Below are 70,909 nucleotides of genomic sequence, written 5' to 3' on the forward strand. Positions count from 1 at the left end.
TGACACTGATAAGATGCTTAGAACACGGATGATAATCCTGCTACAGATCATCCAGGGGGCAGGTTTTTCTCCATGAACAACGCACCAGCTCACATGACACAGCAGGAACACACAACTCCAACAGGGTTCAGACAAAAATCCAGACAACAGTTGCTGTACTTTCATGTTGTCATATACTGCAGTCTTGTAGTGTAGCATGCTCTCAAAAATACATAATCAACAACTATGAACCAGAAACATGTGTTAAATGTGTCTGTCAGTGACTCCAGGGTGACCCATGCCAGCTGCTGGTCTCCACCAAGCGTCGCCCAGGTACCTGTCACCAGGCTCCAGAGACATCAACAGTGAGTATTGCTGTGCGCTCAGTCAGCCTGTGGGCCGCAGAACGGCTTCTCATATGAGCAGGGCGGACTGTGGAGTCGGAGGGTTTCCAGGGTAACCGTCTCCGTGATGTAACATCATATGCTGCTGTAAACAGAGCATGCAGGCTCCCAACACAGTGGAGAGATGACAGACAGCTCAGAACACGCCAGCAGAACATGCCAGCAGGACACGCCAGCAGGACATGCCATCAGAACACTGACAACATGCAAGCACAACACAGGCCGCTTAACCCTTGTGCTGCCTTCGGGTCACATGACCCAAAGGTTCATAAAGAACCATCGTTGTTTTTACCCAATTTTACCCAATACAAAAAAAAAAAAAAAAATTACCTTCGCAATGTGGGGGGTGGGGGGAGACAGCCCAACGGTTAAAAGAAAATGCTTCACTTTGTTTTTGTATGCGGTAAAGTTGTTGCAATACGACGGTGGGTCACAATGACTGATGGGTCAGAATGACCCGAAGATAACACAAGGGTTAAAATATGCCAGTAGAACATGCTACCACAACACATGCAGCTCCCAACATGCTAGTACAACACATCCAGCTCCCAACATGCTACCACAACACATCCAGCTCCCAACATGCTAGTACAACACATCCAGCTCCCAACATGCTAGTACAACACATCCAGCTCCCAACATGCTAGTACAACACATCCAGCTCCCAACATGCTAGTACAACACATCCAGCTCCCAACATGCTAGTACAACACATACAGCTCCCAACATGCTAGTACAACACATCCAGCTCCCAACATGCTAGTACAACACATACAGCTCCCAACATGCTAGTACAACACATCCAGCTCCCAACATGCTAGTACAACACATCCAGCTCCCAACATGCTACCACAACACATCCAGCTCCCAACATGCTAGTACAACACATCCAGCTCCCAACATGCTAGTACAACACATCCAGCTCCCAACATGCTACCACAACACATCCAGCTCCCAACATGCTAGTACAACACATACAGCTCCCAACATGCTAGTACAACACATCCAGCTCCCAACATGCTAGTACAACACATCCAGCTCCCAACATGCTAGTACAACACATCCAGCTCCCAACATGCTAGTACAACACATCCAGCTCCCAACATGCTAGTACAACACATCCAGCTCCCAACATGCTAGTACAACACATCCAGCTCCCAACATGCTAGTACAACACATCCAGCTCCCAACATGCTAGTACAACACATACAGCTCTGGCAGTTAAAGCAGCCTAACTCTTTCAAGCAGTGATGTGATTAAGAGACCGTTTGTCGGAACAAATCACTCAGTGGACATTGTAGCCCCATGACTTACAGCAGCAGGAGCAATTTGATAGCCTTGCGTGTCATCTCTTGAATTAAACATGCTGAAATATAGCTAGTATAGGAACATAATCGCTGTTAGCTTTCTGATGTTACTATTTGAAATGTTTTTTGTAGAGAATGTCTTTAGTAGAGAATGTCTTCAGCAGGCCTAGAGAATGTCTTTAGTAGAAAAGTGTCTACAGAGAGACCGAGGAAGCCTCCTTTTGTTTGGTACGAAATTATTATTTTTTGTAAAAAATGGCGGCAATTGCAGGAAATAGGTCCTGCTTTCAGCCTGGGACAGGAGGGCGTCCCTCTCCAAAAGCTACAGGATCACGTGGTGCTGGGACGGACTTACATTACCTGAGTATTTGCCTTGACAATAACCCTGTCTGTTGTAGTTTTAAAAACATCGACGCTAGTTACATCTCTTGTTTGCTCACACGTTTGTATTTTTTTTCGCATAAGGAACAGCCTCCACTCCCACGTCCGTTGGTGATTTCTGTAAGTCTGAAAAATCATATCATGAACGTATTCATAAGGTGATGCTGATGTGTCACCACTGAACCTACTTATTGGCGTGAGTCACACAGATCAGGTAATGAGAAAAAAACATAATTGGTCTGGCACAAGGAAATACACCATCCACATTATTGCTAAGTCTATATATGATCGAATTTTATTACCGCCAATAATTTACTACGATATTAGACGACTCGTCCATTATCACAATGTAGCTATTGGCCAAACAACGTTCTGTTATGCTAATTTCTGAAAATTCTATATTTGTATTAGCATTAGTAGGCTATAACTCTAAGACATATTATAATAAATTAAATTAAGCGAAATGTTATTTTCTAACACATTGTGGAAAAGTCTATTACACCACATTTGTTAATTCGACGTTCCGCTCGGTCTGTTTACTTGGTTGGTAGAGACTACATTTGTTTGGACTGCCCTCGCATCGCCACCAACCAAACCAAAGTACAGCCGTTGGTAATTGCACCGAGAGATCTGCATGGGAAAGCCCAGTCGGTAGTGGAGAGGCACAACGTGACCTGACAACAAGGAACCTCCGGGAAAACCGTCAGTCCTAAAGTATGTGCAAAGGGGGAACCAAGAGGGGGGTTCACGACAAGCGACACTTCAAATGTATGTACAATTAGGCTTCTATGAACCTCAAGAGCACACTAATCGTTTATGAATTACATTTACAGTATATGTATATCAATACAGTGAAATGTAAAGCGTGATTGATATCAGTAGCAGAAGTTGAGAAAGAGCTTGTGCGATTGTCGCAGACCTCCTGGAGATGACATCCTGTGGTTGGGTGGCAGAGACGGGACCCCCGTTGACGTCAGTGGGCCTGTCTGTTTCCTGCAATAGAAAGTGAGAGAGAAGGTGAAGAGAGGAAAAAAACAGATCTTACGCCGCTGTTAACGCGTGTTGCTTCAGAAATCTCTTACAATAACAAAGACTGCACTTGTGAGTATGAGAACATTTAGTACTGGAGTATTTATTATTTGTTAATACGGTTACTACTTCGGGCAACCAGGAACGTGTTCTGGTCAGTGCTTTGATGGGGCGCTCGTGGTCCCCTATCGGACGGTGCAGGCTAACGTTAGCTGGTACCGTCAGCTAGCTACTTCTTATTTCTGTGTGATTTCTAAAGCTGGGTCTGGTTCGTTAGGACGTCTCTGGGTAGTACAACGCGGTTTGTCATCGCGTCGTTGTTACAGACGTCTGCAGCATTCTAATGTGTGCTTGTTGGCCGCGCTTACAAGCACCAATTGTAACCTTCTGAAATCGCGTGGGCTTTGGTGGCCCCAGGTAAGATTAATTTACATTCGTTCACTTTATGAATTTGCTAATCTGCGTTTTGTATGGAAAAGTGCAAAAGTGCGAGTGACAACAGTGCTGTATATTTAGTTGAACAGTGGAAGCGTCCCATTCGAGCGCTGTTGCAGACAGGGGTTTTCCTGACTCCGCCCTCTGTAGCAGGGCGTTCTAGTCTTGCAACAGGCAGAGAAATACTGCTCCCACACACTGTTTTTGCTGACTGTTTCACCTCACTATTAGCATCAAGGTGAAGTCTGGTTGTATCTGATTCTCACCTCAATTCAACACTTACGGCTCCTTCTAGCCTGCGTAGTTCACTTTGACTCCATGTCACTGTCAAACGACAATAAACATTGACGTTTCATATCAGATAATTACATATAGGCCTATGAGAAACATATGTGACAGTCTCAGGGGTATATATCTCAGAGCGCATGTCATGCGTTGTTTCACAATGCTTCGATAACACGTTGCGGTAAAAATATAAAATAAATATTTGAACTGTGTGTCAATAAAGGCAGTCGATCATCAGCGAACCCTTTTGACAGCTGACAGGTTTACTGTGTGCTACACAGCATCATTTGCTCAGTCATTGTTGTGCTGCTCACATATATTCTGAGATGTTTGAAGAAATGTTTATTTGCAGTCATAAAGCGCGTGCTTCTTCCTCCCCAGCATTAGCATCCTCCTTCTTTTAATTGGTGCTGTCATCATAACTATTGGAGTTTCTATTACTGTATGAGCCATGTCAACACATATATTTGATGTTTGATTGTATGACTTTCGTCGTCCTTACAAGCCGTGTGACCTGGTGCATGCGCTGTGTACTGCCGTATCGGTTGAGAGATGATGTCATAGCTATAGCGCGCACATGTACAACTGTATGGTGAAAATCCTCCTGTAGTAGACGTTATGTAACATTGGCAAAGTAACAAAGGCTCGACCATGAAACACACCAGGAACGTGCACGTGTATGGAATTGGAGTTGGTTGATCGTCTCCATGATTAGGAGCCACACATAAGACTAGGGGGGGGGTTTCGTAAAAGCATGCAAGTAAAATAATATTGATGAAATCATTTGAACTTGAGCTGTTTTCGTGCAAGCGCTGGTCCAGAGCGAGGCTGCTGGTCCTGAATATCAAGCAGTCCTGTAGCTTGTGCTCGTGGGTTTGAAAGGTTGAGGTTTAGTTTAACATTTAGCTTAAACAACACCTCCCCTCGTGGGTCTTTTAGACGGCTAGGATTTGCATAACGACTAAAATAGGTCCGCTGTTCAACCACTGCGAGAGAGGGAAACAAAAAAACAATAGCTGAATAAGTTCATGCTGCCCTTTTCATGTTTTCATAGGCCTGATTCGCTGATCTATTGAGTGTTAGCTTTTACAGTGAGATGAGCGTGATAGTAGCATGACTGCTAACAGGCTTGACAGCCCGGAGCGCTCTCTCCTAGAGAGACAGGACCTTATTGTTTGCACCTTTCGTCATCCGAACTGGTGTTCGTCAAAGCAAAGGGCAGGCAACGCCTATCAGACACACACCTGTCAATCAGTCGTTCACTATAAACAGCAGCCTTCTCTCACCTGAGGTCTGCCTGGATGCAACGTCAGGGGGGGTATTTATACGGAGATGGGACGGAACACACCTCAGAGCTAGGTCCTACCTGCCTCAGCTGTGCTGGGAGGGATTATTATGGTCTGTTGTCTGACCAAAGAGGAACCATAGTTTTAGTGAGGGCTCAGATCTGAGAGGGCAGCGTACCTCCTGTTAGAACTGCAGCTGTTCAAGTGAGGATAGGAGGGCCTGTTTACTGATCCTGTGTGTGTTGAGACGACTCTAACCAACATGTGTGTGTGTGTGTGTGTGTTGAGACGACTCTAACCAACATGTGTGTGTGTGTGTGTGTGTTGAGACGACTCTAACCAACGTGTGTGTGTGTGTTGAGACGACTCTAACCAACATGTGTGTGTGTGTGTGTGTTGAGACGACTCTAACCAACGTGTGTGTGTGTGTGTTGAGACGACTCTAACCAACATGTGTGTGTGTGTGTGTGTTGAGACGACTCTAACCAACATGTGTGTGTGTGTGTGTGTTGAGACGACTCTAACCAACATGTGTGTGTGTGTGTGTGTTGAGACGACTCTAACCAACATGTGTTTGTGTGTGTGTGTTGAGACGACTCTAACCAACATGTGTTTGTGTGTTCCGTCTTCCGTAGATGAATTTAGAGGGTGGCGCTGACTGTGCGCATTTGCACCCGGTTCATCACAAGCTTCTCCTGCAGTAGACAACTCCAGAAGATGTGCCAGTGAACAGGACCATCAACATGCCGCGTACTAAACAGAACCACCCCAAAAACCTCAAAGGTCAGTCTCTGTCTCTTCACTTCCCGCTTCCTGCTTGGGTCACTCTGCCTGGTCAGACCTGTGATGCGCAGTATTGCATCCCCTACCTGTGGTTCCTAGTGGACTGGGTTCGTTGTTAGGTTTAAACTGTCTGTTGCTATGATGGTTGCTCCAACTTTGCATGTTTACAAAGGGATGCTTCTTAATCAAAGGCAAGCTTTTTTTGTTGCACTTAATCTTCTCTAAAGGCTTTAATGCTAATTATTGCATTAAACCTACACGCTATTGCAATACCTCAAGCATAAAAGCAGTGCTATATAGACGGGTCCACTTCTACGCATTTCTATTTGTGTTTCTCTCTTGCTGTGGACCCAGTAGAAGACACTGTGATGCAGCAACCCAGATTTGAATGTTTGTTTATGATATAAACCCCCCTTCCTGCTTATTGCTTTGAACTTAGTTGGCCAAACAACATGAATAATTTAGTTTTCTAAAAGCACATCGCCCAGTAGAGGACTGGAGAAGGAGACATATCCCTAGACACATTACACCAGTTACTATTTAAAAAATACAGACGATTCTCTTATTTTATTATGAGCAGGGAAGGGAGATCTGAGAGCGTGATTTCTGCTGTGTTTTGCAGCCCGGCTGAAGGTGGTATTTTCAGGGGTCACACCGATGTTGATCCATGCACAGGATGTGTGACCTTGTTGTACTTCATGTGTGGTTATCTGATCAGTGTGAGTGATGTTGGCGTCCCTGTTACACAGCTTCAGGATGCTCGTCAGTGTAGTTTGAAAGTGACGCAATTTTGCTGAAGTGCTCCGGAGCGCCCCATCCTCCTGATGTTGCTCCTCCTCTCCTCCTCCCCATCGCCCAGCTCTGTTCAACAGGAAACGCAGATTATCTGGCGTGCCCTAACATGCTCCTCTGACATGAATATTTCTCCACTTGCTACAACCTCTTGTCTGTTTCTAGAAAATCCAAGCAAATCTTATCGACTAGTAGTCCCTAGCAGGCACTCATAACTCAGAGACCACAATGTGTGACCTGTCACAAAGATTGATGGTTTCCTGTTGGAGCACATTATTTAGGCTTAACTGGTACAAATAACACAAACAGTGGATTTCTCTAAGTACTATTAGTGTTACTGGCTTCCCCCTCCATCCCCACTTTTAGCTAGTCAGTTCTGCTGTTAAAGAGACTAAACTATGTATTGTAAAGACTGTTTTGTAGACGAGCCCAGCTGGCCTGTTGGGGCGGTTCCAGGTGAAGATAAGAGAGGGTGACATTATTTTGGGTGTAGTATGTGTGTGCGTTTGTGTGTGTTTTGTCTGTGTGATCTGAAGAATGATGTGACGCAGGTTGCGGGTAATAAGGGAGGAAGTAAGGAACTCCTATCCTCGGTCCAAGTCTTTTGTTTACTTTCCTCAAACAGCTGGTTTCCAAGCAGCCCTGTCTGGTGCTGTTCAGCAGTTTCCATCTCTGTCCAGAGAGCATCCGTCCACCGAGGTGTCAACTAACTAACTCTCCACCTCCCCCAGCCATCAGGAGAACCTGATTACGCTCCCAGCAGCTGTGTTAGATTTGATATCAGCGTTGCAGGATAGAAAACCTGCAGAGTGACAGCAGGATGTTTTGTGTTTGAAGATCTCAATCTCAACATACGCCATTTAGAACGTGCTGCAGTTTGTTTGATGGGTTCTTGATTAGAGCCCGACCGACGACATTTTAAGGCTGATACGCTTACAAATATGTGGTGATTTAAAAATCCGATATTCCGATATATCGGCCAATATATATATTTTTTAAAGATCCTGTAAAGTGGAATTGAAAACAAGTTTTAAGTGCACACCACAGAAGAATGAGTTATTAACTACCCATCCAAATTCGAATGAAAAAAAACACAAAGTATTTTAAATTAGGCTTTGAAATGGTGAGAAAATCAGCACTCTTCTCTGCTTGAGACTGGGGGGGCGTGTCGCCTGAAGGATCTGAAGCTCCGCCCCTCGCTGCCTACCTACGACCCAGATAATGGACGCTACGTCAAGCCGAACAAAACAGTATAGAATTAGAATTTATTTGTGCAATGTGTGAAACATACAAATGCATATAAATGAAATGTTCCCCTGAGCTGTAACACATGAGTAAACATGGACACCAGAGACAGCAGACAGTGAGCTCTCCAACTACTTCTGTCCTCTGGTGGACAAACTATGCAACGCCAACACTCATAACATGGTTGACGGGTGTTTGGTCCGTTTTTATTTTATCGTTTAAATATTCATTTATCTGTATATATTTCTATGTGTATATATAATTTGTTGTAATTTTTTGGGAGATATTTTACTTAAATATTGTCTTTATATGATATCTGACTGTAAGAGTATCTTATGTTCATATATATACTTGAATCTTTGTTCACTTTTGTTCTTGCAATAAAAATAGAAATCCTTTATCGGCCAATATAAATGCCGATACCGATAGTTTGGAAAATGCCTAATATCGGCCGATAATATCGTCCCGCCGATAAATCGGTCGGGCTCTATTCTTGATTTAGCGGTTTACACCCCAGCTCATTTCCTGAAACAGTCTAGAGCTGTGAGCCTCTCTGTGCTTTAGACACCAGCGTGTCGTTCCCGCAGGACCAGGGATTCTCCCACACACTATTTCGGGTCTGTTGTTTAGCTGATAACGCCGTGTGAGGCTGAAGGAAGTCAGGGAATGTACACTTCCCTGTTAGAAGAGGATCTACTCCTTTATTAGACCCACTCCCAGCAGTGAGAGTGTTTATAACACCTGTGTGGGCTTACTAAGCATGCTAATTCATGTAAAGGTTTGTTGTATTCAACTATATTTTCATGGTTATATTACGATATATTCACGGGCATGTGTATAAACGTTTTTTTTTTAACAAGCAGGGAAGCCATGCGTATATCCGTTAGTTGAGACGTGAGGTTGATTCTGTCTGTATTAGGCCTCTGCTCGTCTGTCAGGTGAATGTTTCACCAGGACAGGTGGTACCTCCCAGGACAGGTGGTACCTCCCACTCTGCCAACACGACGTCACATTTACATTTAGTCATTTAGCAGACGCTCTTATCCAGAGCGACTTACAGTAAGTACAGGGACATTCCCCCGAGGCAAGTAGGGTGAAGTGCCTTGCCCAAGGACACAACGTCAGTTGGCATGACCGGGAATCGAACTGGCAACCTTCAGAATACTAGCCCGATTCCCTCACCGCTCAGCCACCTGACTCCACCTGACTCACGCTGCCAACACGACGTCACTCTGCCAACACAACGTCACGCTGCCAACACGACGTCACTCTGCCAACACGACGTCACGCTGCCAACACGACGTCACGCTGCCAACACGACGTCACTCTGCCAACACAACGTCACGCTGCCAACACGACGTCACGCTGCCAACACGACGTCACGCTGCCAACACGACGTCACGCTGCCAACACGACGTCACTCTGCCAACACGACGTCACGCTGCCAACACGACGTCACGCTGCCAACACGACGTCACGCTGCCAACACGACGTCACGCTGCCAACACGACGTCACTCTGCCAACACGACGTCACGCTGCCAACACGACGTCACGCTGCCAACACGACGTCACTCTGCCAACACGACGTCACGCTGCCAACACGACGTCACTCTGCCAACACAATCTCACTCTGCCAACACGACGTCACTCTGCCAACACAATCTCACTCTGCCAACACGACGTCACGCTGCCAACACGACGTCACGCTGCCAACACGACGTCACGCTGCCAACACGACGTCACTCTGCCAACACGACGTCACGCTGCCAACACGACGTCACGCTGCCAACACGACGTCACGCTGCCAACACGACGTCACGCTGCCAACACGACGTCACTCTGCCAACACGACGTCACGCTGCCAACACGACGTCACTCTGCCAACACAATCTCACTCTGCCAAGTGTTCCAAGGGTCAGAGAGACACGTGTCTACTCAGAGCTCCTTGATCACCAGGAGATTGACAGATATGGCACTTCATCTCTGTTTGTTTGAAACCTATCGTGATGATATTTCTGTTAGGTCAAACCCCGAACATCAAACATCTCAACGGACGGAGATAGTAAAGAAGGATTTCACAAGTTCAGACACCACGCCAACCTCTGAACTCGGTAGGCTTAGTCACTTGAACAAGAAGAATGAATGAATGACTGAACAGTAATATTGTAGAGTGCTTGTGTCTGTGTCAGGCTGTGTGGAGATCAGCAGCTCTCGTAAGTGTCTGGTGGCAGGGATGTGAGCTGAGATCTGGTGGACGTACAGACAACACAGCAGCTCAGTCGTGGCTGTATTCATGTGCTCATCACCAGTTACACATGCATGTTGTAATTAGCAGATTAAAGTTGAGTTAAACTGAGACAGCAGATTCTTCTCCTGATCCGAACATTCTGTTTGTTTACAGAGGTTGAGTAACGTCAGGCTACAGTCACAGTGTGTTCCTGTTGTGTGCTGTGTGTCCACAGCAGCAGAGAGTCGTCCTGGAAACTCTGTCCCCTGAGCTTCTGCTGCTCTGGTCTGGTCTGGCCTGGCCTCCACATAGTCCTCTCAGGTCAGAGGCTCTGATATCAGATCCTCTTTCCCTGCAGTGCCTTCAAGTCACACCAGGCCACTGCTCTGCGTGGAAAACAGGAAGCTGTGATTTACACTTAATCATTTAGCAGACGCTCTTATCCAGAACGACTTACAGTAAGTACAGGGACATTCCCCTGAGACAAGTAGGGTGAAGTGCCTTGCCCAAGGACACAACGTAATTTGTCACTGCTGAAATTCGAACTGGCAACTTTCTGATTAATAGCCCGATTCCCTAACCGCTCAGCCATCTGACCCCCTTATCACATGATGCTACATATGAAAGGCCATGTGTTCTGGAAGTCTGGGGCCTGTATTGATACGTGTTGATGATTATTGAGGATCCGCTAGAGAGGTGTGGAGAAGGAGGTACCACCCAGACTGGAGTGAGAGGAGTTTTACATGTTGTGTCAGGCTCAGGCAGCTAAACCAGTCTTTCCATACTGTACCTTGACATGACAGAGGCTCAGCTCTCCTGGAGGCAGGAAGGAGCTGGGTTTTAGCAACAGTAACTACAACAGACAGGCTAGGACGGGCGCTGGGCTCACTCTGTAGGAACCTCTCTGAAGCGTTCACTGAGAGGAGGGAGGGAGGGAGGGCTGGAAAGGGTGGGAAGGAATTTTTATGGTCATTTCTTTGTATGGTTGAAATTTTATACAATCGGTAAAAAAAGAAACTGCTCACTTTACCATCCTGAATGTAGCTCAACAAGCCGTTACTCTCTTAACCAGAGGGAAGCACAAGTATGTTTTTGTATTCAGGCTGTCAACGATTCCGAAAATGAGAGAAATGCAGACTTTAATAATAGATCATCATTTTTTTATTAGCTAACTCTTAACTGCTAGCAACTTATCTCATCTGTCTTATTTCCAGTAGTCTGTTTGAGACAGAAGTGGGTAGGTGTTGTGTGAGAAGGGAGGTACCCACCGACTCGCCCCCATGGAGAGCAGATCTCCCATCGTCCTGCTGCTGTCCACGACACCCATGTGTCAGGCGGCCATTTTGCAGCTAATCAGATCATGTCAGCTTCCCCTGCTGGGCTTGGGCGTTCCTCTGGAGAAGGATGAGATGTGGACCGAGTGGTTGATGGGCTCATGTAAGATCTGGCGTTGGGTTGGGGGGGCCTATGTCACACCTCGGCTGTGTTTGGTGAATGTGGTTCACCTCTGAAGAGGTTGGTACTGGTTCACTGCTGAAGAGGTTGGTACTGGTGTTCTTTCTGTTTCAGGACAGCTGCTGATGGTGTTCCGCCCACCTCATCAGAAACTGGGTGCTTCATTCACACTTTCAGTTTCAGTGTCTGTCAAACATTCACTGTTTATCAGACTGTGGTGACTAATACCAGATCTAACACTACCCACCTGTTGGTGCAAAGGCTTTCTTTGTGTGTGTGTTTCTGTGCAGTGTCTGTGTGCTGCCTACATCCCACTGTGGAGGAAGGGAAAGATATATTATTGTCTCTGAAACGAAATGTTCTGTTCAGTTGCAGTGGACAGTGTTAGTTAACTATAGTCGAGACATTTAGCTGTCAGACTCCTGGAGCAGGAATGTGTGTTTGGTACGCTAATGTACGTATCTCACCCAGCTCACATCGGATATCTACTATACACTACTATATGGTACTATACACTATTATACAGTACCCCACAATACCCCCGAGGGCTGCTGGGTGAGAGGGCTGCTGGGTGAGATAGAGGGCCACTGGGTGATATAGAGGGCCTCTGGGAGAGATGGAGGGCCTCTGGGAGAGATGGAGGGCCGCCGGGTGAGATAGAGGGTCGCTGGGAGAGATAGAGGGTCGCCGGGAGAGATAGAGGGTCGCCGGGAGAGATGGAGGGCCGCTGGGTGAGATGGAGGGCCGCCGGGTGAGATGGAGGGCCGCTGGGAGAGATGGAGGGCCGCTGGGAGAGATGGAGGGCCGCTGGGTGAGATGGAGGGCCGCTGGGTGAGATGGAGGGCCGCTGGGTGAGATGGAGGGCCGCTGGGTGAGATGGAGGGCCGCTAGGGAGATGGAGGGCCGCTGGGAGAGATGGAGGGCCGCTGGGAGAGATGGAGGGCCGCTGGGAGAGATGGAGGGCCGCTGGGAAAGATGGAGGGCCGCTGGGAGAGATGGAGGGCCGCTGGGAGAGATGGAGGGCCGCTGGGAGAGATGGAGGGCCGCTGGGAAAGATGGAGGGCCGCTGGGAGAGATGGAGGGCCGCCGGGAGAGATGGAGGGCCGCCGGGAGAGATGGAGGGCCGCCGGGAGAGATGGAGGGCCGCCGGGAGAGATGGAGGGCCGCCGGGTGAGATGGAGGGCCGCCGGGTGAGATGGAGGGCCGCCGGGTGAGATGGAGGGCCGCTGGGAAAGATGGAGGGCCGCTGGGAGAGATGGAGGGCCGCTGGGTCAGATGGAGGGCCGCTGGGTGAGATGGAGGGCCGCTGGGAGAGATGGAGGGCCGCTGGGTGAGATGGAGGGCCTTCAGTACCTCAGAAGAGAGATTCTTAGAGACTTACCATAGAGGTACACATACACTAGACATGCATGTGGCATCACAGGCACTGTGCACTTGTGTGGAAGATTCAAGGTTTCTGTTCCTGATTTGGGGAGAAGTGAAGCGGTTTGGAATCCTGTTAAAAAAAACAGCTCAAATGAGCAGAGAAAAGCTGCCACCCCACCCGGAACCCCTTCAAGTGTGTGTGTGTGTGGGTGTGTGTTTGTGTGTGTGTGTGTTTGTATGTGTGTGTGTCAGAGCAGTGCTGGCAATGCTTAATGGTTTTCCCAAGCAAGACCCAATGTAGTGGTTGCCAGGGAAACGGTGCTGCTAGAGTCTTGGTCTGCAGGTGCTGGAAGCTTCTATGGGCACCACGGAAACCAGAGGGGGGTAGAGGAGGGGAGGGGAGGGGAGGGGAGGAGAGGATAGGAGGGGAAGGGAGGGGAGGAGAGAGGAGAGGAGAGGAGAGGAGAGGAGAAGGGGGGGGAGAGGAAAGGAGAGGAGGAGGGGGGGGGGGGAGAGGAGGGGAATGAAAAAATCGAACCCTAGTAAAAAAGAGGATATGTAAAAGAAAAATAATAAACGTAAAGTTATAATAGCAGAGCATTGCAAAAGAGTGGAGAGAGGGAGAAATAGCCGCAGAGCCGTTAAGCTGTAGAGCAGAAACATTAAAGAGCTGTTGGCTCCAGTCCTGACCTCTGTCACAGCCTGGACTCCACCAGACCCTCTCACACAGAGAGAGACGGGAGGGGAGAGGGGAGACTGAAGGAGGAGAGAGAGAGACAGGAGGGGAGAGGGGAGACTGAAGGAGGAGAGAGAGAGACAGGGAGGGGAGAGGGGAGACTGAAGGAGGAGAGAGAGAGACAGGGAGGGGTGGAGGAGGAGTGAGAGGAAGCTGTGCTGAATTCAGACTGAGAGAGAAGGAAGGGGGGGGTAGACTGCAGGGGGGAGCAGCAACATGACAGAACCCCAGCCTCTCCTCCCCAGCCTCTCCTCCCCCAGCCTCTCCTCCCCAGCCTCTCCTCCCCCAGCCTCTCCTCCCCAGCCTCTCCTCCTCCAGCCTCTCCTCCTCCAGCCTCTCCTCCTCCAGCCTCTCCTCCTCCAGCCTCTCCTCCTCCAGCCTCTCCTCCTCCAGCCTCTCCTCCCCCAGCCTCCACTACCACTTATAACCACCAGACCAATACTACGCCTTATAACCACCAGACCAATACTACGCCTTATAACCACCAGAACAATACTACCACTTATAACCACCAGAACAATACTACCACTTATAACCACCAGACCAATATTACCACTTATAACCACCAGACCAATACTACGCCTTATAACCACCAGACCAATTCTACGCCTTATAACCACCAGACCAATTCTACGCCTTATAACCACCAGACCAATACTACGCCTTATAACCACCAGACCAATTCTACGCCTTATAACCACCAGACCAATTCTACGCCTTATAACCACCAGACCAATACTACGCCTTATAACCACCAGACCAATACTACGCCTTATAACCACCAGACCAATACTACGCCTTATAACCACCAGACCAATACTACGCCTTATAACCACCAGACCAATACTACGCCTTATAACCACAAGACCAATACTACGCCTTATAACCACCAGACCAATACTACGCCTTATAACCACCAGACCAATACTACGCCTTATAACCACCAGACCAATACTACGCCTTATAACCACCAGACCAATACTACGCCTTATAACCACCAGACCAATACTACGCCTTATAACCACAAGACCAATACTACGCCTTATAACCACCAGACCAATACTACGCCTTATAACCACCAGACCAATACTACGCCTTATTACCACCAGACCAATACTACGCCTTATAACCACCAGACCAATACTACGCCTTATAACCACCAGACCAATACTACGCCGTTCTACACATTCTTCTGTAATGAAGACGTGTGCATATTTGAAAAACGTTCATATAGTTTGTGTGGGAACTGCCTCAGGTTAGAAGTGAGTCAGAACTGCCTCAGGTTAGAAGTGAGTCAGGACTGCCTCGGATGTGATGTGAAGATCATACAGGTGAACGTGGTTCCAGTGAACATGTGAGAACTTAGTGTGCAACATGACGAATACTGGCTCAGCAGTGTGTCATGTCTGCCGGTAAGACTGGAGAGAGAAAGAGAGAGAGAGAGACAAAGACAGACTGACTGTTTGAAGCATAAACAGCCAGGGTACACATGTTCACCATTCCCTCACCTTCCTGGTGTGTGTGTGTGTGCCAGTGCCACTGACTGTGTTTATGAGCTGTGTCTGTTAGTACATTCATTAGGTCCATTGTGTAAACTGCAGGCCTGCTACGCCTGAGCACAGGGTCGATATACAGGACGGACGCTGGGGTATTTATAGACCTGGGGGCGTGGGAGGCCAGTGGGTTAGCGGCTAATCTCATGTTGACAGTGCTGTGGGCTGGGTATGTGTCTGTGTGTCCCTGTAAGTACAGAGGAATCAGGCACCAGGGCTTGTTTAGGTACTCCTCCGGGGGAGAGCTGTCCTGGTGAGGGAGGAGCAGATTAGTCAGGGCCGCCTTGAACTGGAGGGGAGGGGAGAGGAGGGGAGGATGGAGCTTGTGCATGCGTGTACATGCGTGCGTGTGTTCTGGGTTGAAGTGAGCTCTCAGACAGACGGTAGCCAGACTCTGAAGAGTTCCGCTTCGCAGTGGTGTTCAGAGTCTCCCTGAGGGGGGAGGGGCGATGAGGGAGGGAGGCAGGAATACCAGCGGTTATTGGTCAGGAGTGTGTTTGTGTGTAATGTCAGGTGTTTCCCTGCGAGCTTTCTGAATCTGGGGGAAGACTGACTGAGAAAGCAGCCAGTCTGAAAGCAGCCAGTCTTAAAGCAGCCAGTTGGACGACTGTCGACACTGAAGCAGTTTACAGGTACCGTTCTGTTTTCTTCTGTTCTAAGCGTCTATCTTGGTACTTGTGTGTGTGTGTGTGTGTGTGAGGGATTACACAGCCTGTCCTACTGTGGGACAAACGTGGGCACTGGTTTTCATTTCTTTCTTTGTCCTCTCTCTCTTTCTCTCTCCGTCTCTCTTTCTGTCCCTCTACTTCTCTCCTTTATTTCTTATTTTCCCACTCTTTATTTAATGCCGCCTTGTGGTTGGGCAGAGTTGACCTCTTACCAGACCACATCCAGGTGGAATACGGGGCCTGGCTTTTTAAAACTGGTCTTATAAAGGTTGAACACATTTTGTAAACGTTAGGTGAATAATTTTAGCAGACAGCAGTGTGTCTGGGTGGAGTCTATCACCATGGTGATGTGTAGCATCAGTGAGCTGGTGAGTGGCATGGGTCTGTAGGACAGTGAAGGTGGTCACCAGGTTAAAGGCTGCTGGTGAACTTATGGTGGCTCCTTCATCTTGGCTTAGAGCTCTGCGTGACGTAGGGAGAGACATGACCCCAGGCTGGGTGACCCGGGGTATTACATAACATCCAGAGGACCTGAACAGAGAGAGAGAGATGTCGACAGCGGTCTCAGTGGTGTTCCTCTCCTCTTACGTAACGCCCCCTCCTGTTGACAGACATGGCAGCAGAAAGCACCAGGTAATAACATCCCCAGAGACAGCAGCATCAGCATGGTTCATCCTCTGCATCCTACTAGACTGTGGTCCTCTGGCTCTCCTGGCTTCCAGGGACACATCAGTCCAGCCTGGTCTGCCTGGACACAGCCTGGTCTGCCTGGACACAGCCTGGTCCTGAACCTCCAGGGTCCTGGACCTCCAGGGTCCTGGATCGGTTTCTGTCTGTTCGTCTGTTTACCTGAGGAACAGACAGACTGGGCTGCTGGCTGGGGACGCTTAGAGGCTGAGGCAGGGAGAGAGGTAGGGAGAGGCAGGCTAAGGCAGAGAGAGAGGTAGGGAGAGGCAGGCTGAGGCAGGGAGAGAGGTAGGGAGAGGCAGGCTGAGGCAGGGAGAGAGGTAGGGAGAGGCAGGCTGAGGCAGGGAGAGAGGCAGCTTGAGGAAGGCCCAGAGGGAGGCTTCTGAGCCGGCCACCAGTTTCCCTAGGGGAGCTCTCACCAGGGGGCACAGATGTAGCCCCACACACACACACACATCATACACACACACACACACACTGTACAGCATGGATACCCCCCCCCCCCCACACACACACACACACCCTACTGCATGGACACCCCAACAAACACACCTGTTCATCATCAGTATGCTCAGGGAGAAGGAGGCTGGACCAGACCAGACTAGATGATGCTGGAGGGTGACCAGGACTGTGGACCAGACCAGACTAGATGATGCTGGAGGGTGACCAGGACTGTGGACCAGACCAGACTAGATGATGTTGGATGGTGACCAGGACTGGACCACTTACTAACACATGCATGCTGTTCATTACATTTACATTTACATTTAGTCATTTAGCAGACGCTCTTATCCAGAGCGACTTACAGTAAGTACAGGGACATTCCCCCGAGGCAAGTAGGGTGAAGTGCCTTGCCCAAGGACACAACGTCAGTTGGCATGACCGGGAATCGAACTGGCAACCTTCGGATTACTAGCCCGATTCCCTCACCGCTCAGCCACCTGACTCCCCTGTTCATCCCCTGGTTGTGGATGATTCCCTCTACCCCGTTACCCAGCTGTGGAGTAATACCCCAGCTTTTTTACATTTGTGAATTGATTTTATTCCCCACCCCTAGTGCTGGGTGTGTCTGTGCATGTTGACAACACACCTGTCCCAGACATTCTGAGGCACCATGACAAAATCAGCCGACCGGATGTGAAAACAGCCCTTGGCTGAAAAGGTGTTTTTTACATACCTGCGTGACATCACCGTTGAACCCAGATGAGTACACACGAGGATGTAGACCATGGTGGTGTTCATGTGGAGCGCTCCTCTAGGCTGGTAGGGGGCCTTGGTGGTGTTCATGTGGAGCGTTCCTCTAGGCTGGTAGGGGGCATTGGTGGTGTTCATGTGGAGCGCTCCTCTAGGCTGGTAGGGGGCCTTGGTGGTGTTCATGTGGAGCGCTCCTCTAGGCTGGTAGGGGGCCTTGGTGGCTCCTGTCGGCTGGACTCTGGAGAGCTTCTGGTTTCAGACGCGTGAGTGAGCGTCTGGAGGTGGTGTATATTGATATGGTTCTGCTCTGGACCGGATGATGGTGTGAGTTGTGGACTGTAGAAAGGACCGTGGCGGAAACCAACTCAGAAACAGTACCAAAGCAGCATCTGGCTCCTGGAATACATTCTTATTACCATTTTTATTTTATTTTTATCTGGTCTTTTGGATGATTTGTAAATGTGTTTTTGAAATGCGAGATGAGAATGTGAATACGATCTGAGAGTAGTACTAGCTGCTCTCTGCATGCTGCTACATGCTAACTTTGGGAAGCAGAAAGAGAGCTTATTTAGCTGTTTCATTTAGCTTCATTGTATTGGGTTGAGTCTCCTCAGTCATAAACAAGCGCAGGCTACATGCTGATACATTACATCTATATTCCAGATGTCCTGTTCAGAAACGTTTTCTTTTTACACGTTAAAATGTTGCTGTAATGGCAGTGACCATAAACAACAAGTTCTGTATTTAGTTTGATACTCAGAGTGACAGTGCAGAAAGTTTTTGGTCAAACCACATTTACTGTTCCTCATGTAGGTAATTTCTGGGTTATTCTCTGATTGTCTAATCCTGTTTGGTAGTTGGCCTCCCTGAAGCCCTCCAATTAACCTCCAGACCAGAACAGGAGGGATTGTTCTCCTGTACTCTCTGACTACGTGAGGGGCGGGGGTTCCTCATCACTGAGGGGTTTTCCTGAGGACTGAGACCTGTTCTCCTGCTCTCTCTCACCTCGTTCAGCTTGTCTGCATGTGACGTGCTGTCTCTTCCAGACTTCTGTGCTTCTGTTGTTCATAAATGCGTTAGTGTGGAAAACCAGCTTACTGCACACCTGTATCTCCTCCCAGCCTGCTGACAGAGACAACAGTCAGCAGGACTTATGAACCACCTCCAACCCTCTGGCATTTCAGAAGAACTTTCCAGACGGGGGGGGGGGGGGAGGGAGGGAGAGAAGGAGAAGGAGGAAGAGAGGGACAGGGAGGGAGGGAGAGAAGGAGGAAGAGAGGGACAGGGAGGGAGGGAGAGAAGGAGAAGGAGGAAGAGAGGGAGAAGGAGAGAGAAGGAGAGGGACAGGGAGGGAGGGAGACCTGGAGGGTTCTCTAGCAGTATGTTGATACTGCTTGTTTGGGCAGGCCCTCTAGCCCTCCTTTCCCCGCTATCACTCCTCCCTTCCCTCCTCCCCTCCCCTCCCTGCTCTTACAGGAATTCCCCTCCTCGTCACAGTTGTTCTGAGGAAACCGCATTAACTCCCTGCCCTCAGCTGATTGGCCAGCAGAGCTGGTGACTGTTGATGGATCAGAACAGAAAGCTGCTGCTGGTCTATGGTGAAATCAGGACGAACTGTGGGATTAAGAAAAACAAAATAAACTAAGTGACAAATAAGGGGGTGCAGCATGTAGGAGGTCATGCTTGTGTTGAGCCTGGTCATGTTTACGAGACGCCTGCAGGCCTGCCTGGTCATGTTTACGAGACGCCTGCAGGCCTGCCTGGCAGTTTCAGAGAGGTGTGTGTGTTTGTGTTTGTGCGGGCGCGCAGGAAGTGGGTCTACAACTCAGTACTCTGTTCAGCTGGCTGAAGTAGAGGATTTAAGCAACGGTACTTTCAGTTTCAAATAGAAAAAGAGATCTGGAAATCCAGTCTTTTTGGATTGTAAGATACTCGTGAAGCAGTTCTGTGTATCCTGTCCGGTTAACATGTTATTCAAGACACAAGTGGATATATATTTGTTTACTATTCACAGGGTGTTTGTCATTATCTCCATTACTTCAAAAAGTCTTTCCTTCACTGCAGTGCACCGGCGTGAGAATACAAACAATGTCATGTGACAGTGTCATGTGACTGGGGACAGAGGGCAACGCTGATGTTATGGTGGCAAAATAAATCAACACAGAACTGGATGATATCGCAATTTTATTTAACTTTACTAATGATGGACTTATCGAATTGATGCAACCACAATTTATTTATTTACTTTCTCCAGAGGGGCAGATCAGCCTATCAGGGCAAACGGGCTGTTTCCCGGGCAACAATAGCCTGTACCTGTGCACGTCCCTGTTAACATGTAGGCTGTGTACTGTAGTGAAGTCTGGTTAACATGTAGGCTGTGTACTGTAGTGAAGTCTGGTTAACATGTAGGCTGTGTACTGTAGTGAAGTCTGGTTAACATGTAGGCTGTGTACTGTAGTGAAGTCTGGTTAACATGTAGGCTGTGTACTGTAGTGAAGTCTGGTTAACATGTAGGCTGTGTACTGTAGTGAAGTCTGGTTGAGAACCAGTGGTTCGTTCCTCTTCCTGGTATTTTATCCCTGTTTCTTAAAAATGATTATTATTGTCTTTATTTACTGTTATCCAGAGGATGATGTGTCTATATGCAGTGACTGTAGGCTTGCAGCAGTGGTCATTATCACGTAGAAGGATGATGGTTTGTTTCTATGTGGTGTGGTGTTTCTGTGGTGTTTCTATGCTGTCATTGGCAGTCTGTCTGTGTGAAGGGTGTGTGTGTGTGGAGGGTGTGTGTGTGTGGAGGGTGTGCGTGTGTGCGTGTGTGCGTGTGTGTTTATGGAGGAGAGTCAATATGCCTCTGGTGGAACTGGAGGTTCACATTTGGCAGCTCTTCCCTGCCATTTGCCACCCTCCGCCCCCGACCCCCACACACACACGCGCACGCATGCACGCACACACACACACATCTTACTTGTTACAGTACATCCGATTTTCACAAGGGGCCCACGCAGTCCCAACAATCAGTGTCCTCCAGTCTGCCAGCACCCACAGCATCCTGCAGGAGAACACACACACACACACACAAATGCAACTATACACAACATGCTTTACCAAGAACACGTCTTTCTAAAACACACACCATGCTACCCAACGCTCTCCAGACCACCCTCTGATGCAGAAAGAAAGTCTTCTGTTAATGTTAATAGTTAGTGCGTGTCCGAGTATTTTAGAGGCTGTTCTGTCTTAAATAAGCCATGCTGAAGAATTTGTCATAAACCTGATCCTTGGCACATGGCATATTATCGGCAATAGTTGACATAGTTCAGTCCTGTACTTTTAAACATCTCTTACACTCCCCTCTTAAATTCCCGCCACAATTGAATCACGTTTCAATTGTGTTCTGCTTTTCGTCACTGGCAACATGCGTTGATTTTTAAAAATTGTCTTCCAGGGATAGGACAGTTACATGCATGTGAGATCATATGACGACTGTGTCTCACTCTGGCATGATGTAGCTGTCTCTCTGACCGTGTCCACCTGCACATCATTAAAGCCTGACTAGAAACGTGCTTCCTTTCATAACCCTTGTGATAAACACAGCAGCACGCAACCATAATCACTCAAATATGAACAACCTCATAATCATTCCCTGCTGTCTTAATAACCCCTGCATTCTGATGGAATATTTCAGATTTTAACCAAGGCAAGTGCTGCCCCGCTTTCTCTCTCTCCCTTCTTCTCTCTCTCTCTCTCCCTTCTTCTCTCTCTCTCTCTCTCCCTTCTCTCTCTCTCTTCCTCGTTCTCTCGGTTTCTCTCCCTCCCTCCACCACTCTCTACTTGGTTCACCCTGTTCTTTGTTCTTCATGGTTCAAAACCCTACGTACAGGGGGTGGTTCAGGTACAGGGGGTGGTTTGGGGACTGGGTCTAGCTGTGCTCACTGTGGCTGTGTGCCGGCGAGTAGAGGTCCTGTTTGTGGGTTATGTAAGAGGAGTAATCTGATCTCTGAGTCCACCCTGGTCCCAGACCCTTCCTTCCCACTAGGAAGTTTTTCATGGCTGTAGTCTCTGAGGATCAAGATCAGGCTGACAGTGTGATCGGACACAAGACAGAGGTAAAAGACTCAGAGCTGGAAGTCCCGCCCCAAGTCTGATGGTCTCTCTCTGATCCCGCCCCAAGTCTGATGGTCTCTCTCTGATCCCGCCCCAAGTCTGATGGTCTCTCTCTGATCCCGCCCCAAGTCTGATGGTCTCTCTCTGATCCCGCCCCAAGTCTGATGGTCTCTCTCTGATCCCGCCCCAAGTCTGATGGTCTTTCTCTGATCCCGCCCCAAGTCTGATGGTCTTTCTCTGATCTTTCTGGAGACCCACCAAGCTCAGCTTCCTGGCAGTGTGAGGTCGTTTACGCTGATGTTTATACACACACACACACCGTGACAGACACACACCATGACAGACACACACAGCGACAGACACAGCGACAGACACAGCGACAGACACAGCAACAGACACAGCAACAGACACACAGCTACACACAGTGCAACAGCGCTCCTCAGCTGGGTGTGTTTGTGTTGATAGTGGTTCTTTGTTGTGCTCTGCAGCTGGGTTGGGGTGTGGACGCGTTATATAACCTGTGGTGAGTTCCTGGGACAGGGAGGATGGATGACTGGAGCAAACACTGTGACATCATCCCTCCTCAGCCCTGGCCTGGCCGGGCTTCCCTCCTCCCGAGCCTTGGCAGACGAGGCTTGTTGTGGATCGTAAAACATCCTCTGTTACTCTCAAGTCAGATCTGAGAAGACTGACTAATACTTCTCGTCAGTCACGACCGTCAGTAACCTCTAGTCCTTTATAGACTCCAAACCCCAAAGGAGAAAAGGACAAGACGTAATGTAATAGTTATTTATCTGTTATATTTATCCATATATTGTTTAATTAACTGGAATTACATAAATATTCCTGATGTTGTTCACGTTCAAGACACCATTAGAAAGCCCAGAATGTCTTCTTAACTGGACAGAAGAAATCAAAAAGTGTGTCCTTCAGGGGGCAGTAATTGGCATTAAATCTTCCATCCTCACTTAATCCACCCTCCCTCCCTGCTTCCTTCCTCCTAGATCTATCCTCCCTCCATGTCTACTTTCCTCCATCCATCCATCCATCCTCCTCATGCTGGAAGCGTTAAGCCTGTTTATATAATTAAAACTGATTATGGCAACATACAGTCAGGGCTCCCAGGTAACTCCGCCCACATGAGTGTGTGGTGCAAGTGACCCAGCTCACCCGCAGTGCAAGTGACCCAGCTCACTCGCAGTGCAAGTGACCCAGCTCACCCGCAGTGCAAGTGACCCAGCTCACTCGCAGTGCAAGTGACCCAGCTCACTCGCAGTGCAAGTGACCCAACTCACCCGCAGTGCAAGTGACCCAGCTCACTCGCAGTGCAAGTGACCCAACTCACCCGCAGTGCAAGTGACCCAGCTCACTCGCAGTGCAAGTGACCCAGCTCACTCGCAGTGCAAGTTACCCAACTCACCCGCAGTGCAAGTGACCCAGCTCACCCGCAGTGCAAGTTACCCAACTCACCCGCAGTGCAAGTGACCCAGCTCACCCGCAGTGCAAGTTACCCAACTCACCCGCAGTGCAAGTGACCCAGCTCACCCGCAGTGCAAGTTACCCAACTCACCCGCAGTGCAAGTGACCCAGCTCACTCGCAGTGCAAGTTACCCAACTCACCCGCAGTGCAAGTGACCCAGCTCACTCGCAGTGCAAGTTACCCAACTCACCCGCAGTGCAAGTGACCCAGCTCACCCGCAGTGCAAGTTACCCAACTCACCCGCAGTGCAAGTGACCCAGCTCACTCGCAGTGCAAGTTACCCAGCTCACTCGCAGTGCAAGTTACCCAACTCACCCGCAGTGCAAGTGACCCAGCTCACCCGCAGTGCAAGTTACCCAACTCACCCGCAGTGCAAGTGACCCAGCTCACTCGCAGTGCAAGTTACCCAACTCACCCGCAGTGCAAGTGACCCAGCTCACTCGCAGTGCAAGTTACCCAACTCACCCGCAGTGCAAGTGACCCAGCTCACTCGCAGTGCAAGTTACCCAACTCACCCGCAGGGCAAGTGACCCAGCTCACTCGCAGTGCAAGTGACCCAGCTCACTCGCAGTGCAAGTTACCCAACTCACCCGCAGTGCAAGTTACCCAACTCACCCGCAGTGCAAGTGACCCAGCTCACTCGCAGTGCAAGTTACCCAGCTCACTCGCAGTGCAAGTGACCCAGCTCACTCGCAGTGCAAGTTACCCAGCTCACTCGCAGTGCAAGTTACCCAACTCACCCGCAGTGCAAGTTACCCAACTCACCCGCAGTGCAAGTGACCCAGCTCACTCGCAGTGCAAGTTACCCAGCTCACTCGCAGTGCAAGTTACCCAGCTCACTCGCAGTGCAAGTTACCCAGCTCACTCGCAGTGCAAGTTACCCAACTCACCCGCAGTGCAAGTTACCCAGCTCACTCGCAGTGCAAGTGACCCAGCTCACTCGCAGTGCAAGTGACCCAGCTCACTCGCAGTGCAAGTGACCCAGCTCACTCGCAGTGCAAGTGACCCAGCTCACTCGCAGTGCAAGTGACCCAGCTCACTCGCAGTGCAAGTGACCCAGCTCACTCGCAGTGCAAGTGACCCAGCTCACTCGCAGTGCAAGTGACCCAGCTCACTCGCAGTGCAAGTGACCCAGCTCACTCGCAGTGCAAGTTACCCAGCTCACCCGCAGTGCAAGTGACCCAGCTCACCCGCAGCTCACGTATGATAGGCAGCTGGATAGAGTCACACCACAAAGATTCCACACAAGCAAATAAACAACTGAATCAATCCGCTGGTCAACACTCGGTGTTAAAGGTTATAAAATCGATTAGAATAAATAAACACACAGTCTTAAACCTGCTTATGCATTTAGCCTTTATTAATCATAACCATGTTCAACTTTGACATATTCACGTGTGATATGGTACTGTCTGCTGTTGAAGGTGTTTTTCAGAATGCTCCGCTTGCAGTACTTTTCATTCTGAAAAGTAATCCTCTTCCTCATCTGTTTCAGATAAGATAGAAGAAGCACAGAAAGAACTCAAAGATCCCAAGGCATCACAGAAAGGTACGGCATTTAAAACGTATTACTCTAAATGTGGATGGCTCCTGTATTTACAGTACTAGGCTCTAATAGGAATGTATGAACAATGTAAACAGCTACCAGCTAGACAGTGGACTTTGTTAGCTCTGAACCTAAAGCCTGTCACACAACACCACTTCAACAGGAGGGAAATCACCTTGCCTCCCCGTCAGAGCGCTTACAGGAGGGTATTTCTGTACAGATCTGGGTCTCCATTTAGAATGAGGGTAGCTGGGAACTGTCACCAGGGCTGCCAGTTACTGTAAGTAATCCTCTGGCAAGCCGCTTGTTAAAGTAGTTCATTCTATCAACAGTGCTGTCATGCTACAATGCCAGCACATACCTTTAGAGGACCATGTTGGCCTCTATCATCCAAGCGTGATCTTAGAAGGACTCTCCTGCAATCATCAGCTTGTCTAAATCACGGGGAAATGCCTGCAAAAAAAACACAACAGAGCTTAATTTATGTAACTGTTTTTTGAAAAAGCATTAAGTCCTAAAATAATCCCAGTGTGGTCATTTGAGTCCGCTCTGTTTAAAACAGTGGTGCTTAGCTGCTCAGCTGCTGTTCAACAGCAAATAAGACGAAAATGCCTCCGACATTAAAAGGGACTGTGGCATAGGGACTGATAATTATTTCACCCGATTGGGTTTGGAAGAACACAAAGGACCTATGGAAGAACAACAATGACATCATATCTTTCTGATATTTAGTATTTCTGTTGGTAAACAACATCTTAAAAAAAATTGTGTATCATTAACGAAGCCACATGACTAAAATGGAGAGGGTAAAGGAGCGTGTTGTGGAAAGGAGTGGGGATCAAGGAGAGAGAATGAGAGAGAAGCAGAGAGAGAGAAAGAGAGGTAGGAGGAGAGGCGAGGGGGGAGAGAGAGGGAGAGGTAGGAGGAGAGGCGAGGGGGGAGAGGGAGGGAGAAGTAGGAGGAGAGGCGAGGGGGGAGAGAGGGAGAGGTAGGAGGAGAGGCGAGGGGGGAGAGAGGGAGAGGTAGGAGGAGAGGCGAGGGGGGGGGATGAGAGCTGGAGGGATGCGTGGGCCTGCTTGGCTTCAGACGCAGCAGTGCAGGAGATCTCTCAGAGCCCAGGAACAAGACGGCTGAGGGAGACAGCAGGCAGGGATGATGGTGAACGTGTAGCTGTATGAGAAAGGTGTGTCCACCGATGCTAATTATGTTCAACCAGCAGCAAAACCTTTGAACACAGGTAGAGTACAGACATTTACCTTTAATGATAAAGCTGTAGATGAATTAACCTCTTTTAACTATCATGATAATGTGGCGATGTTAAGTGATGTAATACTTTAACTTTTAAAATGTATCTTAAACAAATAGATAAAAACTACGATATGAAACAATCTGGATGGTAAATCTTACAAGAGATCTGGTTGTTGTAATTTAATAATTTCACATCCTCAGCTGTTGTCGTTGCATCTTCGCAGGGTTCAACGAGAGCAGTCGAAGAAGTGCCGACAGCATCAAGGGGCTGAAGAGGAAAAAGGTTGTGGGAGAGAATCAGCTGAAGAAAATCCCCAAGTCTCCCGTCAAGAAGCCCCCACAGGCCAAGACCTCCGAGGCCCAGGGGCCGTCTTCCACAACCCCCTCCTGCTCCTACCCCAGCAGCCCGACCCCTGACCCCACCAGCTCACCAACCCAGAAACATGATGCTGATGATGCTCAGCCTGTCGCTGCATCCTCAGAGGGGGTCAAACACGAGAGGCTAGAGTCCTGGGCACCTCCCCCTGCAGAGCCACAGCCTCCAGAGCCTGCCGGCGCTCCTCCAGACGGACTCTCGTCTGATACCGGGGCGTCCCAGGGGCGGGCCAGGGGCCGGGAGGTGAGCTGTGAGCGGGACTCCTCCTTCCAGACAAGCGCCCCCCTGGAGGTGCTGCTAAAGGCGATGGAGCCTGACTTCAGCACGCTAACCCAGCAGCAAAACTCTTTCCAGGCCACATCCGCTGAGAAACGACGGCACCTTCTTCTCGCTCGGTCCAGTGGAGATGAAAGTGCCATGCCCGCTGTGAATTTCGGACTCCAAACTCAATCGGCCCACATGCAGACTTACTACGTGGACAAACAGGGGAACTACATCGGCATCACATCCGCTTTACCGAGGAACATGCAGCCTTCTACCCAGCCGGCTCCCTTGCAGAGTCCACAGCACTTCGTAACCTCTGTGACCGGTCGTGACAAGCCCAGCTTGCACATGAGCTTCAGTGCCGGGCCTTCTTCCTCCACGCTCAGCCACGCTCCGGTCCAGTCTGGCTCCAGCACTTTACCTCAGAGCCAACCGCCCGTCGTGCACACGTGCCAGTCCCTGTCCGCCAGCGTCCCGAGCACCATCCAGGTCCCCGTCACGCCAGGCTACAACACGGTCCAGATGGCAACTGTCGTCAACTTTGGGCCGGACCAGATGTGTAGCATCTCCACGAAAGACCACAAGCCCAAGAAGCAGGGAAAGTACGTGTGCGAGTACTGCAGTCGGGCATGCGCCAAACCCAGCGTGCTTCTCAAGCACATCCGCTCTCACACAGGAGAGAGACCCTACCCCTGTGTGACATGCGGCTTCTCCTTCAAGACCAAGAGCAACTTGTACAAGCATAAGAAGTCCCACGCCCACGCAATAAAGCTGGGCCTCGTGGCTCGCTCGGACTCCGGAAGCGGGTCCCTCTCGCAGGAGTCTGACAAAGTGCTGGGAGCTCATTCAGACGTAGAGGAGAGTGGAGACAGCGATGAGGAAAGCAGCACCGCAGACCTGGACCCTGACTCCTCCCAGAGCAGCGTCACCGCTCTGTCCGAGAGCAGCCTCCAGAGTGCAGGGACAACACAAGGCAGCCATTGGGAAGGAGAGCCCGCCAACGTTTTTGAGGCTCTTAAAGCGGTGTCCAGTCAGAGAGGCTACGAGCCCAAAGGAACGTCCACCCTTCCCAAAGTGGTTGTGTACCCCGTCAGCGTGTCCCCGCTGCGAGCAGACAGCCCCAGGGTCTCCGAGTCAGCTCCGGAACAGGCCGCCGTCCAGAGGCAACGAGACTTCCAGACCGCCAACCTGAGGTCCAATTCCACTTTCCTGTCCTCCCTGAGGGAGGTGGACTGCTCCAACCCTCTGCAGGACGACCTGGTGGAGGAGGACGACCCGCAGTGCAAGTCTCCTCTCGGAGGTGGACATGCTCAGCTCCAGAGGCAGCAAGCGACGGACTTCTCCCAGCAGCAGCAGGGCAAATGCCTTCTCAGTCCTCGCAGCCTGGGCAGTACAGACTCTGGCTACTTCTCGCGCTCTGAAAGTGCTGACCAGGCCTTGAGCCCCCCAAGCCCCTTCGTGAAGATAACCCCGCCAACAGACATGGACGTGTCCAAAAACGCTCTTCCCAGTCTCCCTGTTGTGGTTTCCACAGTGATGCATGTGACCGCAGAGGAGAAGACATGCGTGGGACTAGGACAGATGCGTCCCCCTCTAGAGACGAAAGCTCTGTCTCTGGAGGAGCGGATATCAAAGTTGATATCTGACAATGAGGCAGTGGTTGACAACAAACAGTTGGACAGCGTCAAACCCAGAAGAACGTCTCTTTCCAGGAGAGGCAGTATCGACTCCCCCAAGTCCTACATATTTAAAGACTCTTTTCAGTTTGATCTGAAACCGATGGGACGAAGATCAAGTTCCAGCTCAGACATACCCAAGTCCCCGTACACGCCCACAGACAAGTCCAAACCAGTATTTCTCCTCTCCGTTCCTCCTCAGTATCCACCAATGGACTGTTTACCAATAACAAGAAGCAACTCCATGCCCACAACACCGGGGCACTCAACCCTGCCTCCCAATGTTGCCCCTCAACCACACCCACTACGGATCTGTCAGTCATTTGATGACAAAATTAGCTCTTTGAATGACGATGTATTTTCTTCTGCCCCCTCTACCCCAAACCCAGCTATACATCCTCGGACTCTTGTAAGGCAAATAGCAGTGGAGGATTCCTCCACAAGCGACGGGCACAGCCTTCCCTCGGTGCGCTCCATGGATGAAGGGTACCATGGATCTGGCATGTCCATAGAGGTCATACAAAGAAGCAGATCTTTTGAGCATGCTCTGGACCGCAGCCGAAAGCCCCAGCAGGGGAAAGGCACCATGTACGAGTGTGAAACCTGCCGCAACAGGTACAGGAAACTGGAAAACTTTGAAAACCACAAGAAATTCTACTGCTCCGAACTCCACGGCCCAAAAAACAAGCCCGTAACTGCTAGTCACCCTGAGAATGACGTGTTTCAGACCAATATGCAGCAGCCCATGGCCCCCAGAACAACTGGTATTCCGGGAATCCTAGAAAACCAGACTTCCATTCGAAAAAGGAGAAAAATGAAGAGTGTTGGTGATGATGACGACCAGTCCCCAACTGACACCACTCCTCCGTGTCCTGCTAGTTTGGACTCCTGCCAGCCACCAACAGCCATAGCAGGTCGGTTCTCTCAGCATGCTGTCATGGTTGATCTGCAGCCACAGAGCAACCCAACACAGGTACCTCACATTCAGCTCGTAGCCCGAGGCACAGACACCTCAGAATCCCGGCTTTCGCCTATAAGAGAGGCCCAGATGAGACCTGGTAAAGAGGGTGGGGAGCTGCAGAGACAAGGCAGTGGGACGTCCGTCATCAGACACACCAACTCCCTCAGCAGACCCAGTTCGTTTGAAACATCGGAATCTATCGACAGAGCTTCACCTGTTGATTTCGTTGAAAAGGACTCCAAAAACCTAGTAAAGACCAGCGCAGAAATTTCATTGGAGAGCTACCACGAGAAGATGTCCATTCCTAAGTGTGCCGACCATGGAAAACAAGGAACGGAAGGTGTTGATGGCAGAGTGGCAGCAACCAGAGAGATCTCTTCTCCCGCACAGCAGTCTCGCCTGGTTCGCCAGAACAACATTCAGGTTCCTGAGATCCTTGTCACCGAGGAGCCTGACCGGGACCATGAAGCCCAGATTACGGAGGCAGTAGAGAAACCAGGAGACACGTTCAACTGGCCTCAGAGGAGTGAAAGTCTGTCAAAGCTTCCCGCCGAGAAGCTTCCACCGAAAAAGAAAAGGATTCGTTTAGCGCAGATGGACCACTCGTCAGGAGAATCCAGCTTGGAGTCGTCTCTGTCTCGGAGCCTAAGCAGGGACAGTAGCCTGTCCAGGTGCTCCAGTATTTCAGCCTCTTTTGACAGAGACGAACCCACGAGGTCAGAGAGCCCCTCCAGAGTTGAGACTGTCAGCAAAACCGCGGAGCCTCAAGGGTTACCCACAGATTTTAACACCCTCGGGGTTCCTGGTGTGATGAGGCGCGCAGCGTCGGAGCAGATCAGCTGCACTCAGCCCTCAGTGGAGGTCTCATGCGACTACCGCAGTAAATCCTTTGATTATGGCAGCGTCTCTCCTAGTAGGTCGCTGTCACCAATGGAACAACTGAACTCTGTCCAGATCTCCCAGGTTTCACAGATCCCTCTTATCGAGAGGAGAAGAGGCCCTTTAGGGCGCCAGATGTCTCTGAAGCTGGGCCCGGAGAGCCAGCAACACACCAGGAAGCAGACCATTCCCCTGGAGAGGCTCACTATTTCATGTGTGACTCCTCTATCTCACCAATGGGTTCATCAGATTGCCAAGAAGCACACCATTGCTCAACCTTTTACTTTGCATTCTGGAGATGCACTGTTGCAAAAGAATGGACAAATGGTGCAAAGCATTAACTTGGGAAGCCAAACCCTACAGCCTCAAGTCCATGGCCTTCCTCATCCATGGCATCAGATATCTAAGGTTCAGTCAGTCCAACTTTCACAGCAACCTCCGGCCAACATCTTAGTGGTCCAAGTAGATCCTCAGAACAAGCATTCTGACCCCAAGGAGAAGAAAAGCTTTGTGCCGAAATACCAACTACAGTGTCCTGCTTTGAGAACTTGCCAAACGTACTGTTTCTCCAGCACACCAGCGACTCAGATAGCTTTGCCAGTCTTAACCATACCCGGTGCCAATCAGATCTTGAGTATTTCAAAGTCTTCAGATGTACTCCACAATGTTTATATTGCTCAGCAGAGCCATCAGGTTGCCGGGTCCATTGTCCTTCCAGTGGGTCCGCATAGTGACCAGAGCCAGACAGGGCCTGTCCCACTGCCACAAATCCTGATAACTCAAGAACAGAATAGTTGCACCCCCACTGTTGTCGGTAAGGGCAGCCTCTCAACTTTACACAGTCTAGATGGTGACATACAGAGTGTCCCAGTCATCAGTAAAGACAGGCCTCAACCTTCAGCTTTTCCTCAAGTAAAACACAGTATCGTTTTCAACATCCAGAACCAAACTACGGAAAAACAAAGACAGCCCTCGCATGGATCTCTTCACTGCACCCAGAAGCTGCCGTCTGTGACCCTCCTCCCTCACCAAGAGCCCACTTCCTCCAGCAAGAGAATGCTGTCACCTGCCAACAGCCTGGACATCGCCATGGAGAAGCACCAGAAGAGAGTCAAGGATGAACATGGTGCCGCTTGTCTCACCGACGGCAGGTCGGTAAATTATCTAAACTCAAAGATGGCCGAGGTCACAAGACAGCGAAAGTTGATGCTTGTCAGACAGGTGTGCACTACTGAGCCAGTAGACAGTCCGATAGAGACTGAGGCCCCGCCTCTGCAGCACGAGAAGACAGACGACGAGGCAGAGCCTCAAGAGACGGCAGATGACAGCAAGCCGATGTCTCCAGACAGCATTGGGCCAGGGAATGAACCATGTCCAGACAGCACTGGGCCAGGGAATCAACCACCCACCGTAAGTTCTCAGGAGCAGTCAAGCACCTCTCCAAGTATCCAGGGATCGCCCATGTCCACCAAGGCTTGTCTGAAACCCCAGGACAGGAGTGAGGAGCAGAGATGGACGCCGTCAAAGTCGCCCATAAGACCGCTGACCTTCCATGGTCAGGTGAAACTGGCCTCGTCTGTGTCTGTAGTCAACACAAGAGACAGCCACAGGCTGTCCTTCCCAAGCCTAAAAACAGCCACCACCTTCACCTGGTGTTACCTGATGAAGAGGAGGCCTCTCCACGTTCCTCAGACAGACCAGAAGATCTCGGCCTACTCCTCCTGGGCTGTCAACCCCAACAACCCCAACCCGCTGGGCTTGCCCACCAAGGTGTTGATGTCTCTCTTTGACTCAAAGCAGAAGTCCAAAACAATTCACTACACCCCAGCAATTACCACCAGCGTCAAGTCAGACATCCTGTCCTATTCCAGCTCTCTTAAAGACATCATGCCGAAGGTAAGGGGGGGGTCTACATCCACACATTTTTGTCCTCCATAAATGTGCTTCCCAAGATGGATGTTGTTTGACATTACGACTGAACGTGTCTGTTTACCCCCTTTGTAGGTCCTTCTCTCTCAGAAATCAGTAACTTCTGAGAAAAAAAACAAAGGACAGACTGAAACTCAGCCAAGTTGCGAGTCGGACAAGGATCAGTCTGCATTGAAAACGGAGCCAAGACGTGTGAAAATATTTGACGGAGGGTACGATTCCGAAATGTTACCTTTTCACAGTTTGTGGAATTACTCCCAAAGATCATAGAACCCGATTTATGTAATCTTGTTAAATTGCTGTTCTGTTACCTACCCTAGGTTCAAATCTAATGAGGATTACGTGTATGTGCGTGGACGAGGTCGGGGTAAATACATCTGTGAGGAGTGTGGAATCCGCTGTAAAAAACCGAGCATGCTGCGCAAACACATTCGCACCCACTCTGATGTCCGGCCCTACCACTGCACACACTGCAACTTCTCCTTCAAGACCAAAGGTCAGAGTTCAGCGAAATGGCTGCTTTTGAAGGAAGTCAGAACCATTAATGCATTACTTAGTCATTCAGTTATTGACAGGATTTAGTTACCATGGTTACAACTATAGGCATAAGTATATATTTGTAACTGTTGCAGCTATTTACTGCTACATAAATATGGATCAGTTAACAATCTTAGCTCCCTTTCAATTTAAACTTTTGTTGATCAGTTATTTTAGGCTCCTAATGAGGTTTGATTGGTTGGACAGAGAGCAGTCTGTGCAGTTTTTAGCAATACATACTGAAAGGCCAAGAGCCAATCAAATTACAGATAATATATTTGAAAGGATGTGTGGGCACATAGGGTTCCTTAAACGTTTCATCCTCTCTGTATTAAACGGCCTCATTAACTTGAATAACAAGCCACAGTGCGCTTCAGAATGTTTCTGATCTCTGATCTTTTTTCCCCGTTGAAAGCCTATACTTTTAAAGATTTTTTTATTCTGTCTCTTAAAAAAAAAAAAAAAAAAAAAAAAGTCTGGATGATTCACCGTTCTAGAACCTGCCTACCCACGCGAAACTGCAGAGCTCTCAGTGTCAGTTCATCCCACGTTCCTGCAGAAGCATCTTTGTCAGTTACTCACCCGTTCCAGCCTGCCCAGAGACGGGCTGTGTTCTGTGTCCTGCCTCATCACCTCCTCTCTTACAGGAAATCTGACCAAGCACATGAAGTCCAAGGCCCACAGTAAGAAGTGCTTGGAGATGGGGGTGTCTGTGTCTCTGGACGACCAGGACGCTGACGACTCAGGTAGCTTCCAGCCTCCACACCCTGTCACACATGTACACGTATGAAGACATGACTTCCCTGTGAGTTACGAAGACCAAACCCAGATATAAAATGCCCCTGAGGAAACGGCAGCACATTTCTGCTGGATCAAAGGTATTTGGCAGATGTTGTATATGCGAATGTGTTGTTGAATAACTCGTTCAGCACAAACCTCCTATGGATTCAGAAGACTATATCACCCCTTCTTTAGTCGTCCCTGATAATGACTTCACAGCTAGGAGATGTGGAATGTTCCTGCCCGTGGTTCTGCAGCTATGCCATTGATCAGTAGCTGTGCTACGGTCTAATTAGAAATTCTAAAAGCAGCTTCTTCCCTGTTAACTGAGAGCACGTGGGCGGCCTGCACAGCGTTTACAGAGAGGAAATTGCTGCGTCTAATTTTAGAAAAAAATGAGAGGCTGCTTGCTGCCTGAAAGCTTTCTATGGTCCGGGCGCTGAGAGCGTAGTTGTTTTTCTCTATCTGCCTGCGATGAGGCTCCGGGCCCTGGTAGTGTATGCACGCTGCTGCAAAGCTCCACCCTTTCAGATGCTGTTCACCAGCAGATGTTGTTATTGTGTAAGTAAAACACAAAACAGGATAGCTGCTTTCTCAATTGATAAAATCCCCCCCAAAAATGTATATGGAATATTAATGTGGTGTTGAGGGGATGGAACGCGGAATATTAACACACCCGTCTCTCGGTTCCCCAGGAGACCGTTGCCACGGCGGCAGCGCAGACCGTCCCGACTCGGACGGGGACGACTCGGACGGCCCCGACGACGAGGACGACAACGAGGAGGAGGAGGAGGACAGCCAGGCGGAGTCGGGCTTGTCCACCAACCCCTCTGTGTCCGCCAGCCCCCAGCACTTCCCCTCCAACCACGAGGGCGCCCCTAGCGCCCTCCTGGCCCAGATGTCCATCAGCCCAGCCCCGCTCCCCCAGCCCCCTGCCTCCGACCTCCACCCCTCTGACTCTGTGCCCATGATGAGCCCCGTGTCCCTGTGCAGGCAGATGTCCATCACCGGAGCCTGCTCCACCCCCCTGACCTACTCCCCCCCTCCTGCAGCCCCCGGCCTCCCCTACGACTCCCACACCTCAGACACAGAGTCCGTCCACATGATGAGTCCTCTCTCGCCGTGCAGGCAGATGTCCATAGACTACCCAGACTTTGAGGTGCCCCCTAGTCCTCCCCCCCTGGCCCGGGGCTCCAAGCTCTGCCAGGTGAGACACGTGTGCTACCCTTCCCTCTCTCTCCATCGCTCCTCCCTTCCTGCCTCCTTGTGCTTGCTTTCACACCCTTACCCTTCCTTTGACTCCTGCATGCAAGGAACTTCCACAGAGCTGTTGTGAAAAGGTATATGGATCCAGCTAGCTGTTTGGGTTTTGCTGTGCAAGCCTTGTTTTTAATATCAGTTTTCATCACTGACCGTCATTGTGTCACCTGGGGTTTTCTGTAATAATGTGTTTGTAAATACAATGTGTTCTTGTCTCTCTAACAGGCTCGCTCCCCGGGCTCCTCCACTCTGCCTGCAGGCGAGGCGGGTGTCCCGGTCGACCGGGGCACCCAAACAGCCTCCTTCGCCCCCCAGAGCACCCTGCACTTTCCCTCCAGTGGCCTGGGCCACAACCTATGCGCTGGGAGCAAGACCCAGACTCACCTCTTCAGCCACCTGCCCCTGCACTCCCAGCAGCCCTGCCAGGCCCCCTACAGCATGATCCCAGTGGGGGGCATCCAGCTGGTGCCAGCTGGGCTGGCAGCCTACTCCACCTTCTTCCCCATCCAGGCGGGGCCTGTCCAGCTCACCATCCCAGCCATGAGTGTCCTCCACCGCAACTCCAGCCCCCTGCTGGGCCCCAGCTCCTCCCCCCAGCCCGAAGGTTCCTCCAGCCAGCCCCTGGTGGTGCAGGAGCCCCTGAGTAGTGTCCTGCCCTGCTTCCCCCTGGGCCAGGTCACAGGCTTGCAGGCCCAGACTTTGCAGCCGCTCAACGTCATGGGCTTGACCAACACAGGCCTGGCCTCCACCCAGCTGCTCTCCCAGCAGGGCCTCGCCCTCAACGCTGCCCTGGGGCTGCAGGTCCTGGCCACCAGCCCCTCCTCCCAGAGCTCCCCCCAGGCTCACATCCCCGGCCTGCAGATCCTCAACATCGCCCTGCCAGCCCTCATCCCTGCCCTCAGCCCCCTCTCCGCCCTCAGCCCCCTGGCCGCCATCAGCCCGCTCCCTGGAGCCTCAGAGAGGCAGAGCAGCCCGCAGGCTCCGGACTGGCCCCGGGGGAACTGCCCCTCAACCTCCCCTCCCAGCAGCAGCCCCCCGCTGGTCACTGACCCCCAGACATCAGGGCCCAGCCCAGGGGAGGGGGAAGCAAGGTCACCACAGGTGGGAGAAGAGAAGGAGGAGGTTAAGTTCACACCAGGTCACTCTGCTACGTCCGGAGCAGAGCTGGGCAGCGCTGAGACGCCCTCAGCAGGGGGTGCTGGTGAGGCACTGCCCCAGAGGCAGGCTAGTGAACTGCTGCCTCAGAGGCAGGCTAGTGAGTTGCTGCCCCAAAGGCAGGTTAGTGAGCTGCTGCCTCAGAGGCAGGCTAGTGAGCTGCTGCCTCAGAGGCAGGCTCAGAGGCAGCCGGTGACTGACGACAGCGAGGCGTCCAGCGATGACGAGGACAGACTGGTCATTGCCACCTGAAACACCCCAATCTGAACAAGCTCTTTTTTCTCCTTTTGTAATGTCACTTTGTAAGATTAAACACTTCAGGGGATTGTCTCTCTGCAAACCAACCTGTCAAAGCACAGTTTCTGACATTCATAGTGTATGTGCAATCATAAATGACTAATTATTATGATGATGATTATGACCAATCATTTTATTTTTACTTTTTGTCAGCAACAGACAATTTATTTTTTGTACATGTTGTATAGACAATTGTGCCTTTTTGGAGTTTCTTGTTTAGGACCCTGTAAATAAAACCTTTTAGATTCAGTAACTGCTTGTGTTTATTTCAGTGGAAGTCAAGACACAAGAAATAGAGGATATCAGTTTTATTTTGAAAAAAATGTCATTCGTAAATTTATGAAAAAACTAAATGTTGTACTGGTAAATGTATATTTCTATGGATTTGGGGCAATGTTTCTGTGTACAGATGTTGTGTTCAACTATTTATTATATTCCATCTAGTGCCCGTGATGATTCATGTCCATAGCTATGTGTAATATGGTTGCTTTACATTGCGGTATCAATATTATCAACTGTATCAGTAAAACTTTGTTTACAAACGTACAAGTGGTACAATTGTCTTTTTTTCTCGAACATTCTCACCTGGCTCACATTCACACAACTCTCTAGGTCTGTTTACACATCACTCTGATGTTGATAAAAAAAACCATGGTAGTCCAGAACCACCAACACTATGTATATTATAAAATTACATTGTATCACCCAAACTCATGGAAATATGACCTGGAAGGGAAGAATCCACCAGGCATGGCTATGGATTCATCTCGAGCTTTACAGAAAAGCCCCCCTCCTTCCGCCGGGCAGCGATGACTCATCCGTCTGTCTTCTTCCTGTCAGTCAGGTAACCACGAATATGAGACAACAACGACCCCTAGTGGGCAGACGGTCTCCTGCCTTAAACCTTCAAGAGGCGCAAAATGAAAACAACTTGGTAAAGGCTGAGTCGCAAAGCCGCCGCATCAAAGGGGCTGGACCGTCTTAAAGCCCCAAGTCTGTTATGACAGTGCTGTTTCATACAGGAATAATACCACTACTCTGTGGAGGAAAGAGTAGTCTCCTTATAGTAGGAAACTGTAGCTTCAGTGACGGGTGCAATGCATTTGAAACCTCTGCCGCCCACGACCAGAGAAGGGAAGTAACGAAGTACAAATACTTGACAACAAAATAACAATGTAATGACAGTGTAACATCAGTGTAACAACAGTGTAATGGTTGTGTAATAACAACATAATAACAGTAACAACAGAGTAATGGTTGTGTAATAACAACATAACAGAGTAACAACAGTGCAGAGATGGCAAAAGTACACACATCCTTCAATCAAGTAGAAGTACAGATACTCATTTAAAAAAAGACTGGTAAAAGTAGAAGTAATGACTACACTTTAAGGTGAGCCATTACTACTACCTGTTTTAGTGTCACGCTGGTAACTGGACTTCACATCATATTAATATATGAATACAAAAAGACACCACAGACACACAGCACATTCACCAGGAGTCCTTTTTGACTCAGATAATTGGGCGATGGGTGATCAGGAATGTCTCTATCATGTGGACATTGCTACCTCCCTCTGTCTCATGCTACCTCCCTCTGTCTCATGCTACCTCCCTCTGTCTCATGCTACCTCCCTCTGTCTCATGCTACCTCCCTCTGTCTCATGCTACCTCCCTCTGTCTCATGCTACCTCCCTCTGTCTCATGCTACCTCCCTCTGTCTCATGCTACCTCCCTCTGTCTCATGCTACCTCCCTCTGTCTCATGCTACCTCCCTCTGTCTCATGCTACCTCCCTCTGTCTCATGCTACCTCCCTCTGTCTCATGCTACCTCCCTCTGTCTCATGCTACCTCCCTCTGTGTCATGCTACCTCCCTCTGTCTCATGCTACCTCCCTCTGTCTCATCCAGAACGTTACCCTCTTCTTGTTGCCTTGCTTCATGGTAGCAAGAAGAAAGTACAGATATTTGTGTAAAAATATTTTGTTACTGTACTAAAGTGTTACTGTACTAAAGTGTTACTGTACTAAAGTGTTACTGTACTAAAGTAGATTTTTCTAGAATCGGTACTTTTCTGAGAACTTTTTGCTTTCCTTCCTTACATTTTTTACACAAATATCTATACTTTCTAATTCTTAAATTTTCAAACCAGGCTTATTACTTTAGTTTTGTCATTGCCCGCCTTTTTCATTTCCTGGCTATCACGCACAACAAACGTAAGCTTGTCTACGAAGCTACCATGGAGCAATGACTATGATTTGACCGTTATTACACTGTTATTACACTGTAATTATGTTGTTATTAAACTGTTGTTACACTGTTAGTACACTATTATTTTGTTATTACACTGTTACACTGTTGTTACACTGTTATGATGTTGTTATTACACTATCATTACACTGTGATTACACTGTTGTTAAACTGCCATGACAACTGCTGTTGAGTTTCTCTAAACACAGACGGTTCCTTGACTCTGACCAATGGAACACTGTTAGAGCCCTGCACTTCTGATCCTTCATCTTCTGCTGTGCTTTACTCTATATACTATTTGTACATAATATATAAAAAACATATTAAAGTGTCTGTTAAAACAATATACAAAATAAGTACATTTGACATAAAGAATGTAGACAAGCCAGACAAGCTATGCTGCCAGCAGTAGAACTTGTTCCCTAACCCAGGCTACACCAGGCCGGCCGGTGGAAACAGCAACATCAGCCCTTCACTGGGAGAGAGACTGCCGTCAGAAGGCCTGTCATGGAGAGGGCTTCCACTCTCCTCCACAGTACAGTTCCCAGCTCCCAACAGGAGGGAAGGACTGGGGGCGGAACCCTTGTTACTGAGAAAGAAAGATTATAGTTAGGCGATGTCAGGTGGTCAACCAGCCTCAGTGGTGGAGGTTTGGACTGCTAATCAAGAGGTCACAAGTTCAGATCCCCCTTTACTTCGCTTTGTCTGTAAGATTCTAAATGAATAGTTTGAATGAAACCAGGCTTCAGTTAACAACTCACTTGGGCCTTACATCATTGTGAAAACTTCGGATGTCCTATGTTTTTTGCTTAAATATGCCAAATTTTGTTGACTGTTGTTTGAACACTCCTCATTCCACTCATCATTAGATTGGTGGTGCGTGAACAGGTTTACATGTTGTTAATAAGCTGCCCTTTATGTGTGTGGCTTAGTTTGTGGACTATGTGGGTGTGTGGGAGTGTAGGAGCACGTTCCAGGTATGAACACTGTTTTCCTAATTCTCCCCTGGTAGAAGAGCCTGCCAGGTACACTAGAATGACAGTCTGCTGCCAGACTGCACCTCTTCAAATGTTTGAGTTTTTTAGTTTGTTTTTTAGTTTTTCCTGAAAAAGTTGAATCCATAAGAGATCAAAACATGTTGGCAAGATGGTTCACTTTATTATAATCAAGTCACAAATATTTCAATATTCCCATCTCTTTTCATTCTTATCGTAACTAATGTTTCTGTTTGATTAATTCATGTACTTTGTTTTAAATTGAATACGCGTAGACCAGCCTACTGTTTATGTCATTGAAGCACATTAATAGATACTCGGCTGCCATCTGCTGATACAGAAACGCAACAGTTTTAGTAGAAAACAATTTGAAATTGGCTTGACTTCATGCGACGCCACCAAACGGCGTCTCCATCCTTAGGAATCAAGTTCTTATCTTGCTCTGCACGTTGCATGTCGGTGACTATTAACAAACAGCATTGTCTACGAATAAGCCAAAGGGGGGAAACAGTTTACACGCGACTGAAGGGGTGGAGGGGAGCTGGGACGTGCCTATATAAGTAGCCTAGTCCAAGTCATGCACATGTGGGTCACTGTCAGAGCTGAGAAGGTGCGAGGCGTTTTTGCGCTCCTTTCAAAACTTGTGTCTGAATAGACGCATTTAGTGTCGAGTCGCTCTTTGCTGGTTTTGGAGTTGTTTTTTTAAATTACTGAAACAGGGATTATTCCGCAGATCTTTAAAAGGAAATATATTCGAAGATGGATTTACGAATCTTATTATCTATGCTGACAATGATGTTTGCTGGATTTTTGCTTAGAGGTAATAAAAAATATATATTTACATGTTATTTACATCTCTAGCCGATAAGTAACATTTGGATTTGATGTGGACTAACTGCCGCTATTTAACACATTTTGCACGCTCTCTTAATTTTGTGTTGCATAACCCAGGTCCTCAAATTTTATCCCCAAGATTTTAAATCTATATTTATTTTACAAATCAAAATCTAACAATCAGACTGAATGGAGTGTTGATGCTTAGGCTAGTGTTTGATTTAATCATTCTTTGGAGATATTGGAGCTACGGACAAACAATAATCATTGTCTCGTGTTTAAACTAGTCACCGCTGCTCCTGTGAGTGAGGACAGCCCAGCTCCTACAGTCTCCCCGGAGCGACACGCGAGGACCAAGAGATGCTCCTGCGCAACCTTCCTCGACAAGGAGTGCGTGTACTTCTGTCACCTGGATATCATCTGGGTCAACACACCGGAGTAAGTTCTGTTTCTGAACCCGCAACGCTCAATCATTTATTATCATGTAGTTTAAACTGAATTCTACAACGATTACTTTATTTCCTCCAGGCGTGTAGTTTCGTACGGACTGGGCAACGCCGCTAGAAGGAAGCGCGCGCTCAGGGAACCTGTGGTACCCAAACGGGCCTCGCGCTGTTCTTGCGTCAGTGAGGAGGACCGAACCTGCAAGCGCTTCTGCCAGTTGGGAAATCACCTCAGGTAAGATTTGTTGCGTAATGTTGCAATTTGTTATTAGTTCTGACTTGTCAAAATCCTCTCAGGTAAAACTATTTACCCTGCGGATAGGCAATTCCGCCTATGTAATGTTTGGTATTTGAAACATATCATTTTATTAACGGATGGACAGTCATTATCTATATTATCCTCGGGTTACAGCAGTACATTCTGTTTAATCCGTTCCATATGACGTTAGATTCCAGAGGTTGCGTAAACGGTTAGTGTGTGCATATGAAGTGCCAACAGGGCTCAAATTAAAACATGTGGAAACACGTTATTTTTTTAAATAAAAGTTTTGAGCCCAAGAGAAATCGTTGGAACCAGACCCATGCAAATGTATCGCCCGCTTTCGTTCTCAGATATGCGGCAGCGCGAGACAAGGTGATCCTCTCCGCCGAGGGCGACGCTTGTGCTGAGCGGCAACACAAACACAAACATGCAACCAGCAAGGCCAGGATTAGAAGGTAAGAGAAATCTGCCGAATACCTCAGGTCTATTTTCTAAAATATGTGAACACAATAATTATAACCTCTTACGAGAAAAGCCTTTTTGTGGGAATCAATCAAACTCAAACCGAGCACATAATTCCATCATGGGTAAAAAAAAAAAAAAGTGCACCGCGGTGAGGATTTCTTTCACCCAAAATGTGAACATTTCAGAGACAAATACAGTTTCAAAGTTTGATTTATCTCTTCAGTAGGGTGGAATTTCCCTAGTCAAAAAACAATAATTTGATCACTTTTTCCTGACAAAAATGTCAAACGTGTGAGTGAGGCCTCTCTGAGCCTCTCATGTTTGGAAACCAGACCCTCCTGCTGTCTGGGGCGCCTGCCTCTGAACGATTCTGACACGTTCATAAATAGGAACATACAATGTCTACTGACATGATGAACCAACACTATGAAATGTGGCCCACCATGTGGTTAAAGTTGAGATAATTCCCAGCTCTTCAACCCTATCAAAATCACCATAACCTGAACTCAGCCGGTAAACATATAGTTTAATCCTAACTGTCCCTGCTCTTTGTTTCCAGGATGAGAGACAGGATCCAGAGACGACCATGTCCCGCTGGGCTGATGGCCACACTGAAAACTTGCCTTCTGCTGGAAAACTGGAGTGAGAGACAGCACCACAAGGTGAAAGACTGGAGTGAGAGTCAGCACCACAAGGTGAAAGACTGGAAGGACGAGGTTGTAGTCTGAGGTTGTAGAGGAAGACAGACAGAGAACCTTAACCACAACCCTCTGTGAGAAAGCGAGATATTCCCTCCTCACTCCCTCCATCACAGAGGCCTGTGCTGCGCTCTCAGGATGGAGACCTGGAGACCTGGCGAAGGTTCGCTCCATCTCTGCAGGGGTTCTGAGGATCCTCGGGGGTTTCTAAACCCTGGTCTAGCCTCACTGAACTAGCTGCTCTGGTCACAGCTAGAGAGACCAGGTCTACTGAGGAGTCCTCATCTGAACACTAACCTGAACACACCGGGACTACAACACTAACTGTACAAGACAGCTGGAAGTGAACATTATCTTCTGACTTGAGCTGTTGAAATACTGTTTGGATCTCTCTGCCAGTCACTGGATTTGAGTTCTGGCTTCAGCTGTGCTTTGCCATGTTCCTGCATTTCCAGGACTCAGTATCTTGATTTTCTCAAGAAACGTTCATGTGTGCAACTTTGTCACTGTCACAATTTAGAAGTTTGGACAAAACCTCAACTCTTGTCAAATGACCCTGTGACCTACACATGCTAGCTAACATTCTGAAATCATGTCAGTCTTGTTGGAATATTTCCATACAGACATATATACTGTAAAATTAGACCATGAACAAATTGTAATGTCTTTATATTTCTGTTGAAATGAAATCTAATGCTGTCTGCATGTGGTCCTCTACAGGGCTGCTGCTTTGTGGTTTACATGCTGGTTGGTTCCTCCCTGTGATCACATGACATCTCTAGAGCTGAGTTTGCCTTCATGAACTGTATCACAATGTATTTAAGGCACATTATGTTATGTTATTAAGTTTTATTTATTCTTGTTAAACTATGTGTTTATGAGCCATATTGGTCTGTGACAGAATAAATTATGCTCGTTCATTTCTGTGAAATGCATCCCCACCAAGGTGCCAAGATGTTGGCAGAACTTAGGGAAATAAATATTCACCACCTATTTAAAACTCCTTTGTTCCTGTCTTGCTTTCCTCACACACATCTTATAAGGTGACGATCTGAGAACTCCTCTGAATGTGGAGATACACTTAACTAATCCAGTCAACGAGCTGGTCTGAGATAAGAGAACTTTTACCAAGGTTGACCATAATAAAGGAAAACATCCATATTTATCACATACCATGTCCCATAGTGCAATAGATGACAACGTTACTGGACCACACCTGGGCAAATGTGATCTGATAGCCAGAAAGCCTTCACCTTCTGGTGATGTACATGATTTACAGCAAAATATGGCCTTGCACTGGACATAGAAGATTATTTTGTGGTAAAAAAAAAACCTGTCTTGAGAGAGACAAGCTCCATCTCTATGAAAATCTGACGTTCCTGCTGTTTGTTTTCTCATATTGTCAATGCAAATTGCAAAAATTAGTTTAAAAAATATTATTTTACAAAATCATAAAACATTCCACTTCAAAGCTACTAAAAACACAGAAATCACCCAGATGCAGTCTGGTCTGGCAGGTAGCTGCAGTCTGGTCTGGCAGGTAGCTGCAGTCTGGTCTGGCAGGTAGCTGCAGTCTGGTCTGGCAGGTAGCTGCAGTCTGGTCTGGCAGGTAGCTGCAGTCTGGTCTGGCAGGTAGCTGCAGTCTGGTCTGGCAGGTAGCTGCAGTCTGGTCTGGCAGGTAGCTGCAGTCTGGTCTGACAGGTAGCTGCAGTCTGGTCTGGCAGGTAGCTGCAGTCTGGTCTGGCAGGTAGCTGCAGTCTCTGGCAGGTAGCTGAAGCAAGTCTGGGTCTGGGGACTGAGAAGGTTAACAACACAGGGACTGACCCAGGGCTGCTGCACAATGGGACTCGCACAGACAGCTACACAGCATGGAACTCCCTGGAGACATCAGCTTTAGTAACTCATTAGTCTTTTGAATAGGTCCAGCACTAACATAATGGCCCATTACACCGTGTGGAATCTCTTCGACTCGACAGGAATTCTCGAGTCCAGCAGCTAAACAATAGGACTGTGTGTGAGCGCCTCCAGGGAGGGGCGGCCCGGCAACGGCTCTGACGTCTGACCGCTGCCCTCCCAACCTCCACACACCCTCCCAACCTCCACACACCCTCCACACACCCTCCCAACCTCCACCCAACCTCCACACACCCTCTTCAACCTCCACACACCCTCCCAACCTCCACACACCCTCCAAACCTCCACACCCTCCCAACCTCCACACACCCTCCCAACCTCCACCCAACCTCCACACACCCTCTTCAACCTCCACACACCCTCCCAACCTCCACACACCCTCCCAACCTCCACACCCTCCCAACCTCCACACACCCTCCCAACCTCCACACACCCTCCACACACCCTCTTCAACCTAAACACCCTCCACACACCCTCCCAACCTCCACACACCCTCTTCAACCTAAACACCCTCCACACACCCTCCCAACCTCCACACACCCTCCACACACCCTCCCAACCTCCACACACCCTCCCAACCTCCACACACCCTCCCAACCTCCACACACCCTCCACACACCCTCCCAACCTCCACACACCCTCCCAACCACACAACACCTCAGTGGTTGGTCTGAGTCCCTCCATGACCCCAGTGGTGACCTGAGAGAAGCCTGTCTAAAATAGAAGGTCAGAGACAGAAGGAAGGTCCACATGTAAAACTAGCTTTGTACCTGTTGATGGCTGGAGAGGTCAGACTCACAGAGCAGAGCATGCAGTGGAGGAGAGGTCAGACTCACAGGGCAGAGCATGCAGTGGAGGAGAGGTCAGACTCACAGAGCAGAGCATGCAGTGGAGGAGAGGTCAGACTCACAGGGCAGAGCATGCAGTGGAGGAGAGGTCAGACTCACAGGGCAGAGCATGCAGTGGAGGAGAGGTCAGACTCACAGGGCAGAGCATGCAGTCGAGGAGAGGTCAGACTCATAGGGCGGAGCATGCAGTGGAGGAGAGGTCAGACTCACAGGGCAGAGCATGCAGTGGAGGAGAGGTCAGACTCACAGGGCAGAGCATGACAGGGTCTCATGCCGTCTATTATGGAAATGTGTGCAGGTGTTCAGGTGTTCAGGTGTGCAGGTGTTCAGGTGTGCTCAACAAGAGAACGTCTCAATTAAAATGCTGTAAAACAGACAAAATCAAATCCAGAAGACGTACACAGCACAGTCAGTGTTCTTTACAAAATGACACATCCATGAGCCATTTTCATGATAAGATTTGTATGTTGGTTTTGGGCTTACAGTCTTTGTAAAGTTCATGAAAGCCAGACATGCAAAAGCTTGCGGGCTTTCTAACTAAAGGTATGCCCTTCTCTCAAGGCCTCGACCAGAAGAATTAGCTGCAGGTCGTTTTATTTTTGGATCTGGAACATCCCTCCGAAGAACGATAACTGTCAGTCGACTGAACTCCTGCCAAGATCAGGGGTGAACTGTAGTTCTCTGCCTCACCATAGAAATTCATCTCAACGGCTCCATCTCTTAGTTTACAAACAGATTCTAACAGTTTTAATACAGGTTCCACAACAGGTCGCTTGTAAGTAGCCAAGTATTCTAGCAGAACCATCAAATGCTTTTGAAGGAATTTAGTTGTTTCAGTGTTCTGTGTTTCACACCAGCCTGTTTGTCTGGGTCATAACTATTACATTTTCAGATATTATTAGACTTCAGTATATTGTGAGCAAACAGAAATGTGTTTCATAACGATTCCAAAGATAATATGGTAAAGTGTTTTGAAGCCAGCGCAGTAGTCATGTGACGTGAGTGGCGACACTTGATGGTAAAAGCTCCAGTGTTGCTGTGTGCGTTCCTCGCCTTTGTCAGCCTGTTTGTTTATATTGCTAGGCAGGTGGAGATTAGGCCTTGTTCATTCCTCCCTCCCTCCCTCCCTCCCTCGTTAATGACATGGACAATCACAGGAAAACATGGAAACCTGGGAAGATAAAGACAGATGTTTTGTAATGAGATGTGTTCGTTCCACAGTCGGCATGCCTGAGTGAATCCGCTTCACTGCAGTGATTTAGACCAATGAGATATGACACTAGTATTGGCCCCAGTCCTGCTGCACACAGGAGGAGAAACAGCTTCCTTCCAGACCATGCATGTACATGAACACAGCTACCCTGAAGAGAACCTGCAGATCCTCACCTGCAGACACAGACTCTGTCCTGACGAGCCACACAGACTCTGCAGCAGGTCAGTTACTCTGACTCCTCTATCAGGTCAGTTACTCTGACTAATCTATCAGGTCAGTTACTCGGATTCCTCTATCAGGTCAGTTACTCTGACTCCTCTGTCAGGCCAGTTATTCTGACTCCTCTGTCAGGCCAGTTATTCTGACTCCTCTGTCAGGTCAGTTAATCAGACAGGCCACATGCTTGTGGCCTCCTCTGTCACCCTGCCAGCAGCAGAGACAACAACATCCAGAGCGCTGCCAGGCTGTTACGACAGGACCTGCAGGACAGCGGCCAAGAGAGAGATAGCCTTCTGGGTTAGGGTTAGGTGAGGCTAACCCTAACCCAGGACCTGCAGGACCGCGGCCAAGAGAGAGATAGCCTTCTGGGTTAGGGTTAGGTGAGACTAACCCTAGACTTCTGGGTGGCACTCATTGTGCAGCTTTTCTCCCTCTGCCTTTCATTGTCTTTGTTCATGCCAAGGTGATTGTTCTCAGTCCTGTGCTTGAGTTCTCTACCCAGGTTGTGCCCTTCCATTGTCCCTGTAAGAATGTGTGCTTGGGTCTGACATGAGTCACCAACTCCAGTCCACAGCTCCAGTGTTACTGACGCTTTCTGACGAGACGTCAGTGCGGCCAGCAGGGAGCAGATTCTCTCCAGGACTTTGGACTCGTCTGGAGAATGTGTTTTTCGCTGCCTTTATTGCTGGCATTATATGAGATGCAGATGATACTGTGATAAAGGGTGTTATGCTATCACTAATCAAACAATGCTTGCCTTTTTAATCTCTGCCCATGTTTACACCCATGTCAAAGTATTGTTTTACAGAATCAAGGAAGTTGGTGTATAACAGTCAAGCTCTACCTGAGGAATGTACCAATATAATCCCATCTCTCTGGGGTGCCCTGGTAGCTCACCAGTTATATGTACCATGTAGGCTGAGGCCTTAACACTGCGGCCGGGGTTACAATCTGGTCTTGGCCCTTTGCCTTCCTCTCTCTTCCTGCCTTTCCTTTCACACTTAATTTCTTCAAAGAAAACTAGCCAATAAAGCATAAAAAATTCCCCAAATATATTTCACGAGTTCAGTAACACACCAGCGATAGAATAAGTGATATGTTTTTTATTGAGGCAGGGCTGGTAGCAAGCCAAGCCTGATTGAGTGGAGTAGGCTGGTAGCAGAACTTGTAATTGAAAACGGGGAGTTGGAGGTTCGGTCGCATTCCTCCGTGCTTTAGCCGGGCTGATGTGTTTCAGTTGGAGTGAAGGAGGAGTCTTGGTGTGTCGTCTTCCTCCCAAACTTCAGTTAACTCCCTTATGAGAATTCCGTCTTTAATCTGCATTCCCAAAGGCTCACCCTGGTTCAGTGACGGGTCAGAAGTTTACAGCCATCAGTGCTGGAGTCCCCAGGCGTGGAACCAGGAGAGGAACAACAACAGGGAGGTTCCACAGACCGGGCTGTAACATGCGGGAGCCGTGAGTCAGGAAGCAGGTCAGAGGTAACGTGCACACACGAGCACACACCAGCACAACATTCATCCAGGAGGTAAACACCTCCTCCATGAGAGCCAAGCACACCTGTGGAGGAGGTCTATACACCACACCACTTCAGCTGTATATCAGATGAACTTCTATTGACTGCATGACTCATTGTACACACAGTTAGAATGTGATGATGGTCTGGTTGGTGTTGTATGGCGTGGTGCCCTGGAGGTGCTCTCTGTGGAGTCTTCACACAGGAGGTTAACCCTGGGACTCCAGGCAGGGAGGTTAACCCTGGGACTCCAGGCAGGGAGGTTAACCCTGGGACTCCAGGCAGGGAGGTTAACCCTGGGACTCCAGGCAGGGAGGTTAACCCTGGGACTCCAGGCAGGGAGCACTGCACTGGCATGGCACCAGGAACCCCCTAACACTCTACTGACCCTGCATCTCATCATTGACAAGCTCACACATGCACTCATTTGTCATGAATTTCATGACAAATTTCAAGTGTGTGTGTGTGTTGGACCACTAATCCATGGAGGGATATGGTGATAATCCTGGCAACCCCAGCACAGGCTGTACACACACACACACACCTTTACCTAGATACAACTTCATCACACACACACACACACCTTTACCTGGATAAACTATATCACAGGCTCAATCAGCCAAACCTCCAGCACCCCCTTGTTAACAGGGCACCCCCTTGTTAACAGGGCAGCACCCCCTTGTTAACAGGGCAGCCATGTTTGTTTTTCAAGGCTAGAGGTCAGATCATATATCTGATAACCCTAAGCAGATCTATAGAGACTACAGATCTATAGAGACTACAGATCTATAGAGACTACAGATCTTTACAGACTACAGATCTATAGAGACTACAGATCTTTACAGACTACATCTGAGACACCAGAGGGTAGAAAAAGATAAACAGAATTTGATATAGAGCACAAGAGGACAAGAGGACAAGAGGACACGAGGACAAGAGGACAAGAGCACAAGAGCACAAGAGGACAAGAGGACAAGAGCACAAGAGGACAAGAGGACAAGAGCACAAGAGGACAAGAGGACAAGAGGACAAGAGGACAAGAGCACAAGAGCACAAGAGGACAAGAGGACAAGAGGACAAGAGCACAAGAGCACAAGAGGACAAGAGCACAAGAGCACAAGAGGACAAGAGGACAAGAGGACAAGAGGACAAGAGCACAAGAGGACCAAATACTTTGTAATGTTTTTGTTATCCACCCTCTGTTCCTCCCCCTCCTGCACTCCCCATCCCTCTATCTGTCTCTATCGGCCTCTATCTGTCTCTATCTGTCTCTATCTGTCTCTATCGGTCTCTATCGGCCTCTATCTGTCTCTATCTGTCTCTATCGGCCTCTATCTGTCTCTATCTGTCTCTATCTGTCTCTGTCTTTCTCTATCTGTCTCTATCGGCCTCTATCTGTCTCTGTCTTTCTCTATCTGTCTCTGTCTGTCTCTATCTGTCTCTATCTGTCTCTATCTGTCTCTATCTGTCTCTATCGGCCTCTGTCTGCCTCTGACTGTCTCTATCTGTCTCTGTCTGTCTCTATCTGTCTCTATCGGCCTCTGTCTGTCTCTATCTGTCTCTATCTGTTTCTATCTGTCTCTATCTGTCTCTATCGGCCTCTATCTGTCTCTATCTGTCTCTATCGGCCTCTATCTGTCTCTATCTGTCTCTATCTGTTTCTATCTGTCTCTATCTGTCTCTATCGGCCTCTATCTGTCTCTGTCTGTCTCTATCTGTCTCTATCGGTCTCTATCGGCCTCTGTCTGCTTCTATCTGTTTCTATCTCTCAACCTCTCAATCTCTCTCTCTCTCAATCTCTCTCTCTCTCTCTCTCTCTCTCTCTCTCTCTCTCTCTCTCTCTCTCTCTCTCTCTCTCTCTCTCTCTCTCTCTCTCTCTCTCTCTCTCTCTCTCTCTCTCTCTCTCTCTCTCTCTCTCTCTCTCTCTCTCTCTGATACCTGAGAGGGTGTAATGGTATTGTTTGAGTGCTAGCTAACCCATTCCAGACTGTGTGTTTCCTGCCTGTGTGTCTTCTAAGGACCCACCTGTCACCCCCCAGCCCCCCCCACCTTTCCACTCTGCATTCCTCACTCACACACACACACACACACACACACACACACACACACACTCACACTCACACTCACACTCACACTCACACTCACACACACACACACACACACTCACACACCAGTGGCGTAGGCAGAAATTGTATTTTGGGCGGGCCAGTGCAAAAGTGAGTGGGCCTATAGTTTTTCCTAGAAAAAAAAATATAATAATGATGAAACCATAAAGAGTAGAAAAACTCGGTAGATCTCAGGTGGACTCGGCAGATGGAGGCAGTGTGTCTTGCTTTTTTCAAATAACACAGTAAAGAAACTTGTTCAGCCATTATTGTGGCAATGTTATTACATTGTCTAAAAAGCAGCTAGCAAAGTTAGCTGGCTTAAGGCCACCCAGAGAGTCTTCCTGTCGGAACCCCGAGCAACCATAGAAACCAATTAAGTTCCGGAGGCTTTCACAACTTGCTTCAACACTTCCATTTTATTCGGAAAACAAATTAAACACACACACCAGTCAACAATAAATCTGATTTATATGAATATATTTTCTGAAATACATTTGAATAATAAAAATAAACAAAAATATGTTTTGATCAAACTTGCCTGTGCGGGGCAGTGAGTAATGTGGGCGGGCCAGTGCTGCCTTGGCCCAATACTGGCTACGCGCCTGACTCACACACCCCAACACAAAACAAAGGAAGCGCTTCATTTAGTCACTTAGATTATTTTGTATCAACATTATTTTAGATGCACAACAATTTTTAAATCACGAGGTCTTGAAAAAATATATATTGTTTTTCAAATGTGTGACTTTTCCTCAGTCACTGTTTATTGCATCAGCCTCAGAGGGCTGAGAGGAACTAACTTCCTCTCAACCCTAAACACGGGCAAGATTACAAGCACCTGCAGAATGTTGAAGGAAAAGTCAGTAAACAAGAGTGAACCATTGTCAACAGCAACTGAGTCAGGTGATGACCACAACACCCTTTGTCACTGATAACCCAAACAACACAAAGGAACACCATAACCCTCAACATCACGCCTGTGTGTGTGTTTGTGGCTTGCATGAAAGTGATTGTATGTGTCTGAATAAACATAACATCATGTGTGCCGTGGGATATTTAGTGTTTTGGTGGTTTTAACTGTAATGAAGAGAGATCCAGAATGAGGCTGCAGTGGAGCAGAGGCTGCAGTGGAGCAGAGGCTGAAGTGGAGCAGAGGCTGAGCAGGAGCCCTAACCCTGACTCCTCCCTGACTCCTCCCTGATACTAGTCTAGTATGGTACGCTAGTCTGGTGAGGTACGCTAGTCTGGTGAGGTACACTTGTCTGGTGAGGTACGCTAGTCTGGTGAGGTACACTTGTCTGGTGAGGTACACTAGTCTGGTGAGGTACGCTAGTCTGGTGAGGTACGCTAGTCTGGTGAGGTACGCTAGTCTGGTGAGGTACGCTAGTCTGGTGAGGTACACTCGTCCGATGAGGAGAGCAAGGTCACCGTCTGTTACTCTTTTCTGAAAGTGTTAAAAGCATGAAGTAACAGCACAGCGAGTTGTGTTGTTTTAAAAAATAACACAACTAGAAAAAAGAAACATTCTGTCCCAAAACAGTTCCGTGTCCAGAGGATGATCTGAAGGAGCGGAATGTTCCATAACATTAAACTGGTCTGAAAACGTTCTCACATTCATTATGAATCATAAATAACATGGTTAAAAGCACGATGTCACGCAGATTCACTACATTTAATGCATGTTAACATGATTGATCATCTTGTTAACTTCAAATAAATTGTTTGAAATTTAAAGTGTGCCGTTGGAAACATTACAAAAATTCAAGAAATGTTTTGAAGAGTGGCCTTGAGTGTGTCTGGATGGAGAGCAGCCTGCTGGTGTCCCTCCCTGTCAGAGAGAGAGCTTGTCAGAGAGAGAGAATTTAAGGATTACTCCACCTCGGTTTCATGTCTCCTGGCTAGTTACAGGGTTTCACTGCATGAAAACTAAACTAGTCAAATAATAATGATGTAACTTCACTGAATGACCACAAGTATTAATAAGTACAGCACTTACTGTAAGTTGACAACCCAACTGAACATGAATCACACACTAGTAGGAATTCAAAGTGTTTCCATTTAGTGAAATCACATTCCTTCTCAAGCTGGTGTGCATATTTAGTCAAACATAGCAATCCGTTTAGACAAACTTTAACATAATATTTAGAGGAATGTGGGTGTTGGCATTGGTTCTGCTGCTCTGGACTGTGACATCATTCAAGTATGGAATTTCAGGATAAAAAAAAACAGACTGTCCCTTTGAAAGCCAGGAAGAGGAAGGTCTGTTCCTGATACATCTATCGGATCAGAGCAGCGGCCCTGTGTGTCCTGTCTCCTCTCATCTCTTCCATCTAGTCAGGTTTATCCTCTGTAGCAATGTGCTGTTCCAGGGGGAGACAGGCTGGGGGAGACACAGCGATGGGATGTTCCAGGGGGAGACAGGCTGGGGGAGGAACAGCGATGTGCTGTTCCAGGTGGAGACCCCCAGAGTCAGACACTTTGGAAAACGCCAGTATCACATCCTTTCAGACTGTAATACAGATCTCGGTAGACGTTCTTAGTCTCAAAATGACGGGTGGACTTATTATTGTTTGGAAAAAAATCTCCAATAACCAAGAAATATATACAGTACCTGTGTATTTCAGGTAAAGGAACAGGATAAAACAGACGAGACAGTGAAAGGCATGTGACAGATGGAGAGACATCCATATCATGTAAGAGGATTTGACTGTCTCTCTGCCTGTGAGTGATGTTACATGCTGAAATATATCCATGTGTTGAAGACAATCATCTGACTCATTTGACAGTATGAATACCAGCCTGATGCAGAGTTAAGTCCATTAAGCTCACCTGTCAGAAGTGATAAACAATTACTGTTGCCATCCTCTGTGTTGTCCTTGTTTGTTTTCTGGATACCAGATAGAGGAGCCTCGATAACAGCAGATCCTGTACAGTCCCCTGATATTCATTTCATCAACCCGCATTTGAGATGTTGTTTTTGTATGGTTGTGTACTTCTACGGTGAGGTCACATGTATACACTGAGATCCTAATCTGGTGGCATTGATGCTTGCTGAAAATCCTATTACACAAGATAACTCAATATGGACGTTTGTTATTTTAGTGTGTGCCGGCAGGTCATTGAAAACATCTTTATCCTGATCATCTGTGTGTGATGCAGGAGTCAGTGTGCTGAGCTCTGTGGGGACACACCTTTTAGAGGCACGGTTGAGCATGAGATATTTTAGGAAGAAATGTGTCTGTTGTCTGCTGGTCTCATTTTGGAGAGAAATAAAATTACCACAACTAAGAGACAGGTCAACGCTAACCGCTAACGGAGCAAAAACAATGTTTAACAAACTTTTAATTTCTTTAATTTATATATGAGGTGAGATTAGTGTCAGAACTAGTCCATATAAATAGAGATACAGTATGTAACTGTCCAACCAAACACCTCACTGACAGCATGTACGAGCCACAGTCCTCGAAAGAGAAAGTATTTCCAGATCAGCCAGTGGTCGTGCGGTCTCCACCAACACCAAGGTCACACAGCGCTCCACCAGACCTGCAGGAAGGCTTCCACTCCCTCGCCTCTCTAATCCCTCCGCCTGCAGCACACAGCCCTGCCTGACAGGAACACGCCTCAAACACGCCTCAAACACGCCTAACTGCTCCATTACCCACACATCTGTCAAATGACGGCCTGACAGCTGCTGGATGTTTGGAGCCACTAGCGGGTTGAGGAGAAGTGACTGACTGACTCAGTTTCTCCGTGTCCTCAAGCACTGGGTCTGAGTGACGGAGGTGGTTAACTGCTTAATGACACAGTTGAGACGATATAAATCAACTGAGGCGCTCAGATCCTTGGATGTTTTGGTCTGTGTATCCACAGGAGGTCTGGAGAGAGGGGGGGACGAGAGGGGAGGCGTGGGGAGGGGGCAGTTGAGGCGTGAGAGGCTACACCTGGAAGTACTTCTCACAGGTCAAAGGTCAATGCTATTGAACCTGTATGACAACACCCACACATAAACAAACACACAGACACACCAATTAGTGTAACATGAGAAAGCTCTGTTTTCTCCCTCTTTCAAAGCCTTTTCCTCCCTTTGAATCACAAATACCTTCATTTACTGAGGAGCAGCACGGCATTGTGGATGGGATCCAAAACTAAGTGCTTCCTCTGACAGAGCCAACTGGATCCAAACTATTTCGGTTTAAAAAAATAAAATAAAATAGTTGAGTGACTACAAATACATAACAATTAAACAATTACCTTTCAATTACCGGCCAACTTTTTTTGGTTTGTGTTCGTTTTAAGAAACCGAATTTCCAAACGCAATAGGAAACATTAACGTGGTTCAATATTAAGTTGCTCATCTCTGTCACTTACTGGAAGGTGTCACAGTGGCAGGAGAAGAGCTGGCCTGTGGTCTGGGTGTGCTGGGGAGGAGAAGTGACAGGCTGACCTCTGACCCCAGGAAGGTGTAAACAGACCCTGGTAGCCAGCTAGGACTAAACATGCAGACTGTCTGATGAACAGAGAGGAAGATGACTCTCCCCAGGCCAGCCCAGCCTCTCCCCAGCCCAGCCTCTCCCCAGGCCAGACTCTCCCCAGCCCAGCCCAGCCTCTCCCCAGCCCAGCCCAGACTCTCCCCAGCCCAGCCTCTCCCCAGCCCAGCCTCTCCCCAGCCCAGCCTCTCCCCAGCCCAGCCCAGCCTCTCCCCAGGGCAGCCCAGCCTCTCCCCAGGGCAGCCCAGCCTCTCCCCAGCCCGGCCTCTCCCCAGCCTGGCCTCTCCCCAGCCCAGCCTCTCCCCAGCCCAGCCTCTCCCCAGCCCAGCCTCTCCCCAGCCCAGCCTCTCCCCAGCCCAGCCTCTCCCCAGGCCAGCCTCTCCCCAGGCCAGCCTCTCCCCAGCCCAGACTCTCCCCAGCCCAGCCTCTCCCCAGGGCAGCCCAGCCTCTCCCCAGGGCAGCCCAGCCTCTCCCCAGGGCAGCCCAGCCTCTCCCCAGCCCGGCCTCTCCCCAGCCCAGCCTCTCCCCAGGCCAGCCTCTCCCCAGGCCAGCCTCTCCCCAGGCCAGCCTCTCCCCAGCCCAGCCTCTCCCCAGGCCAGCCTCTCCCCAGGCCAGCCTCTCCCCAGCCCCAGCCTCTCCCCAGGCCAGCCTCTCCCCAGCCCCAGCCTCTCCCCAGGCCAGCCTCTCCCCAGCCCAGCCTCTCCCCAGCCCGGCCTCTCCCCAGCCCAGCCTCTCCCCAGGCCAGCCTCTCGCCAGGCCAGCCTCTCCCCAGGCCAGCCTCTCCCCAGGCCAGCCTCTCCCCAGGCCAGCCTCTCCCCAGCCCAGCCTCTCCCCAGGCCAGCCTCTCCCCAGCCCAGCCTCTCCCCAGGCCAGCCTCTCCCCAGCCCAGCCTCTCCCCAGGCCAGCCTCTCCCCAGGCCAGCCTCTCCCCAGCCCCAGCCTCTCCCCAGGCCAGCCTCTCCCCAGCCCCAGCCTCTCCCCAGGCCAGCCTCTCCCCAGGCCAGCCTCTCCCCAGCCCAGCCTCTCCCCAGGCCAGCCTCTCCCCAGCCCAGCCTCTCCCCAGGCCAGCCTCTCCCCAGGCCAGCCTCTCCCCAGCCCCAGCCTCTCCCCAGCCCCAGCCTCTCCCCAGGCCAGCCTCTCCCCAGCCCCATTCTCTCCCCAGGCCAGCCTCTCCCCAGGCCAGCCTCTCCCCAGGCCAGCCTCTCCCCAGCCCAGCCTCTCCCCAGGCCAGCCTCTCCCCAGCCCAGCCTCTCCCCAGCCCAGCCTCTCCCCAGGCCAGCCTCTCCCCAGCCCAGCCTCTCCCCAGGCCAGCCTCTCCCCAGGCCAGCCTCTCCCCAGGTCTCTGTCTTATTTAGTCTCTCCTGCAATCACAGCTCACAACATCCCGGGGGAGCGCTCTCTTCGTGTCACAGCTTATCAAGGAATTCCAGACATTTTCTGCAGTGTGTGTGTGTGTGTGTGTGTGCATGTGCATGCGTGCAGGTGTGCGTGCGTGTAAATGTTTGCGTACTCTGACCTGAGCACCGACATGAAAAGAACTTGTGGATTCACCTTGTTGAGATCTCCAACACTAGAATCCCCCAAGCCCTAACAAGGGAACAGCTTCCTGTTTTGTTCTTGTTCTGTATGAAGGACCCACTCCCCTCTCACAACATTCTCTCTCTCAAAAATATGGAAAACTTGAGGAGGAAACCTGAAAACTTCCATCGGTGAGTCATTTTCCATCTCAGGCTTTCTGTTGTGACAGATCCAATTAACAAGCTTTGTACCTTTAATCTCAACTCACAAAGAGTCACTTCTGAACTGGAAAACTGCTCCATAAACCAGTTATGGGGCTCTAGTTGTGTTCCTTGTGAGGGGGATTTACGACACTTCACTCGAGTAATGTGTCTTGTTAATCCCACGATGTGCAATCAGTTAGTAACTGACACACAGTGGAAGTTTTTCTTGTGATCTCCAGTGCTGCTTCTGCATCATCCTCTCCATGCAGAACACTGAGGAGAGGGAAGGAGTCTTTACCAGCACAAGTGATCAACTGAATCTTCCTGTAGGCTTCCATACAGTAGACAGACAGACAAGGGTTGGGGGGGGGGGTTAGTGGGCAGAGGGGCAACAAGCAGGAGGTGGAGGGCTCTTTTATTAGAACACTTGATTGTTCTCCATGTCAAAACAAAGTGTGTTCAGCCCACTGTGGAGTGGCACTGTAATAACAAACAATCCTTATGTTCTGCCATCGCTGTGTACACAATGTGAATAACTGGGGTGTGAAAGGTTGCATGTGTCTGCTGGGGTGTGAAAGGTTGCATGGGTCTGCTGGGGTGTGAAAGGTTGCATTTGTCTGCTGGGGTGTGAAAGGTTGCATGGGTCTGCCAGCGCAACACGAGACGGCAACAACAGGAACCCAGCGGCGGCGGCTGCAGGGGCGGCGGCTGCAGGGAGGCGGCTGCAGGGAGGCGGCTGCAGGGGCGGCGGCTGCAGGGAGGCGGCTGCAGGGAGGCGGCTGCAGGGGCGGCGGCTGCAGGGAGGCGGCTGCAGGGAGGCGGCTGCAGGGAGGCGGCTGCAGGGAGGCGGCTGCAGGGGCGGCGGCTGCAGGGAGGCGGCTGCAGGGAGGCGGCTGCAGGGAGGCGGCTGCAGGGCGGCTGCAGGGAGGCGGCTGCAGGGAGGCGGCTGCAGGGAGGCGGCTGCAGGGCGGCTGCAGGGAGGCGGCTGCAGGGAGGCGGCTGCAGGGCGGCTGCAGGGAGGCGGCTGCAGGGAGGCGGCTGCAGGGGCGGCGGCTGCAGGGAGGCGGCTGCAGGGAGGCGGCTGCAGGGAGGCGGCTGCAGGGAGGCGGCTGCAGGGAGGCGGCTGCAGAGCTCTAGATAAGAGGAGCGCTGAAGGAGAACAGGGACTCTGCCTGCTCACACGGACACACAGTCATAAAACACAGACATGAAAGGAATCAAAATATACTGATCATGACAATAAATGCAGTTGAATGCCAGGGCCAGTTAGATAAGTCTCCCTGTGATGGATGGTCGGAGGATGAAGACGCAGAGTGCTGTTTGTTAGGAGGTTAAGGAGCAGGGGCAGATCAGCTCTGTCCGCACACTAACACTTGTCTGTCTGGACACCAGGAGGTCCAACCAAGACAGTCTGTGAGACCAGTTGAACTGTCTCAGGGAGGATTTTCGTGCGAGTAATTACAAGAGCGGGTTAATCCCTGTCTGCAGTGTGCTGGGGGCCCGGGTTAGTAAAATACTTTACATGTTCCGTCAGTTCCTCACATCTCCTTTGCTCACACACACACACACAAACACACACTGACACACACACACACACACTCTTGGTGTTTTACCAACATAGCGTGCGGACTGCTGGTCTCTACTGCTTCTTAAGGCATGACATCACGGTGTTGAACATGCTGTCTGCTGTTGCAGCCTGGCCTGCATCAGCACACTCACACCAAACGGCATTCCACACATGCCCCCATGATCAGCAAGAGCAGTTAAAAGATCATAACATGTTGGAGGGAGTTTAGATGGGGGTGCAGACCTGACGACATGAGGCTCACAGGGATTAGGCTTCGCCTGTGAGAGGAGGAGGGGGAGGAGAGGGAGGAGGTGGAGGAGGTGGAGGAGGTAGAGGAGGTGGAGGAGGTGGAGGAGGTAGAGGAGAGTTGCTACAGAGATCAGGACTGCGGCATGTGGTTGTCTTGGTTTACAATACAAGAACGATGATTTTGAATACAAGACCTGAATGTAACAGTTGTAACAGTTTGAATACAAGTCTTCAGATATGAGAGCGTTCATACCTGCTTCAAGGTAACATAATTAGACTTTAACTCTTGAGAAACAAGGCATGTTCAGACTGTGGTGACGCTGAACACAGCGCAGGAATGCCAAACTTCTCCTTGTGTTCCAGACAGTCCTCAGTCTCCACCATGCCTAGCGGGGGACAAGGCCCAGGGGGTCCACAGATAACATCTCCTTTCTTCAGGTTTGAAGGACGGGACGTTTCTGCACTGATGACGCAACAAACGCGCTGGGAGGGAGAGTGTCGCTCTGGTAACCAAGACGACAGGAAACTCCTGACCACAAACAGACCATCCCGTCACGATCAGCAGATCGTTGCCACCTCAGTTAGGATGTTAGTTCTGACCGTCACATAGGGGCCGGATGTCTAAACCATCTTGCAGGGAGAAGACCCGTGCAGTGGCACCGCCAAAGGGGGTTCAGAGGGGGGGGGGCATGGACACCCTGATACAATCACTGCCCAAATTATTACTCATGTTTACTGTACCGGTATTAGTCTATGCACATAAGATAATTAGCAACATACATTTTTTCATGAGAAACCAAAGTATATCAGTCTGCAATTCCTCAACTCTCATATTGATATTGTTTTCAACTAGCCTACTGTATATACTACAACAGTGTGCCTACCCCCACCCCAGCCCCCTATGACAGATGTGTAGGGGTGCCACTGGCCCTGTGTTCCCCCTGCAGCCCGGCCCGGATGCGTCCGCGGGGCCACAGGAAATACCGTAGTCTTCTGAGGCGTGCAAAGCTCCTGCCATGACAAGATGCGGGAGATGATGCACAGTTACACAGAGACGTTTACAGTCACGAACACCCTGATGAGCCCAGAGCTGTTCCTCCTCTCAGCTCCAAAGAACCCTGCTGCTACGCCGGGGCAGCAGAGCAGGTCAGCACAGTGGGAACCTTCCAGAACTGATGCATGGGACCTGGAGGTGATGCAAGGCAGCACAGACCAGCCACAGTCCTGACCTGCACACCCTGCAGACCTCCCTCATCCAGACCTCCCTCATCCAGACCTCCCTCATCCAGACCTCCACTCATCCAGACCTCCCTCATCCAGACCTCCCTCATCCAGACCTCCACTCATCCAGACCTCCCTCATCCAGACCTCCCTCATCCAGACCTCCACTCATCCAGACCTCCCTCATCCAGACCTCCCTCATCCAGACCTCCCTCATCCAGACCTCCACTCATCCAGACCTCCCTCATCCAGACCTCCCTCATCCAGACCTCCCTCATCCAGACCTCCACTCATCCAGACCTCCCTCATCCAGACCTCCCTCATCCAGACCTCCACTCATCCAGACCTCCCTCATCCAGACCTCCCTCATCCAGACCTCCACTCATCCAGACCTCCCTCATCCAGACCTCCCTCATCCAGACCTCAACTCATCCAGACCTCCCTCATCCAGACCTCCCTCATCCAGACCTCCCTCATCCAGACCTCCACTCATCCAGACCTCCCTCATCCAGACCTCCACTCATCCAGACCTCCCTCATCCAGACCTCCCTCATCCAGACCTCCACTCATCCAGACCTCCCTCATCCAGACCTCCACTCATCCAGACCTCCCTCATCCAGACCTCCCTCATCCAGACCTCCACTCATCCAGACCTCCCTCATCCAGACCTCCCTCATCCAGACCTCCACTCATCCAGACCTCCCTCATCCAGACCTCCCTCATCCAGACCTCCCTCATCCAGACCTCCACTCATCCAGACCTCCCTCATCCAGACCTCCCTCATCCAGACCTCCCTCATCCAGACCTCCACTCATCCAGACCTCCCTCATCCAGACCTCCCTCATCCAGACCTCCACTCATCCAGACCTCCCTCATCCAGACCTCCCTCATCCAGACCTCCACTCATCCAGACCTCCCTCATCCAGACCTCCCTCATCCAGACCTCCACTCATCCAGACCTCCCTCATCCAGACCTCCCTCATCCAGACCTCCCTCATCCAGACCTCCCTCATCCAGACCTCCACTCATCCAGACCTCCCTCATCCAGACCTCCCTCATCCAGACCTCCCTCATCCAGACCTCCACTCATCCAGACCTCCCTCATCCAGACCTCCCTCATCCAGACCTCCACTCATCCAGACCTCCCTCATCCAGACCTCCCTCATCCAGACCTCCACTCATCCAGACCTCCCTCATCCAGACCTCCCTCATCCAGACCTCCACTCATCCAGACCTCCCTCATCCAGGCCTCCCTCATCCAGACCTCCCTCATCCAGACCTCCCTCATCCAGACCTCCCTCATCCAGACCTCCACTCATCCAGACCTCCCTCATACGTCTCCCCTCCGGACCTGTGGCTGGTGACATCCCTGCTCTGCTTACAGGGGGAGTTATGTAAGAGTCTGCAGCTACATAGTGTACACATGGTTAGCTGGATATTAGATGGTAGTGCAATGACAACAATAAAAACATGCCTGACTGTGAACACGGCTCAGCAGTTCTTCTGAGTTGGTTAGGGTTAGGGTTATGGAGCTGGTCTCTGGAGTCAGACGCAGTACAGCCAGTCCTCCTCTACTGAGGGAATTCTTCAGTCATGTGGTGTCATGATGTCACCATGGTTTCATTTTGCAGCACACCTGGGAGGAACAAGAGGGTTCATCTAGTAGATGCTTTCATCCAAAGAGACTTAAAGGGAGGGATTTGAACCTGTGAGCCCTTGATCTGCATTCAAACGCTCCACCACTGAGCTCCACCCCTCACACACTGAGCTACACCCCTCACACACTGAGCTATACCCCTCAAACACTGAGCTATACCCCTCACACACTGAGCTATACCCCTCAAACACTGAGCTATACCCCTCAAACACTGAGCTATACCCCTCACACACTGAGCTATACCCCTCAAACACTGAGCTATACCCCTCACACACTGAGCTATACCCCTCACACACTGAGATACACCCCTCACACACTGAGCTACACCCCTCACACACTGAGATACCCCCCTCACACACTGAGCCCCACCCCTCACACACTGAGATATACCCCTCACACACTGAGCTACACCCCTCACACACTGAGCTATACCCCTCACACACTGAGATATACCCCTCACACACTGAGCTACACCCCTCACACACTGAGCTATACCCCTCACACACTGAGCTATACCCCTCACACACTGAGCTACACCCCTCACACACTGAGCTATACCCCTCACACACTGAGCTACACCCCTCACACACTGAGCTATACCCCTCACACACTGAGCTATACCCCTCACACACTGAGATATACCCCTCACACACTGAGCTATGAGCTCATCTCGTCTTCAAGCAGCCTGCGGTCTGGAGAACTGAAGCCCAGCGTGCTGATGTGGGGCTTCTGTGTCTGCAGATGAAGTTCTCACACAACACTGTCTGTGTCTCTCTATCTAGAACCTCCAGAACACTGAGAATATTCAGAACATTCAGAACATTTAGAACACCGAGAACATTCAGAACACTTAGAACACAACCAATCAGAGCCCAGTGGACTGATGCGGGAGCGCAGAGTTTTCCCGTCACCAAGGCAACGCAGGAAGGCTGATTGCGGCGCTCGAGCAGGAAATAGCCGCAAGGACAACAGGAAGTGCCCTGGCTCCGCTGCCGAAGGGCGAAGAATTCCAGGAAGTTATTGTACGTTGTGGAATGGCCTGAGGAATGCAAGATGTCTGCCGCTTTCCAGGACCCGCCACATGTCGGGGACGACAGGCGTTTGAAGATAATGTGCCCTTTTCTGATGCCTACGTGGCGTTGTGCCGGCCAGGACCTGTTTGTGGTCACCAGCTCTCCCTGTTCTCCTCCTGACAGCCAGGAATGTCTGGAACCAGACGCACGGCTGCATAGTTCTGGTAACATCATGGTCTCCAAGGCAGAAAAGGCAGCGCTGAGACCTCCAGAACAGCAAACACAGGAACATGACTGGACACTTCTCACTCCCAGAGCTACAACAGAGATACTGTCAGACTCTCAGACTCTCAGACGTGGATGAGGATGTATTAAACACCGTCACCATGACAGCATGTCTTCTCACCCTGGACTCATCAGGGGTCGTCAGGGTCACAGAGAGTGGGGAAGAGTGGGGAAGCCAGCAGCTCCAGGCAGTGTTGGTGGAGCTCAGTGTTAATCCTCCATCTCCTCCTCCAGGTCTTGCACTTATCCTTTTCCTCCTGAGAGATCATGTATCCTGTTGGCCGCGGTCCTCCCCCACACAAGCTTTCATCCCCAGGGAGCAACACCTGCCTAACTGGCCGGCTCCCTCTCCCCCGGGTCGATGCCAGGGATTGGAGGAGGTCTGGGGGCCAGGGGGCAGGGGGGCGGGGGGCAGGGGGGCGGGGGGCTGAAGGTGACAGTCCCTCTCCAAGACTCGTGGATGGAGCTGCCTGCCTGGGGGTCAGAGGACACAGGGGTCAGGGCTCACAGGGGTCAGGGGTCACAGGGGTCAGGGTTTAATACCAGGGGCTGTGTTCCCAAAACAAACGCAGTATTCAGATTCTCTGTTCCAACGGCACTGGAACACTACTCTCATCCCCCCGGATCTCCTCTCATCCCCCCAGATCTCCTCTCATCCCCCCGGATCTCCTCTCATCCCCCCAGATCTCCTCTCATCCCCCCAGATCTCCTCTCATCCCCCCAGATCTCCTCTCATCCCCCCAGATCTCCTCTCATCCCCCCAGATCTCCTCTCATCCCCCCAGATCTCCTCTCATCCCCCCAGATCTCCTCTCATCCCCCCAGATCTCCTCTCATCCCCCCAGATCTCCTCTCATCCCCCCAGATCTCCTCTCATCCCCCCAGATCTCCTCTCATCCCCCCAGATCTCCTCTCATCCCCCCAGATCTCCTCTCATCCCCCCAGATCTCCTCACACCCCCCCCCCCTCAGCCCAGCATGGGCTGAGGGGGGGGGAGACCATGCTGGGCTGAGGGGGGGGGAGACCATGCTGGTCTGAGGGGGGGGGGGGGGCGACCATGCTGGTCTGAGGGGGGGGGAGACCATGCTGGTCTGAGGGGGGGGGGAGACCATGCTGGTCTGAGGGGGGGGGAGACCATGCTGGTCTGAGGGGGGGGGGAGACCATGCTGGGCTGAGGGGGGGGGGGGCGACCATGCTGGTCTGAGGGGGGGGGGAGACCATGCTGGGCTGAGGGGGGGGGGGGGGGGGGCCATGCTGGGCTGAGGGGGGGGGGGGGGGGGGGCCATGCTGGGCTGAGGGGGGGGGGGGGGGGGCCATGCTGGGCTGAGGGGGGGGGGGGGGGGGCCATGCTGGGCTGAGGGGGGGGGGACCATGCTGGGATAAGATGTTTACGCTGTGCTGACAGATGTGTTGGGCCTGTAGGATTGTGGTGTCTGTTTGTGTACCTTAGAGGGAGATAATAGCATGTTCGCTTGCTCTGGTGATGTGTTTCTCAAAGGTGAGGTTAACAGCTTTCACCTCTACATCCTCTGCGTGCCTCCACGGTCAGGGTTAAAGACAGACTGACAGGAAGACACAAACTTTGGATTTATGTGTAAAGAAGTAAATAAAACTATTTTAAGTATTTAGTGCAGCAAATAATGTATATTATCCTTGCAAACACACTGTAGAAGTATTTCTAAACTAATTAACACTAATTTCCTATTATTTCTAAAACCAATTTTCCATTAAATAAGAGGACAATACTTTGACTAACAGCTATTAAAAGATGTTCAACAAACCTGTGTCTCACTATGACTAATAATGAATTATCTGCAAGCTTGGGCCATTGTTGCACTCTGAGCTGATGAGTTATTCTGGCTGACCCGTGGTTTTTCTGAACACTTCTTCCTCACAGACACAACACACGGCCATTCAGCACCCTGTGTGTTCGCTGCCCCCTGCTGGACACACCCTGCCCTCTGCTGGACACACCCTGCCCTCTGCTGGACACACTCTGCCCTCTGCTGGACACACCCTGCCCTGTGCTGGACACACCCTGCCCTCTGCTGGACACACCCTGCCCCCTGCTGGACACACCCTGGCTCATGACTGCAGTCGACCCCGTCATGTGATCGATTAATCCATGCATGATTTGACCATTTCATGCATGTGATTTAAAAAGAAAACCCTCAGTTTGGCTCTGATTGTAGTTTGATACAATTATCATGAAAGAATGAGACACAAATATATACATATATTTCCACCAATGAAACAAGTAAACTATGAGGTTTGAAGCTGTTCATCAAACACTCATAGTTTACTTGTTGCTCATGTTGACCACTAGAGAGCAGCATTACCACACACTGTTTCAGGGGGCCACATCTCTTCATGTCTCTCTCTAGGGCTACAAAAATCACTCAGAAAACTACGGTGGCCCACAGGTGCACAACACAACGACATTAACAAAAACGAAACATTTATAAAAACACTACATTTCAAAAAACAATCAACTACTTATAACACCACAACATTTAGTGACACAACAGCCTTGGTGAACACCACCACAACATCAGCCGAGAACACAGCAGCATTAAAATGCTAATGTTGTTGTGTTTTCAACTTTTGTTTGCTTTGCTAATGTTGTTGTGTTGTGTACCCGTGGGCCACCGTAGAAAACACCTGATATGCTCCTAATTTATTTGTGGTGATAATGGTTCAAATATGAACATTCACATTTTTGTATATAAAGATAGAGAGAAATAGAGAGACAGACAGAGAGAGAGATACACAGAGAGAAAGAGAGAGACAGACAGAGAGAAAGAGAGAGAGAGATACAGAGAGAGAGATACACAGAGAGAAAGAGAGAGAGAGATACAGAGAGAGTAAGGCTCTGCTGCCTGCCAGGTCTACTGTAGCTTCAGGAGATTAGAGGCAAACATCCGCCCCAACAGATGAGCCAGCTGTCTGACTGTCTGTCTGTCTGACTGTCTGACTGTCTGTCTGTCTGACTGTCTGACTGTCTGACTGTCTGACTGTCTGACTGTCTCATTGATTAAAGCTGACCTTTCACCAGCCTAGCTCTCCCCCTGCCTGTATTCTCTATCCTCTCTCTCTGTGTCTCTCTCTGTGTCTCTCTCTCTATCCTCTTTCTCTGTCTCTCTATCTCTCTATCCTCTCTCTCTGTCTCTCTATCTCTCTGTCTCTCTATCTCTCTATCCTCTCTCTCTGTCTCTCTCTCTCTCTGTCTCTGTGCCTCTCTCGTCCCTTCAGTCTCCCCCCTCACAGACTGTAGTGCAACATGACGACCTGCTGTTGCATATTTTTAGCATCAAACACAGGAACAGCTACTTTCTAGAAACACAGAAACTTCTCACCGTTCTCTCCGCAGCTTGAGCCCAGATCTTCCTCTGCTTGGACGCAGGATCCCGCAGGCCGTCACAGACACCATGGAACAAACAGCAGCTTAGAGACAGTTAAAAAGATTTAGACACTGCACCATCTCTCCTCCTCGGACACAAATGACAGCAGTGAGCACAGACACACAATAAAACCTGAACACAATAGACAATAAATTGTCTGAAGGATGGCAGCATCAGGAAGGCAGGGAGGCAGGGAGGGCAGGGTGGGCAGGGGAGGGCAGGGAGGGCAGGGGAGGTGAGGGCAGGGAGGGCAGGGGAGGGCAGGGGAGGTGAGGGCAGGGAGGGCAGGGGAGGGCAGGGGAGGTGAGGGCAGGGAGGGCAGGGGAGGGCAGGGTGGGCAGGGGAGGGGAGGTGAGGGCAGGGTGGGCAGGGGAGGTGAGGTGAGGTGAGGGCAGGGCAGGGAGGGCAGGGGAGGTGAGGGCAGGGTGGGCAGGGGAGGTGAGGTGAGGGCAGGGAGGGCAGGGCAGGGAGGGCAGGGGAGGTGAGGGCAGGGTGGGCAGGGGAGGGCAGGGTGGGCAGGGGAGTTGAGGGCAGGGAAGGCAGGGTGGGCAGGGGAGGTGAGGTGAGGGCAGGGGAGGTGAGGGCAGGGTGGGCAGGGGAGGGCAGAGTGGGCAGGGGGAGGGCAGAGTGGGCAGGGGAGGGCACCTGGAGGATGGCAGCATCAGGAGGGCAGGGTACAGGCCTCCTCCTCCTCGGAGCGATGGTGGGGATGGTGGTGCAGGCAGCAGGGCCCAACAAGAGCTGCTTTCATGGCTGTCAGAGTGTGGGGCAGCTGTGAGGGACAGGAGGACTGCCCTCCAGCTGTCCATGGGAGGGGGAGGGGGGGGAGGGAGGAGGGAGGGGGGAGGGGGATGAAGAGGGATGTGAGGGAGGGAGGAGGGAAGAGGGAGGGGAGGAAAGAGGGGAGGAGGGAGGAGTGAGGGGAGGGAGAAGGAGGGTGTTGGTGAATGAGGAGATCTCCCCTATACAGCTGCAGACCAATCAGCTTTCTCTCTCTGTGTGTGATAAACTGGACAGAAACCATAACAAAGACGGCTCTGTGGTCAACAGGAGATTTGAGGTTTTTCTGCTCTAATGTTGTTAGTCTGCATCTGTGAGCCTGTGCAGGAAGTTCCTGGTGCTGACTACACATTTTCACTCAAGTTAAAATAAAGAACATTTAGACATTTACTTGAGCAAAAAGTAGCCATTACTGCTAGCTGTTGGACCTCACATATCAATACAAAAATGTACATACAGAAACGTTTTTTTTTACTTTTTTCCCAAACAAATTCTGAACTTTTTTCAAAACTTTATTTTCTTCCAACCTTTCCAACCTTTTTTCACACAGTGAAAGTAGAAGAGGAGAGAGGAGAATAGAAAAGCCTTAAACAGAGTAAAGCAGAGCAGAGTAAAACAGTAGAGTATAGAGTCCTCAACAAGTACTCATCAATGATGCAATTATTTCTTTTTATATATATATACTTTAACTTTAAAAAAAGAAAAATCGATTCTGTTTTTCCCAAATATTCCTTCAACCTTTAGGAACCATTAAAACACGTTTTTTTTTTTAAACAAAAATAAATAAATAATAATAATCAAAGAGTTTTCACATGCTGACAGGTGTACTCAACACATTGTTCCCTAGGAAGCCAGGAACGTAAGCCAGGAACCCAGGCTAACCACCGGTTACAGCTCGTGGGCATGACTGGGCAGCTTTGAGAAGCAGGCAGCAGTGGCTCCGCCGCGGCCCGCTGGGTGAGGAGGTCTGGATGCAGCCCGCTGGGTGAGGAGGTCTGGATGCAGCCCGCTGGGTGAGGAGGTCTGGATGCAGCCCGCTGGGTGAGGAGGTCTGGATGCAGCCCGCTGGGTGAGGAGGTCTGGATGATGCCCGCTGGGTGAGGAGGTCTGGATGCAGCCCGCTGGGTGAGGAGGTCTGGATGATGCCCGCTGGGTGAGGAGGTCTGGATGCAGCCCGCTGGGTGAGGAGGTCTGGATGCAGCCCGCTGGGTGAGGAGGTCTGGATGATGCCCGCTGGGTGAGGAGGTCTGGATGCAGCCCGCTGGGTGAGGAGGTCTGGATGCAGCCCGCTGGGTGAGGAGGTCTGGATGATGCCCGCTGGGTGAGGAGGTCTGGATGCAGCCAGCTGGGTGAGGAGGTCTGGATGATGCTTGAATCTTGCGGTAGCACAGAGTGTAGACAATCTAACGCCTTGGCCTGATTGATAAGAAGGCATTAAGGACTGCTGTAAAACACCACTAACTGCACCCACAGGAACATCACCGCCCTGGTCTTCTGCTGTCTGTCAGCAGAGCTACAGATAGCTGTGTTAATGGTCTGTGATGACCAGCATGTCTCCACCAATCACAACTAATGTACAGTGTGGCAAATACTGATGATATTAGACTAGACGTGATCCTGAGCATGTTTGGGAGTTGGACTACTTTAAAAAATAGGTGAGTGTCCTCCATCTACCCTAGCTAAATGATTAAAGAAAAAATGAAAACGGGCTTAGTCCTATATCTCTTGAGTAATATTCAGACTTAATCGTTGCAGTGACCGACATTAAATGCGCGTCGGCCAGCCCAGCGCGCGCTCTAGGAGGAGTCTATCCACTGAATAGTTGATGATCCGCCTAGAGCTGCCCGGTGCGGCGCGCGCTCTAAATCAGTGTGAAGGCAGGCTGATACGGAGACTGTTGTTTTGTCCCGTGTCCTGAACGAGTGAAACCGACTTGATCGTTCGCACGGACAACAGACGGATAACTGCTGCTTGAGCGTCAACATGATGGAATCATACCGCGTTCAAGTTGTATTACTTGGATTTGAAGATGGGATGGAATGTAACGTCAGGGGGATGTAACAGTGGAAGTTTGCGACGTCCTGTTTTTTTTTGATGAAATGAATGAATCTTTTCAGCACAGACACTCAGAACGGACACTTTTAATTTAGACTTCTTCAGAATGTTTCACACCTGCACCATACCAGCCGAGAATAACGGTTATTACAGGCGCAGCAGTTCTGGTATTTAGGGCAAATAAGTAGACTACTTACACGCTGAGAAGAGTATCAATATTGAACTGTAAGTTGACCTATATTTTAAAAGAGTTTTGTAACGTAGTGGTGGTCCAAACCTTCTTGATGTTACATCAACACAGTAAGTTCCCTATATGTTCATCCACAAACTAATTCCAGTCCCGTTTGTCAACAGCCGATCTGTCGGCGCGGACTGCGACAGTGAGAGAATGGACATCGACCTGGTTCAGTCTCTTCTATGATTACCAGGTGAGCACCTCTTTGTACCAAAAAAAAGATACGGTTAATTGCGTTTGATGATAGACATCACTAGTTTTAGAATGTTTCAGCAAATGGGCGTCTGTATTGTGAAGCGCACAGACTTTCTGTTCATGAACAGGACTGTGACATGAGAATAAGATCAAATGAGTCTATTCATCGAGCTGCTGATTTTCTGTCAGTCACGCGGCAGTGATGTAGGCTACAGTAGCATGTGTGTGTTAGTCTGGTGGTCAGGTGGTCAGCCTGGGATGCACGGATGCTAACTGGGTCATTCCAGAGACTACATGAGAAGAGATCGTCCCTGCAGACTTACTTAACCCAGAAAGCTACTCTGATATCTGGGGCAGAGTGGACAAACACAGCAAGCCTAGGTGAAGGGGAAATAGCAAATGTGCTTATTTCAGATGCCATATCACAGTTTGTGCAACTATTTGCTTTCTATAACCCTAAAAACAGTTGTTCTTCCCTGTTCCAGACATACTTGCGTCATGAGCATGGAGGTTTGTGAGTCATCTTGAAGACGTCCTGTGTCTCTGCTCCCTGCATGTCAGACCTGCTTCTCTCCATGGCACCTGGACTGTAACCCCTCCCTCAGGAGAGAGCCCCGCCTCCTTCTCCCTTCTGTCCACAACCAGACGTTCCCCTGACCCCTGACCCCTGACCCGTCGCTATGGGCACCGTGCTGTCCCTATCCCCTGGCGCCAGGAAGCCTGGCTACTATGACAACCATTCAGGGTCACTCAGCCACTACCCCAGCCTCAGCGGCCGGCCTCTCAGCGTGCAGAGGGAGGGCGGCCTCAAGCGAGGCCAGGCCATCTTCCTCCCGGCCCTCACCTGGAAGAGGCTGGTGGCCTCCACCAAGAAGCGCAGCAGCTCCAGGAAGGGCTGTCCTGCAGGGGAGCTGTCCGGCCCTTTGAACAACAACATCAGCCTCTACCAGAAGGACCCTGTGCTGCACCGCAACCGCGACAACGTCAAGAAGTCCCTGTCCTGTGCCAATCTGTCCAGCTATGGGGGCCCCGGGGGGCCGGGGCCGGGGCTGGGGCCGGGGCTGGGGCCGGGGCTGGGGCTGGGGCTGGGGCTGGGCCACCACTATGGCTATGGGAGGCCCCAGCAGATCTCTTCAGTCAAGAAGGTTCCCCAGGGAACACTGCCGTCGTCTCCCAAGCGCGTCATTGTGCAGGCCTCCACCAGTGAGCTGCTCCGCTGCCTGGGAAGGTTCCTGTGTGGACGCTGTTACCGGCTGAAGCACCTCTCCCCGGCCGAGCCGGTGCTGTGGCTGCGGGCGGTGGACCGCTCCCTGCTGCTGCAGGGCTGGCAGGACCAGGCCTTCGTCACGCCCGCCAACGTGGTGTTTGTCTACATGCTGTGCAGGGAGGTGGTGGATGGAGAGCTGGTGGCGTCAGAGCATGAGCTGCAGGCCACACTGCTCACATGCCTGTACCTGTCCTACTCTTACATGGGCAACGAGATCTCCTACCCCCTCAAGCCTTTCCTGGTGGAGGCGGGGAAGGACGCCTTCTGGGACCGCTGTCTGGCCATCATCGAAGCCACAAGCTCCAAGATGCTGCGCATCAACGCTGACCCTCACTTCTTCACTCTGGTGTTCGCTGAGCTGAAGAGCGAAGGAGGGGGCAGCCCTCAGGATTACAGCAGAGTGCTGGACCGATGAGGGGGGGGGTCGGCTACACACACACACAGGGATGAGGGGGGGGGTGCCCCAGCTGTCCTGCTGTAACTGCATCAGTCCTCCACCCTCACCCTCTCCACTCTTCAGCCTGTCTGTCTGATGAACTCTGCTGAGGTGTTTGTGGACAGCAGTTCACCAGTCATCCCTGTACAGAAGACCAAATGACAAGATTCATGATTATCATTTTGTTTGCTGGCATTTCAACCATCTTATCTTGTCAGGTTGTTGGTTCGATTCACCGGACCTGCCAAATGACGTTGTGTCCTTGGGCAAGGCA

The 70,909-nt window shown here is 50.0% G+C and overlaps 3 protein-coding genes and 1 long non-coding RNA gene across 4 annotated transcripts; 3 read left to right on the forward strand and 1 right to left on the reverse strand.

The window, feature by feature from the left end:
* Positions 1–3,055: 3,055 nt before the first annotated feature.
* On the forward strand, positions 3,056–36,850 carry hivep1 (HIVEP zinc finger 1). Its single transcript, XM_062486538.1, has 9 exons — positions 3,056–3,172; positions 5,742–5,889; positions 24,895–24,948; positions 26,418–32,245; positions 32,354–32,490; positions 32,599–32,774; positions 33,463–33,561; positions 34,291–34,802; positions 35,081–36,850. Exons 2-9 carry the CDS (start codon positions 5,850–5,852, stop codon positions 36,260–36,262), a joined length of 8,028 nt encoding a protein of 2,675 aa, XP_062342522.1. The 5' UTR covers positions 3,056–3,172; positions 5,742–5,849; the 3' UTR covers positions 36,263–36,850.
* Positions 24,761–33,578, reverse strand: LOC134040585 (uncharacterized). Its single transcript, XR_009932892.1, has 3 exons — positions 33,398–33,578; positions 25,307–25,398; positions 24,761–24,885 (listed from the first exon to the last, which is right to left on the reverse strand). It is a non-coding gene; the product is annotated as an uncharacterized LOC134040585 (long non-coding RNA).
* A 3,272-nt stretch (positions 36,851–40,122) lies between the features above and the next one.
* edn1 (endothelin 1) lies at positions 40,123–43,235 on the forward strand. The gene is made up of 5 exons (XM_062487023.1): positions 40,123–40,370; positions 40,672–40,822; positions 40,913–41,062; positions 41,440–41,544; positions 42,114–43,235. The coding sequence occupies exons 1-5, from the start codon at positions 40,310–40,312 to the stop codon at positions 42,280–42,282; spliced, it is 636 nt and encodes a 211-aa protein (XP_062343007.1). The 5' UTR covers positions 40,123–40,309; the 3' UTR covers positions 42,283–43,235.
* Positions 43,236–68,858: 25,623 nt separating this feature from the next.
* On the forward strand, positions 68,859–70,635 carry si:dkeyp-92c9.2 (uncharacterized protein LOC571482 homolog). The gene is made up of 2 exons (XM_062487099.1): positions 68,859–68,930; positions 69,418–70,635. Exon 2 carries the CDS (start codon positions 69,613–69,615, stop codon positions 70,612–70,614), a length of 1,002 nt encoding a protein of 333 aa, XP_062343083.1. The 5' UTR covers positions 68,859–68,930; positions 69,418–69,612; the 3' UTR covers positions 70,615–70,635.
* The last annotated feature ends 274 nt before the right edge of the window (positions 70,636–70,909 follow it).

Source organism: Osmerus eperlanus, chromosome 20 (genome assembly GCF_963692335.1).
Source record: "Osmerus eperlanus chromosome 20, fOsmEpe2.1, whole genome shotgun sequence".
Classification (NCBI taxonomy): domain Eukaryota; kingdom Metazoa; phylum Chordata; class Actinopteri; order Osmeriformes; family Osmeridae; genus Osmerus; species Osmerus eperlanus.

What these genes read in the sequence shown, in the direction of transcription:
- hivep1 (XM_062486538.1), top strand. Translation starts at nt 5,850, where the DNA reads ATGCCGCGTACTAAACAGAACCACCCCAAAAACCTCAAAG. An exon ending in TTAAAGACATCATGCCGAAG is followed by an intron (nt 32,246 to 32,353) that starts GTAAGGGGGGGG and finishes CCCCCTTTGTAG; the next exon opens with GTCCTTCTCTCTCAGAAATC. An exon ending in GGGGCTCCAAGCTCTGCCAG is followed by an intron (nt 34,803 to 35,080) that starts GTGAGACACGTG and finishes TCTCTCTAACAG; the next exon opens with GCTCGCTCCCCGGGCTCCTC.
- edn1 (XM_062487023.1), top strand. Translation starts at nt 40,310, where the DNA reads ATGGATTTACGAATCTTATTATCTATGCTGACAATGATGTTTGCTGGA. An exon ending in ATCTGGGTCAACACACCGGA is followed by an intron (nt 40,823 to 40,912) that starts GTAAGTTCTGTT and finishes TATTTCCTCCAG; the next exon opens with GCGTGTAGTTTCGTACGGAC. An exon ending in CAGTTGGGAAATCACCTCAG is followed by an intron (nt 41,063 to 41,439) that starts GTAAGATTTGTT and finishes TTTCGTTCTCAG; the next exon opens with ATATGCGGCAGCGCGAGACA.
- si:dkeyp-92c9.2 (XM_062487099.1), top strand. Translation starts at nt 69,613, where the DNA reads ATGGGCACCGTGCTGTCCCTATCCCCTGGCGCCAGGAAGCCTGGCTAC.